The sequence below is a fragment of the Heptranchias perlo genome, chromosome 9, assembly GCF_035084215.1.
Source record: "Heptranchias perlo isolate sHepPer1 chromosome 9, sHepPer1.hap1, whole genome shotgun sequence".
NCBI lineage: Eukaryota > Metazoa > Chordata > Chondrichthyes > Hexanchiformes > Hexanchidae > Heptranchias > Heptranchias perlo.
The window spans coordinates 12,006,264-12,067,211 of record NC_090333.1 but is presented as its reverse complement, the minus strand read 5'-3'; the positions used below and the strand labels follow the sequence as shown (position 1 = coordinate 12,067,211).

General features: G+C 49.2%; 1 protein-coding gene across 1 annotated transcript; it reads left to right on the top strand.

Annotated features, from left to right (window-relative positions):
* The first annotated feature begins 1,279 nt into the window (after window positions 1-1,279).
* Window positions 1,280-22,078, top strand: LOC137325120 (interferon-induced protein 44-like). Its single transcript, XM_067989847.1, has 8 exons — window positions 1,280-1,527; window positions 7,154-7,648; window positions 7,745-7,784; window positions 9,735-9,930; window positions 11,434-11,586; window positions 15,809-15,980; window positions 18,892-18,992; window positions 21,025-22,078. Exons 2-8 carry the CDS (start codon window positions 7,162-7,164, stop codon window positions 21,205-21,207), a joined length of 1,332 nt encoding a protein of 443 aa, XP_067845948.1. The 5' UTR covers window positions 1,280-1,527; window positions 7,154-7,161; the 3' UTR covers window positions 21,208-22,078.
* Window positions 22,079-60,948: the final 38,870 nt, after the last annotated feature.

Genomic DNA, 60,948 nt, shown 5'->3' with positions numbered 1-60,948 from the left:
TTAATAGTTACAGGGGGCTGTGGGAGGGTGTTAATATTTACAGGGTCTGTGGAGGGTGTTAATATTTACAGGGGGCTGTGTGGGGTGTTAATATTTACAGGGGGCTGTGTGGGGTGTTAATATTTACAGGGGGCTGTGGAGGGTGTTAATATTTACAGGGGGCTGTGGGAGGGTGTTAATATTTACAGGGGGCTGTGGGAGGATGATAATATTTACAGGGGGCTGTGGAGGGTGTTAATATTTACAGGGGGCTGTGTGGGGTGTTAATATTTACAGGGGGCTGTGGAGGGTGTTAATATTTACAGGGGGCTTTGGAGGGTGTTAATATTTACAGGGGGCTGTGGATGGTGTTACTATTTACAGGGGGCTGTGGAGGGTGTTAATATTTACCGGGGGCTGTGGGGGGTGTTAATATTTACAGGTGGCTGTGGATGGTGTTAATATTTACAGGGGGCTGTGGAGGGTGTTAATATTTACAGGGGGCTGTGGGAGGGTGTTAATATTTACAGGGGGCTGTGGAGGGTGTTAATATTTACAGGGGGCTGTGGGAGGGTGTTAATATTTACAGGGGGCTGTGGAGGGTGTTAATATTTACCGGGGGCTGTGGGGGGTGTTAATATTTACAGGTGGCTGTGGATGGTGTTAATATTTACAGGGGGCTGTGGAGGGTGTTAATATTTACAGGTGGCTTTGGAGGGTGTTAATATTTACCGGGGGCTGTGGGGGGTGTTAATATTTACAGGTGGCTGTGGAGGGTGTTAATATTTACAGGGGGCTGTGGGAGGGTGTTAATATTTACAGGGGGCTGTGGGAGGGTGTTAATATTTACAGGGAGTTGTGGAGGGTGTTAATATTCACAGGGGGCTGTGGGAGGGTGTTAATATTTACAGGGGGCTGTGGGAGGGTGTTAATATTTACAGGGGGTTGTGGAGGGTGTTAATATTCACAGGGGGCTGTGGGAGGGTGTTAATATTTACAGGGGGCTGTGGGAGGGTGTTAATATTTACAGGGGGTTGTGGAGGGTGTTAATATTCACAGGGGGCTGTGGGAGGGTGTTAATATTTACAGGGGGTTGTGGAGAGTGTTAATATTTACAGGGGGTTGTGGAGAGTGTTAATATTTACAGGGGGTTGTGGAGGGTCTTAATATTCACAGGGGGCTGTGGGATGGTGTTAATATTTACAGGAAGTCTTGTTTTATAAAATACTGTATGAAAGGCTTGTTCGCTCACTGTGTTGGCTGAGTTAGATTTCCGATCTGTACTTTTAACGAGCTGCGAGCTTTAACTTAAATGTAACTGATGAAAACTCGACCTCAGAGGCACAATTTTATACAGAATACTCTTTAACCGCGGGGAGCAATCTTTTAACCGGTTTTGTTTTAAAAAGCGAAGCCATGGCAGGCTGAGTTTCAGTATCAGTTTCACTTTCATTTCCGTGAAAACCGGAACCCAAGACTTTGAAATCACAACCACTTGAGGATTCCGGCTGCGAGTCTCTTCAAATCCTACAAAATCTCGAATTTTTGGTTGGTATTGCAGTTTTTTTCGGGGTTGTGTACCTTCGATTGCAGAATGTTAGAGTTATTACTGTTGTGGAGAGCAGCATTGGCCCCAGTATATTTAATAATTGGAGCAACTAGCAGAGTGAATCTTGTGAAGACACCTCGCAAGTCAGTTTAAAGGGTCAGTGTTCTGAGATCATTTCTGTGATAAGAGACACGATTTTGCATCGCGCCCACCACCGATACGCCAGTTGCTACTGATACCCAAACACCTTAGGGGTGGACGGAGTGATGATTTTAAAAGAAATCTTTGTTCTCGGGATGTTTTTTTATTATTCGTTCATGGGATGTGGGTGTCGCTGGTGAGGCCGGCATTTATTGCCCATCCCTAGTTGCCCTTGAGAAGGTGGTGGTGAGCCGCCTTCTTGAACCGCTGCAGTCCGTGTGGTGACGGTTCTCCCACAGTGCTGTTAGGAAGGGAGTTCCAGGATTTTGACCCAGCGACAATGAAGGAACGGCGATATATTTCCAAGTCGGGATGGTGTGTGACTTGGAGGGGAACGTGCAGGTGGTGTTGTTCCCATGTACCTGCTGCTCTTGTCCTTCTAGGTGGTAGAGGTCGCGGGTTTGGGAGGTGCTGTCGAAGAAGCCTTGGCGAGTTGCTGCAGTGCATCCTGTGGATGGTACACACTGCAGCCACTGTGCGCCGGTGGTGAAGGGAGTGAATGTTTAGGGTGGTGGATGGGGTGCCAATCAAGCGGGCGATGCTGGCAATGTCGCATTCATTGCCCAACGCTAGTTGCCCTACGACAGTGCTGGTGGTGAGCCACCTTCTTGAACCAGTGCAGTCCTTGTTGTGAAAGTGCTCCCACAGTGCTGTTAGGTAGGGAATTCAAGGTTGTTGACCCAGTGACGATGAAGGATCACTAACTGACCTATGTTCAAGTCAGGATGGTGTGTGCCTATGGACCAGAATGCTGGACACCAGCAAGGATGCACAGACTAAAAAAGAATGAGGAAATCAGGAAGCAGTGATTATTAAAGCTAGACCGGGATGGGGGGAAAGGTGGGTGGAGATGTTTAAAAAGGGTTAGGTAATGACTTCAAGACATTGAGAACCTCCATTTGGGACTGAGGATTGTCTATGAGGGTGGTGGTGGCAATCAAGGATGCAGACAGCCAATAAATGACTGACTGGATTTGTGGAATTTTTCTCAACTGATCTATACTTAAACAGCATATTAATTTGGTTGTTTAAGGGTCATTCCAGTTTCAGCAGCACTGAGATACCAAATTAAAGAAAGAACTAGCATTTAATATATCGCCTTTCATGATCTCAAGACACTTTATAGCCACAAGGGCATGGTAGCATAGTGGTTGTGTTACTGGACTAGTAATCCAGAGGCCTGGAGTTATGAGTTCAAATCCTGCCACGGCATTTAGGGAAGGAAACCTGCCGTCCTTACCCGGTCTGGCCTATATGTGATTCCAGACCCACAGCAATGTGGTTGATTCTTAATTGCCCTCTGAAATGGCCTAGTAAGCCACTCAGTTGTGAAATCTCGCTACGAAAAGTCATAACAAGAATAAAACCGGACGGACCACGAGGCACCAGACACGACAAAGGCAAACCAAGCCCAGTCGACCCTGTAAAGTCCTCTTCACTAACATCTGGGGACTTGTGCCAAAATTGGGAGAGCTGTCCCACAGGCGAGTCAAGCCACACTCACAGAATCATACCTTTCAGCCAATGTCCCAGACTCTTCCATCACCATCCCTGGGTATGTCCTGTCCCAGCAGAGGTAGCGGTACAGTGATATACAGTCAGGAGGGAGTGGCCCTGGGAGTCCTCAACATTGACTCTGGACCCCATGAAATCTCATGGCATCAGGTCAAACATGGGCAAGGTAACCTCCTGCTGATTGCCACCAACCGTCCTCCCTCAGCTGATGAATCAGTCCTCCTCCATGTTGAGCACCACTTGGAGGTAGCACTGAGGGTAGCAAGGGCACAAAATGTACTCTGGTTGGGGGCCTATCAATGTCCATCACCAAGAGTGGCTCGGTCCCGCCACTAGTGGCCGAGTCCTGAAGGACATAGCTACCAGACTGAGCCTGCGGCAGGTGGTGAGCAAACCAACACGAGGGGAAAAACTTACTTGACCTCATCCTCACCAATCTACCTGTCGCAAATGCATCTGTCCATGACAGTATTGGTAGGAGTGACCACCGCGAAGTCCCGTCCTCGCACTGAGGACACCATCCAACGTGTTGTGTGGCATTACCACCGTGCTAAATGGGATAGTATTCAGAACAAATCTAGCAGCTCAAAACTGGGCATCCATGAGGCACTGTGGGGCAGCAGCAGAATTGTATTCCAGCACAATCTGTAACCTCATGGCCCGGCATATTCCTCACTCTACCATTACCAACAAGCCAGGGGATCAACCCTGGTTCAATGAGGAGTGCAGAAGAGCATGCCAGGAGCAGCACCAGGCGTACCTAAAAATGAGGTGCCAACCTGGTGAAGCTACAACTCAGGACGACATGCATGCTAAACAGCGGAAGCAGCATGCTATAGACAGAGCTAAGCAATTCCACAACCAACGGATCAGATCAAAGCTCTGCAGTCCTGCCACATCCGGTCGTGAATGGTGGTGGACAACTAACGGGGGGAGGAGGAGGAGGCTCTGCACACATCCCCATCCTCAATGATAAGAACATAAGAACATAAGAAATTGGAGCAGGAGTAGGCCAATCGGCCCCTCGAGCCTGCTCCGCCATTCAATAAGATCATGGCTGATCTGATCCCAACCACAAATCTAAAGAACACAAGAAGTCGGAGCAGGACCCGGCCACATAGCCCCTGGGCCCTCTCCGCCACCCACAGGGCATTGACCGATCCGAACTCAGCTTCATGTCCAATTTCCTGCCCGCTCCCCATGGCGGAGTCCAGCACGTGAGTGCAAAAGACCAGGCTGAAACGTTTGCAACCATCTTCAGCCAGAAGTGCCGAGTGGATGATCCATCTCGGCCTCTTCCCGATATCCCCACCATCACAGAAGCCAATCTTCAGCCAATTCTATTCACTCCACGTGATATCAAGAAACGGCTGAGTGCACTGGATACAGCAAAGGCTATGTGCCCCGACAACATCCCAGCTGTAGTGCTGAAGACTTGTGCTCCAGAACTAGCCGCACCTCTAGCCAAGCTGTTCCAGTACAACTACAACACTGGCATCTACCCGACAATGTGGAAAATTGCCCAGGTATGTCCTGTTCACAAAAAGCAGGACAAATCCAATCCGGCCAATTACCGCCCCATCAGTCTACTCTCAATCATCAGCAAAGTGATGGAAGGTGTCGTCGACAGTGCTATCAAGCGGCACTTACTCACCAATAACCTGCTCACCGATGCTCAGTTTGGGTTCCGCCAGGACCACTCGGCTGCAGACCTCATTACAGCCTTGGTCCAAACATGGACAAAAGAGCTGAATTCCAGAGGTGAGGTGAGAGTGACTGCCCTTGACATCAAGGCAGCATTTGACCGAGTGTGGCACCAAGGAGCCCCAGTAAAATTGAAGTCAATGGGAATCAGGGGGAAAACTCTCCAGTGGCTGGAGTCATACCCAGCACAAAGAAAGATGGTAGTGGTTGTTGGAGGCCAATCATCTCAGCCCCAGGACATTGCTGCAGGAGTTCCTCAGGGCAGTGTCCTAGGCTCAACCATCTTCAGCTGCTTCATCAATGACCTTCCCTCCATTATAAGGTCAGAAATGGGGATGTTCGCTGATGATTGCACAGTGTTTAGTTCCATTCGCAACCCCTCAAATAATGAAGCAGTCCGAGCCCGCATGCAGCAAGACCTGGACAACATCCAGGCTTGGGCTCATAACTGGCAAGTAACATTCGCGCCAGACAAGTGCCAGGCAATGACCATCTCCAACAAGAGGGAGTTTAAGCACCTCCCCATGACATTCAACGGCATTACTATCGCCGAATCCCCCACTATCAACATCCTGGGGGTCACCATTGACCAGAAACTTAACTGGACCAGCCATGTAAATGCTGTGGCTACGAGAGCAGGTCAGAGGCTGGGTATTCTGCGGCGAGTGACTCACCTCCTGACTCCCCAAAGCCTTTCCACCATCTACAAGGCACAAGTCAGGAGTGTGATGGAATACTCTCCACTTGCCTGGATGAGTGCAGCTCCAACAACACTCAAGAAGCTCGACACCATCCAAGATAAAGCAGCCCGCTTGATTGGCACCCCATCCACCACCCTAAACATTCACTCCCTTCACTACCGGCGCACAGTGGCTACAGTGTGTACCATCCACAGGATGTACTGCAGCAACTCGCCAAAGCTTCTTCGACAGCACCTCCCAAACCCGCGACCTCTACCACCTAGAAGGACAAGAGCAGCAGGCACATGGGAACAACACCACCTGCACGTTCCCCTCCAAGTCACACACCATCCTGACTTGGAAATATATCGCCGTTCCTTCATCGTCGCTGGGTCAAAATCCTGGAACTCCCTTCCTAACAGCACAGTGGGAGAACCGTCACCACACGGACTGCAGCGGTTCAAGAAGGCGGCTCACCACCACCTTCTCAAGGGCAATTAGGGATGGGCAATAAATGCCGGCCTCGCCAGCGATGCCCACATCCCATGAACGAATAAAAAAAAATTAATTTTTTTTTGAAGTGTAATCACTGTTGCAATGTCGAAAATTTCTGCACAACAAGGTCGCACAAAAAGTAATGAGAAAATGATCAGATAATCTATTTTTGTTTTTAGTGATGTTGGTTGAAACATATAAAATTCTGACAGGGCTAGACAGACTGGATACAGGGAGGACGTTTCCCCTGGCAGGGGGTTCCAGAACGAGGGGTCACAGTCTCAGGATATGGGGTAGGATATTTAGGACTGAGATGAGGAGAAATGTCTTCACTCAGAGGGTGGTGAACCTGTGGAATTCTCTGCACAGAAGGCTGTGGAGGCCACGTCACTGAATATATTTAAGAAGGAGCTAGATAGATTTCTAGACACAAAAGGTTCAAGGGGTATGGGGAGAGCGCGGGAATATGGTATTGAGATAGAGGATCAACCATGATCATATTGAATGGCGGAGCAGGCTCGAAGGGCCGAAGGGCCTTCTCCTGCTCCTATTTTCTATGTTTCTATTGAGGGATAAATATTGGCCATGATACCGGGGGACAACTCCCCTGCTCTTCTTCAAAATAGTGCCAAGGGATCTTTTACATCCACCTGAAAGGGCAGACAGAAACTCAGTTTAATGTTTCAACTGAAAGATGCCATCTTCGGCAGAGCACCAGTCCATCAGTAATACATTGAAGCGTCAGCCTAGATTATGTGCTCAAAGTCTCTGGACTGGGACTTAAACCTACAGCTGTCTGATTCACAGGTGAGAGTGCTACCAACTGAGCCAAGGTTGATAGCACAAAGAGTAATCGGGTAAGATTTTCATCCTACCTGCCTGCACATTAAGCATGGGCTGGGCGGAGTGCAGAAAGGAGGTTCTGGCAGAGAGGATCACACCCTCCTTACAGAACCAGCAGGATTTTCCTTCCATTGTGTATTTTTTTCCCAGGCAATTCATCGTATTGATTTAATCAAATGCTTTCTAGGTTTCAGCATGTCTGTGATATCGTCACGGCTCACAACGGAAAATCAGAAACAACTGTCCCAACTTCTTGGAAAAGTAAACCTACATTTACTTTATAAAGCGAGTGTCCATGGTTTCAGTGCCAGATCTTTCCATGCCAAATGTGAACAACAAGGACCAACATTAACTGTCGGGTACAACAAGTTGGGTTTAATTTTTGGAGGCTACACAAGTAAAGATTTTGCCTCTTATGGAAGTAATATGGATAACAAGGCTTTTCTTTTTCGACTAATTACCAATAAGGCAGATGGAAAGCCATTAAAGTTTCCTGTGAAACAAGATGCTTTGGCTATTGGTGAGATTTCGGAATGCGGTCCGAATTTCGGAGAAAGCCTTGTATTTCTGTCTGATGGCAAAAGAATCAAAGGAGAACCTGGTTCGTCCTACAGTTTCCAAAAAAATGACCTGTTTGGCAACAATCTAGATCTTGTAGAATGCGAAGTTTACCGGGTGGAAGGTAAGGACTCTTTCATTTTACCATGAATGTCTATGGAATGAGGTGCAGTTACTCAACTATTACTAAGTCTGATTTATATTTACATATGTTTTCCAGCGTTAAAAGCTCCCTGGAGAAACATAACTTGGACAACAAAGTAAGTTTCTTAATGGGCATTTCTGCTTATTTAATGGGTGCAAAATTAAAGAAAAGTGAGATTCAAAAAAAAATGAAATCCTTTCAATGGGTGTTTTAAAACCTTAACCATTCGTTCTTTTATTTCTGTCTCCGTGCTATGGCTCAGAACCCATTTCGATATAGCTGTGATAAATGTGATAGATATTTAGGTTGGATTTGGTCATTTTCCTTTTAATTTTGCTAGTTTTCTCGCTTCCTTTCGTGAAGGTACAGTTCCACGGGTGCTAGTGGCCCTCAGCCATCTCACCCAAGCACCTATCCTTTACCTGCGAGACCAGACAGTAGGCTCAACTTTCCCCTTCCCCCTCTGCCTGACCGCATGCGCGTGGGGGACAGTCGAGGTGAATTCTAACCAGAAGTGCCTCCCATATCGCTGGGTTCAAGTAAGTTATGTAACGTTATGTATGAATGTAACACCTCTGATTGAACATATGTCCAATCTTGAGAGGCCTGCAGCAGATTAAAGCTGCAGTGCCTTTTTTGACTGGCTGTATTAGTTTCGCTATTTTTCCTTTGGGATGGATTTGCCCCTGTAATATTTTCTGTTTTCACTGCCCGTATTTTTTAGAGATTGTTTTATTTCTGTGGAATCATTGAATTTCATAGCATAGAAGGAGGCCATTAGCCAATCAAGCCTACGCTGGCTCTCTGAAAGAACTATCCATTTAGTCTCAATCCTTTGCCATCTCCCCATAGCCTTTTATCATTTTTCTTTTGGAAATACGCATCCACTTCCCGTTTAAGAGCCTTTATGGATTCTGTTTCTGGTCGAGGATTGAATGCCCTAACAACCCACTGCATAAAAAAAAAATCTCCTTTCATTTCTGGCAGACTGGTGGAAGGAGCAGGGCACCCTGCCGTGATACTGTTCTTTCTGCAGGAAGGGCAGGAGAGCGGGGACATACTACTGCCCCACTCTCCCCTCACCATGGCTACAATGTCTCAAAGGTTGTGGGCAAAAGAGCATGGGAGGAGGTGGCAGAAAGGATCAATGCCAGCAGCACCATTCAGAAGACATGGCTGTAGGAAAGAACTTGGATTTATATAGCAGCTTTCATGACCTCAGGACATCCCATAGCATTTCACAGCCAATGAAGCTGTTTTGAAGTGTAGTCACTATTGTAATGTAGGAAACACGGCAGCCAATTTGCACACAGCAAGGTCCCACAAACAGTGTTGATTGATGGATAAATATTGACCAGGATACCGGGGAGAACTCCCCAGCTCTTCCATGGGAATGCCATGGGATCTTTTACATCCACCGAGGGCAGACGGAGCCTCGGTTTAACGTCTCATCCGAAGGACGACGCCTCAAATGGTGCAGCACTCCCTCAGTACTGCATTGGAGCGTCTGCCTGGATTATGTGCTGAAGTCTCTGGCTGGAGTTTGTCTTGAACCCACAACCATTTGTACCAGGCGGTGAGCGGCTAACTAGCGGTCCTTAAAGGGACTGCTAGAGGCCGCTCAGCAAACAGTTCAAGAAATGATGTCTAATTTTTTTTTGGTGAAGCCAGGAGGAGCAGGAGTGCAACTTGGGCCCACAAAAGAACTCGAGCTTTGCGGACCATCCGAAGCCTCTCCCAGGATCGCCTCCCTCCCGACTCTGATTGTCGGCCGGAGCATGAGATCCGCCTTGTTTCCCACCCTCCCAGAACCAGCTGCATGTCCGATTGGCGCCTACAAATCACCAGCGGAATGTAAATGAGACCCAGGCTTTAAAATGGCTCAGGCCTCTTGCCGACTGCCAGCCCGTTCTCTGCCAGTGGTTAAAATCGGCTCTATAGTATAATGTTCCAATCGTTATCGACCAGTGTATCATCCAACTCACTGAGAGCAACACTAAGGGAGATCTGTTAGTTGGACTATACAAATTCTGACCTTCGTAAATATAAATGTTCTTGCTAACAGGAAAAGACAAGAACTGATTGACGTCATCAAGAGCTATAAGCCATATGGAACCTCTGTGTCTAAGGCACACATTTTACTAATTGGACCAACTGGAGGAGGAAAGACTAGCTTTATCAACTCTTCAAATTCTGTTTTCCGTGGTCATGTCACCAGTCGATGTTTGGTAGGAAGTCGAGCAACAAGCACCACGACAATGGTAAACCTTGAAGTGCAATCAGAAGGGCTTTATTTTTTTTTTCTTGCCAATGTATTTCCCTCCCTTCCATCCCTGAAGGCATGGATCACCTTGCTGGGCTATGGTTCTATGGGCACATATACCCTCTGATACCCACTGTTCATTATGTGTCAACATTGACAGTGGGTGTTGGGAGGCTGAGTCCAAAAATGCCCTCACACAACATCCATTTCCAGAAGGGGTTCAAGAGTGGAAATCCTGGAGTTTTGCCCTCCCCAACAGATGGACATCATGGCCCATTATGGTGTCACTATTGCACAGACCGGTGATCAAATCTGACCGTTCCGGGACTGTATGGCTCAGCTGCTCATGAAATAAATTTACTTGAGCCACTGAGGGAGTTTAGATTGTTTTATAGAATGAACATTGGTGTGACCCACACTTAGAATACAGTGTACAGTTCTGGTCGTTACAGTCCAAAAATACATTGCAGCTTTTGAGAGGATACAGAAAGAGAGCAACTAGAACGATTGAGGGGATGGAGCAATAGATTATGAGAAGCAATTATGTAAATTATGCATGTTCTCACTGGAATAGATGGTTGAGAGGTGATATGATTGCTGTTTTTAGGATTATAAAGGGACTGGATAAAATAGATCATGACCAACTATTCCACCTTGTCCAGAACAGTAGAATGGCCTGTGCTTGAAGGGTGGCAACGTCAGAACCAATCTGTAGAAACCATGGCCTCCATTTTAACCCCACCCCGACGGGCAGGAAAGGGTTGTGCGAGGGGTTGAAATCTTAAAAATCAAGATCCCGCCTCCAAGCCACCGCGTTCCTGGCCACCGTAATAATAACGGTGGCGATTCTGGCCCTGGACGAGGCTCCTGCTAAAAGATACTTCAGATAAAATCGTGGGGCGGTGATGTCATCAGCGCCGCAACATAGTTTTAAGGTCCACGGAGGGGTGAGTTTGAAAACTTTGCCTGACTTTGAACTCCTTCTGGGCCAGGAGGAGCAGGAGTGCTCCCCCCAGGCCCCTCAAGGAGTCCTTGGGCCTCCCCAGCCCCGGCATTCCCCCGATCTTCGGGGAATCTCCAGCACCGGGCGTCTCCCTGATCTCTCAGCAAGAGAGAGAACCTCGGCCTTCCCCTTCCACGGTGAAGCCAGGGAATCCCCTCCACCCGCCAACTGCCGGGGACCGTTTCCCACGGGCCCCCATCTGCGGCCTCCTGCTGCCAGATTCCCGCTCCAGGTAGTCAATCTGGCCGGGTGTCAGGTGGGGCTCTGCAAATATTTGTTCAAAAGAGGCCCTACCATCAAGGTCAGCCATTATCATTGCATCATGCGACTACTGGGATTTTTAGAAGGCGTACTAAATGGACCTTGGTCTTTTTTCCGTTTAAGCAATTCCTATGTTAGATGTTTGCAGATTTTCCAGGTATGTTTTTAAGTGATTTTAACATTGATTCCATTTTGACAATGCATCCAAAGCAATCTGATATATTTGCTTAATTTCAGTATTCAACGTACTCCTTCAGAGGAGACAAGGAAGGCACAGCTCTGCCTCTTATTCTTTGTGATACAATGGGACTTGAAGAAGGCGCTGAATCGGGGATAAATAGTGATGATATTATCAGCATCATCAAAGGACATGTTCCGAACAAATATCAGGTAATCTGTTATTAACAATATCATATTTCCTCTGCTCTTTTCTTTCCCATGCAGCATCCATGGCTAAATGAATAAACAATCTAATCTCAGGATTCTGCTGTTGTCACTCTATGACGAGTTGCCCTGTGAGGAATGAGAGAAGGCTGGGTTTGGTATCTGTACATTGCCCATACTGTTGTTAAGGGCTTGTTATCTACTTGCTAATGTCCTGAAAACGTGGGAATATACTTGTTGAAGCTGGTTTTACAGGAACATTGGGATAGATTGTGATGCACTGGATCGGAATTAGCATTTCTCCCAGCATACCTGCCCTGCATAATACCGCGGGTTCAGCTTGTTTACGTTTGATCAGTGAGCTCCAGGTCTGGGAGGTGTTTGCAGGGTTGAGATATTGAGGTAGATTTTCCTAGTCCTACATCTGGGGCTATTGGATCGCAAGCCGAGGGAGCCTGCTCGATTTCTACCTATTAGTTTAAAATCTACTCTATCCTGTGGTGTTAATGGGGCTGCTGCTGCCGCCATTTAAAGGGGATCAGCATGTAATTTGTTCACTGAAATTTGTTACTGTGGAGGAGAAGGAAACTGCCTTCGTGGAGGATCGACTCAGCCCTCTTTCAGATGCTGACCCCAGGGATTGGGACCCCATGAGACTTGCCTACAAACAGAGTCTGATATCTGAGCATCAGCTTTTGATGCAGTAATTTGAGAATGTGCCTGCCATTGTGCAATGGTACACGACCGCATAACTGAAGAGCAGGGGAGTGGGACTAATTGAATAGCTCTTTCAAAGAGCCGGCACAGGCACAATGGGCTGAATGGTCTATGCTGCATGATTCTAGACCCTAGATTATCGTTTTTCCTGTCTACTCCAGTCTTTCCTGTGCACCATGTTACATGCTTCATTAGTTACTACCTTCTACAGTCAGCATGTTTCTGATATTCCTGCTAGATCGTAGTTCCCCAATGCCATGTTCAGGTATCTTCTGTCCAATACTTATGGCATTCGTGTGTGTATGCCTTATCATTAAAGATTTAGCTCTTGATTTAGCCCTTCTTTTAGTTGACAGTAGTCCTATTCGAGTTGCTCACGCTGACCTGTTGGCTAACATGCACTCCAGTCCGTCTCTTGGGCGTTGAAATTATGATGTGGGTCCATAGTATACAAACAATTAATGTACTTGTAGGAAACTTCTTCCTCCTCTAATTTAATGGACATACTTAAGGCAATTTTTAACTGCGGCGCATATCAGGCTCCAGTTGAAAGTATAGAAGATTGAGAGGTGATCTGATCGAGGTGTTTAAAATGTCAAATGGATTTGATAGGGTAGATACTGAGAAACAATTTCCTCTGGTGGGGGAATAAAGAACAAGAGGTGTCGTCGACAGTGCTATCAAGCGACACTTACTCACCAATAACCTGCTCACTGATGCTCAGTTTGGGTTCTGCCAGGACCACTCGGCTCCAGACCTCATTACAGCCTTGGTCCAAACATGGACAAAAGAGCTGAATTCCAGAGGTGAGGTGAGAGTGACTGCCCTTGACATCAAGGCAGCATTTGATCGAGTGTGGCACCAAGGAGCCCTAGTAAAATTGAAGTCAATGGGAATCAGGGGGAAAACTCTCCAGTGGCTGGAGTCATACCTAGCACAAAGGAAGATGTTGGTGGTTGTTGGAGGCCAGTCATCTCAGCCCCAGGGCATTGCTGCAGGAGTTCCTCAGGGCAGTGTCCTAGGCCCAACCATCTTCAGCTGCTTCATCAATGACCTTCCCTCCATCATAAGGTCAGAAATGGGGATGTTCGCTGATGATTGCACAGTGTTTAGTTCCATTCGCAACCCCTTAAATAATGAAGCAGTCTGAGCCCGCATGCAGCAAGATCTGGACAACATCCAGGCTTGGGCTCATAAGTGGCAAGTAACATTTGCGCCAGATAAGTGCCAGGCAATGACCATCTCCAACAAGAGAGAGTCTAACCACCTCCCCTTGACATTCGACGGCATTAACATCGCCGAATCCCCCACCATCAACATCCTGGGGGTCACCATTGACCAGAAACTTAACTGGACTAGCTATATAAATACTGTGGCTACAAGAGCAGGTCAGAGGCTGGGTATTCTGTGGCAAGTGACTCACCTCCTGACTCCCCAAAGCCTTTCCACCATCAACAAGGCACAAGTCAGGAGTGTGATGGAGTACTCTCCATTTGCTTGGATGAGTGCAGCTCCAACAACACTCAAGGAGCTCGACACCATCCAGGACAAAGCAGCCCGCTTGATTGGCACCCCATCCACCACCCTAAACATTCACTCCCTTCACCACCGGCGTACAGTGTGTACCATCCACAGGATGCACTGCAGCAACTCGCCAAGGCTTCTTCGACAGCACTTCCCAAACCCACGACCTCTACCACCTAGAAGGACAAGAGCAGCAGGCACATGGGAACAACACCACATGCACGTTCCCTTCCAAGTCACACACCATCCCGACTTGGAAATATATCGCCATTCCTTCATCGTCGCTGGGTCAAAATCCTGGAACTCCCTTCGTAGCAGCACTGTGGGAGAACCTTCACCACACGGACTGCAATGGTTCAAGAAGGCGGCTCACCACCACCTTGTCAAGGGCAATTAGGGATGGGCAATAAATGCTGGCCTCGCCAGCAACGGCCACATCCCATGAATGAATAATAAAAAAAAACATAACCTTAAAATTAGAGCCAGGCCATTCAGGATTGAAATCAGGAAGCACCTTTTCACATTAAGGGTAGTAGAAATCTGGAACCCTTTCCCCCCAAATGGCTGTGGAGGTTGGGGGACAATTGAAATTTTCAAGACTGAGATCGGTAGATTTTTGTTACGTAAGGGTTTTAAAGGGTATGGTGCAAAGGTGGGTAAATGGAGTTGAGGTACAGATCTAAATGAATGGTGGAGCAAGCTCGAGGGACTGAATGGCCTACTCCTGTCCCTTATGTTCTTCTTATCGCACTGCCTACCCAATGGCTCCAGCCTGAATGATTTTCATGGTCGCTCCGCCTATTGGTACTTGAAAATTACAACGTGATCATACAACCAGTGTAGGACTGATTTAAATATTTTAATATGGCTCCTCCTTGGTTTGGGCTAGAGCATTGGCTGTCGATTTTAAGACCTGCTCAAAAATTGAGTGTGGTGGGCCTCGGGCAATTGCCTACTGCCTCGATTTCCAGCGTGAACGGGACAGGTGGTACTTGAAAATAGACTCTGTTGATCCCCTTATTTTAAATGACTAACTGAAACAGCAGAGGAAGTTAAATTGGATGAAATGCATTCAGCATTTGTACACTACGATGTAATTTCAGGGCCTTTCAGACCCAAACAAGAAATATAGAGTGTAGAGAGTAAATTTTTGTTAACTGTTCATTTTAGAAAGGTTATATTAAAATGCACAGTGTTCAGTTCCATTCGCAATTCCTCAGATAATGAAGCAGTCCGAGCCCGCATGCAGCAAGACCTGGACAATATCCAGGCTTGGGCTGATAAGTGGCAAGTAACATTTGCGTCACACAAGTGCCAGGCAATGACCATCTCCAACAAGAGAGAGTCTAACCACCTCCCCTTCACATTTAATAGCATTATCATCGCTGAATCCCCCACTATCAACATCCCAATAGTCTCCATTGACCAGAAACTCAATTGGACCAGCCACATAAAAGCCATGGCTATTAGAGTAGGTCAGAGGCTGGGTATTCTATGGCAAGTGGCTCACCTCCTGACTCCCCAAAACCTCTCCATCATCTACAAGTCAGGAGTGTGATGGAATATCTCCATTTGCCTGGATGGGTGCAACTCCAACAACACTCAAGAAGCTCGACACCATCCAGCACAAAGCAACCCACTTGATCAGCACCCCATCCACCACCTTAAACAACCACCCCCTCTACCATCATCGTACCGTGGCTGCAGTTTGTACTATCTACAGGATTCACTGCACCTCCTAATTCCCCTCCAAGTCACACACCATCCCAACTTGGACATATATTGCCATTCCTTCAGTGTTGCTGGGTCAAAATCCTGGAACTCGCAACCATTGTGAGGGCATCTTTCCCACACGGACTGCAGCGGTTCAAGAAGACGGCTCACCATCACTTCTCAAGGATAAATGCTGGCCCTGCCAGAGATTCCCACATTCCGAGAATGAATAACAAGTATGTATGCTTTTAACATCAGGTTCTTTTTCTTGCAGTTTAATACAACTTCCCCAATTAAAGAAGATACAAAGGGCTACATTGAATCAGCATCTGCTGGTGCAAAGATACACTGTGTTGTATATGTCATTGATGCAAACAAAGCCACCATCCTCTCCTACCAAATGGAAAAGAAAATTTGTGCCATTCGATCACAGATTAATCAGCTGGGTGAGTGATGTAGACCAGGGGTGTCCGAGAAGTAGACCATATCCCAAATGCAGCCCGTGATCTGGCCCACCGAGCTCATGCTGATTCCATGCATAATCCAATAAACCAGGCTTCAGCAACTTTGGACTTCAAGGCTCAAAGTTGCTGAAGCCTGAAATTCCTGGTCCCACGCAGGACGGAAAGTTGGATTTCCGCCCGGAGGCGGGCCAGAATTTTGGGGTGGAATCCGATTCCACTGGGATTCTGCCCCATTTGCTGTGGCTCTTCAAATTCCAGTAAGGAGAGGGCCATGGATGGACCTTCCATCTGACACCACCTCCCCCTCCCCCCCCCCCCCCGCCCCATCAAGGGGACATGTCTGAAGAAGTTCCTGGCGTTCTTTGGGAAAGTCCTGAGAGGTCCCATGGAATCTATGCTGTTATGGACCGAGTAAAGACTTGAGTTAGGCAATTAATCTCGGAGGGGATCGATTACATTACTCTGAACCGCTAGGAGTGAAGACTTTTCCTTCCAATATTTTTCTTCAGCCCAGAAGGGCCAAGGGGCACCTCAGGCAGAGAGGCTGGGCTACCTGACTTTCTATTGACGTTAAGTGAAAAGAAAATCGGGCAGTTGTGCTACTGCCAACACACTGTGCAACTTCTATTAGCTCAAGTACAATTAACTGCTTTCTTGATTTTTCCCAGGTGTTGCCTGATTGCACTGCTCATTACTCTTCTGTCTCAGATAACCTATTGTAAACAATTTTACAACACCAAGTTATAGTCCAGCAATTTTATTTTAAATTCACAAGCTTTCGGAGAGGGTGCAGAGGAGATTCACCAGGATGTTACCAGGGCTGGAGCGCTTCAGCTATGAAGAGAGACTGGGAAGATTGGGTTTGTTTTCCTTGGAGCAGAGGAGGCTGAGGGGGGACATGATTGAGGTGTACAAAATTATGAGGGGCACAGATAGGATGGATACTAAGGAGCTTTTTCCCTTCGTTGAGGGTTCTATAACAAGGGGACATAGATTCAAGGTAAAAGGCGGGAGGTTTAGAGGGGATTTGAGAAAGAACTTTTTCACCCAGAGGGTGGTTGGAGTCTGGAACTCACTGCCTGAAAGGGTTGTGGAGGCAGGAACCCTCACAACATTCAAGAAGCATTTGGATGAGCACTTGAAATGCCATAGCATACAAGGCTACGGACCAAATGCTGGAATACGGGATTAGAGTAGACAGGGCTGATGGCCGGCGCGGACACGATGGGCCGAAGGGCCTCTATCCGTGCTGTATGACTCTATGACTCTATGAGGCTATCTCCTTCCTCAGGTGAACGATGTGGAAATGAAATCCTCGAAATGAAATCGCATTTATGATTTCATAAATGCGATTTCATTTCGAGGATTTCATTTCCACATCGTTCACCTGAGGAAGGAGATAGCCTCCGAAAGCTTGTGAATTTAAAATAAAATTGCTGGACTATAACTTGGTGTTGTAAAATTGTTTACAATTGTCAACCCCAGTCCATCACCGGCATCTCCACATCATCAGATAACCTAAAGTGAGAAAGAAAGATTCTGCATTTATATAGCATCTTTCACAACCACAGGACATCCCAAAGCAATTCACAGCCACTTAAGTACTTTTGAAGTGAAGTTGCTGTTGTAATGTAGGAAATACGGCAGCCAATGTGTGCACAGCAAGGTCCCACAAACAACAATGAGATAAATGACCAAGTGACCTGTTTTTTAGTGGTGTTGGTTGAGGGATAAATGTCGACCAGGGCACCAGGAGAACTCCCTTGCTCTTCTTCGAGTAGTATGATGGGAAATTAACCTCACAGTCGAAGAAAAATTGGATTTAATTTATACTATTTATATTGGAGATGTCTGCACTCCTGTGTCCAAATTTTCTAGCACTATTGATTATCCACCAATTTGCATTTTATATATGATGGGAGTCCATTAAGGCGTATCATGAAGGTCGCACCGGACATAGAAAGAAGAAAGAATTTACATTCTTATGGTGTCGTTCATATGAAAGATAATGCATGTAAAATTTTCATTACTATTTCCAATGTTACGTAGAATTTTTAAAAAAGTCTTTCCATTTATTTTAAAATAGAGTCATGTGTTAAAATCCGTATATTGTCGGAGGTGCCATCTTTTGGATGAGATGTTAAACCGAGGTACCATCTTCTGTTCAGGTGGATGTAAAATATCCCACAGGACTAGGCAAGAGGAAGGGAGTTCTCCCAGTGCCCTGGCCAATATTAATCCCTCAACCAACATGAATAACAAATCAGGTGGTCATTATCTCATTGCTATTTGTGGGAACTTCTTGTATCCAAATTGGCTGCTGCATTTGCCTACACAATAGGGACTACACTTTCAAAGTAATTCATTGACTGTAAGGTGCTTTGGGACTTCCTGAGAACATGGAAGATGTTACATAAATGCAAATGCTTTCTGCTTTCTTTTTTAACTAAGAGCAATACCATAGGAAGTCCTCTTAACATCTTGCATCTAGTGTGCATCTGTCACCTTTCAGGCAGAACACGTTGTCACGCATGCATACCCCTGTGTCACATTTAAAAAATAGATTAAAAGTCAGTAAGAAAGTCAGTCATTTCCCACTGGTTTCTTCTGATCTTGGGGGGGAGTTGGTATTTATAAGCAGCGGCGAATCTACAAAAAAATGTTCCCACCAATAACAATTATTATCTACTTGACATCAACATGTGCTTGTTAAGAGCAATTAGACTTTGTGGCATTAAAGAGATGGGATCTGTTAACACACAGCTCCACCTTAACAGCAGAATAATTCACTGTGTATTCCATGATATAATACTGCTGTCCTTACCCCCTGACTTATTGTGAGCAATACTATGGGAGATCTGCTAATAAATAAATGATTTATTTCATTATATAGAGATACCACAGATTGTTTTACTAACAAAAGTGGATAAAGAGTGTCCTTTGGTTGGGAAAGATGTGGAAAATGTCTATCGGAGTGAACACATTGAAAAAAAGGTACAAGTTCTACTGTATTACCAATTTCAGTAGTTTCATCATTCACAATGTGCACCTTGGTGTTCAAGATACTATGAATAGAATTTGGGGCTTTCTTTATTCTTAGTAAGTGGCACCAAACGAGTCTTGGAGAAAGTCCATTGATGATTCCCCAGGAAAATATCTGGGATGGAGGGACAGAGCTATGATAACAGAGTAGACAAAGTTTGCAATCCTTGGAGATGAGGAGGTCAAGGGGTGATCTGATTGAGCTGTTTAAAATAACGCAGGTAATTGAGAAGGTGGAGAGGGAATGGCTCTTCCCTGCAGTAGAAGAAACCAACATAAGAATGCTTAGAATTAGAACTAAATTGGTTAACAGAAAATCCAGGAGAAAGGTCTGCACACAAAACGTTGTGAGAATGTGGAATACATTGTCCCAGAAAAGCATAGATGTGGAACATGGATGTACTGGATTGTACTCTCCAGAATGTGACCACTTAAGAAGCAGTGCCAGACAGCTCAGGACACACGGATAATGTGTAAAGAGAAGTAAAATGGATGACCATCTGCAGGGGAACTGGGGGAGATGGGAATCACAGGGGCAGAGAACCCTTGAGTTACTACAGCTTTCCAATAGAAAATTCCTGGGGCCCTGCTGATTACAGAAAAGTAGGGAGGTTCGGTAATCAGTGAGGAGTACGGTAAAAGACTTCAGAAAGACATAGGTAGGTTAATGGAATGAGCAGACAGGTGACAGATGCAATTTAATATAGCTAAGTGTGAGGTAATACATTTTGGGAGGAAAAATAAAGAATAGGAGCATACACTCAATGGAGAGTGACTGAAGGGTGTTAATGAACAGAGAGACCTAGGGGTTCAAATATATAATTCCCTGAAAGTGCGAGTGCAGGTAGATAAAGTCATTAAAAAAAGCCAATAGAATTTTGTTATTTGTAAGTAGGGGCATGGAGTACAAGAATAAAGAAGTAATGATGAATTTGTACAAAATATTGGTTGGGCCACAGTTAGAGTACTGTGTGCAGTTTTGGGCACCCCATTAAAGAAAGGACATTAAAACCATAGTGTAATGTACGGATTCACCAGAATGATGCTAGGGATGGTAAACTATAGTTATGGGGAGAGATAAAAACAGAAAATGCTAGAAACACTCAGCAGGTTAGGCAGCATCTGTGGAGAGAGAAACGTTTCAGGTCGATAACCGTTCATCTCCACACAATGTAGCCTGACCTGCTGAGTCTTTCCAGCATTTTCTCTTTTTATTTCAGATTTCCAGCGTTCATAGTATTTTGCTTTTGTATCGTTATGCGGAGACTATTTCCACTGAAACAGATAAAGTTAAGAGGAGATTTAATATGAGGTTTTTAAAATTGTGAAGAGCTTTGGTAGAGTTAATAGGGAAAGACTATTCCTCTGGTTGGGGAGTTCGTGATAAGGGGCCAAAAATTGAAAATTCTCACTAAAAGAATGAGGGTAAATGTTAGGAAAAATTTCTTTACACAGAGGGTTGTTGAACTGTGGAATGCTTTGTCACAGGGAATAGTTGAAGCAGTGGCTTTTGCAATTTTTAAGGGAAAATTGGGTAAATATTTGTAGCAGAGGAAGATACAGGGTTATGGAGAGAGAGAGTGGGGCATTGGGACTGGTTTTGGATTTATACAGAGCTACAGAGAGAACAGGCCAACGCCATTAGTTTTGGATTGATACAGGGCTACGGGGAGAGACCGAGACACTGGGATTAGTATTGGATTGAAATAGGGCTATGGGGGAGAGCAGGGCAGTGGGAGGATTGATGTAGCAAAGAGCTAGATCCATGGACACGATGGACTGAATTATCCCCTACAACGCTGTAAACTTCGACGGTTCTAAGTGAGGTAGATACTTGCTTGGAAAGTATAGTTATTAAGGGATGTGGAGAAAAGGTAGATAATAGGATTTAACAGATACTGAACTGCCATGGGTAAGGATGGGCTTGATGAGCCAAATGGTCTACTTGTGTTTCTATATAATAAGTTGTATATTTTTTTTCTAGGTTCTGGAAGTTGGGGAAAAACTCGGTATTCCAGTTTCATGCATAGTTCCTGTGAAAAATTATTGGTCAGATCTTGAGCTTGATTGTTCTACAGACATTTTAATATTGTCTGCACTGCTACAGATGATACGATACGCAGATGATTATTTTGAGAACCTGGATAATTCATCTGCAAACTGTTAGATTGGTTTCTAATGACCCTGTCCCTTTTTTGGGCGTTAGTTACTGAATAGTTTCACCTTGAGTCTGACTTAACTGAAACACTCTTAACAATCATTTCCTCTCTTGCATCTCTGCGATCTCACTGTCTTGGGTAGAATAGTTTAAAAGAAGTAGGTTAGAGGGATACTAGTTTCGATAGTGTAAGGAAAGGATTAATCAGACTGTCCTGAGGTCTGCTTATGTTATACTGTGGTTGATTTCTCTTTATATTGTAGTAATAGTAACCTTTAGCTTTTGCCTGTTAAGTAAAGTATAAATCCATTTAGATGCAGTGAATACTAAACTGACCTTAAAGCAATGGTCAGTTTAGTGCCTAACTAAAAAACATTCCAGTGCATACTGATGCATACATTTCAGACAACTTTAATTAGTTGATAACAAGTTCTAAAGAAGGAAACATCTGCAAATAGATCATCCTTTTTAGAAGCAGGTGGTTGGTATGGAACGGTACAGGCTTATAATTAGAAGTTTCACTTGGTGGAACAACAATTACAAGTGTGAAAGTATCGATAAGATAACAATGTTGGGGTGTTTTACCGGTCTACGGAAAAAGAACTTGGTAAAACTAAAGTTAGTGATAAGGGACAAGCTAATTAAAATTCACCTTATATGCAGTTGTGTTAGGTAACGCAGAAAGGTGTGGATTGTCATGTAGAATGGGTAAGAGAAATGTATAAAAATTGAGTGTGAGGATTCGTAAAGGCCAAAGATTCTGAGTTCAGAACTGTAACACGTTTGAGTCCTTCTACTAAACCTGCAAGATTTTGTCATATGTACTACTTTTTAAGTGTATGTTTAATTACTGTATACTTAATAAATCTGTTCCCTCTGACATTCAACGTCTGTGAACCCTCTCGATTTGAGGAGTGAATTATAAGTAAGAACACTCCTATCCTCTCTAACAGTAGGAAGCAACTCATTCCTCTAGCAGAGGAATCTAGAACAGTTGGACAGAATTTTAGAATGAAGTTAAAAGCAAACTCCAGGAAAAATTAAATAATGAGGGGTGACTTAGTTAAATGCAACTCCTCTAAGTGTGAAAGATGAGAAGCTTGCTACAAGCAGATACAAATTTTTTGTTCACTTGGGGGCGAACTTTCATTGTTAATTCTCTCCAGGTTGTGACGCTCTGCATCAGGGGCAGTAAAGACAAAAATGTAACCATTTGGCTGTTTTGAGTTGCAAAATACAAGCCAACTTTTGATCTGAGGGTACAAATGATTAACGTGCTCATACAGATATTCCTCTGTCCTCATCTACTTACTCCACTTTCTATTCTTTCAACAAGAGTCCTTAACCCGTAAACCAACACTAAAATAACAGACAGAGGAATGCCGTAGGAACTCATTAAACATTCATACGCCAATAATGCAAACAGAAACTTATAGGGTGCAAATTCCCACAGTGGGGTCTCCTGCTCTGCCGACATAACTTCAGGGAACGTTCAGGACAAACTGCGCTTTCACGTGTAAACGGGGTTTCTGCCGAACCTCCGGTGAAGTTATGGTCGTGGAGAGGGAGGATCCACAAAGGGAATTCACTCAGTCTCTTAAAAATTTCAAACTCCAGTTAAGCTTGTCGTACAAACACATAGGCACACAGCTGAGAGGCCACCAGGCAATCCAATTTCACTGTTGTAAATTTTATTCAACTTCAAACCTGAATAACATGTTTGCTGCTCGTATCTGGTTATTTTGTCTTTTGTTGACTTCACTCCTCTCCTATCACCAGTGTACTCTGTGTGAATGTTTTGGACCTTGACGATTATAACTCAGAATTTAAGAGTGACAGAGATTTCACACAGTAAATATCAGACCATCCAGTGGCTCATTTGTAGATTGGTTACCTTTGTAGCCAAATGCAAATGTTCTTCAGGAAAGGAAACCTGCTGTCTTTACCCAGTTGGATTTATATGTGACTCCTGTCCCACATCAACTCTTAACTACCTTCTATCAAACCACTAATGGTTCAAGAAGGTGGCCCACCATCACCGTCAATAAATGTTGGTCTTGCCAGCAATGCCCACATCCTGAGACTAAATTTAAAAAAAATGATTGCTCTTATGTTAATCAGCTAAAATGCCTACCGTGGGATAACAGAGTACAAGCATTCAATGGGCATGATTTTTACATGGAAACGGGAAGAGAACGGGGGGAGGAAGATAATTGGACGCGAAACCCGGAAGTAAAATTGGTGGGTCGGAAACTGCGATCGTGACCTAATTTAAGGATGAAAAATTTACTTCCTGGTTTTGCGCTCGGCAGCCAGCCTGATTGACAGGGTGGGGGCCGTGGGGAAGATTGGGTGGGGGGGGCGTGGAGAACATCGGTGGGGGGGGGGCAGTGAGGTGATCGGTTCGTGGAAGAGTTGGTGATCGGGTTTAGTGGAAGAGTTGGTGATCGGTTTGTAGGAAGAGTTCGTGATCGGGTCGGTGAAAGAGTTGGTGATCGGGTTTGTGAGAAGAGTTGGTGATCAGGTTGGTGGAAGAGTTGGTGATCAGGTTGGTGGAATAGTTGGTGATCGGTTCGGTGGAAGAGTTGGTGATCGGGTTGGTGGAAGAGTTGGTGATCGGGTTGTTGGAAGAGTTGGTGATCGGGTTGGTGGAACAGTTGATGATCGGTTTGATGGAAGAGTTGGTGATCGGGTTGGTGGAAGAGTTGGTGATCGGGTTGGTGGAAGAGTTGGTGATCGGGTTGGTGGAAGAGTTGGTGATCGGGTTCGGTGTAAGAGTTGGTGATCGGTTTGGTGGAATAGTTGGTGATCGGGTTGGTGGAAGAGTTGGTGATCGGTTCGCTGGAAAGTTGGTGATCAGGTTCGGTGGAAGAGTTGGTGATCGGGTTAGTGAAAGAGTTGGTGATCGGTTCGGTGGAAGAGTTGGTGATTGGGTTCGGTGGAAGAGTTGGTGATCGGGTTAGTGGAAGAGTTGGTGATTGGGTTGGTGGAAGAGTTGGTGATCAGGTTAGTAAAAGAGTTGGTGATCGGTTCGGTGGAAGAGTTGGTGCCCAGGTTGTTGGAAGAGTTGGTGATCGGGTTAGTGGAAGAGTTGGTGATCGGGTTAGTTAAAGAGTTGGTGATCGGTTCGGTGGAAGAGTTGGTGCCCAGGTTGTTGGAAGAGTTGGTGATCGGTTCGGTGGAAGAGTTGGTGATCGGGTTGGTGGAAGAGTTGGTGACCGGGTTCGGTGGAAGAGTTGGTGATTGGGTTAGTGGAAAAGTTGGTGATCGGTTCGTTGGAAGAGTTGGTGATCGGGTTTGTGAGAAGAGTTGGTGATCGGTTCGGTGGAAGAGTTGGTGATCGGGTTTAGTGGAAGAGTTGGTGATCGGTTCGGTGGAAGAGTTGGTGATCAGGTTGGTGGAATAGTTGGTGATCGGTTCGGTGGAAGAGTTGGTGATCAGGTTGGTGGAATAGTTGGTGATCGGTTCGGTGGAAGAGTTGGTGATCGGGTTGGTGGAATAGTTGGTGATCGGGTTGTTGGAAGAGTTGGTGATCGGGTTGGTGGAAGAGTTGATGATCGGTTTGATGGAAGAGTTGGTGATCGGGTTCGGTGGAAGAGTTGGTGATCAGGTTGGTGGAAGAGTTGGTGATCGGTTCGGTGGAAGAGTTGGTGATCAGGTTGGTGGAATAGTTGGTGATCGGTTCGGTGGAAGAGTTGGTGATCGGGTTGGTGGAAGAGTTGGTGATCGGGTTGTTGGAAGAGTTGGTGATCGGGTTGGTGGAACAGTTGATGATCGGTTTGATGGAAGAGTTGGTGACCAGGTCGGTGGATGAGTTGGTGATCGGGTTGGTGGAAGAGTTGGTGATCGGGTTGGTGGAAGAGTTGGTGATCGGGTTCGGTGTAAGAGTTGGTGATTGGTTTGGTGGAATAGTTGGTGATCGGGTTGGTGGAAGAGTTGGTGATCGGTTCGCTGGAAAGTTGGTGATCAGGTTTGGTGGAAGAGTTGGTGACCGGGTTGGTGGAAGAGTTGGTGATCGGGTTGGTGGAATAGTTGGTGATCGGGTTGGTGGAAGAGTTGGTGATCGGGTTGGTGGAAGAGTTGGTGATCGGGCTCAGTGGAAGAGTTGGTGATCGGGTTAGTGAAAGAGTTGGTGATCGGTTCGGTGGAAGAGTTGGTGATTGGGTTCGGTGGAAGAGTTGGTGATCGGGTTAGTGGAAGAGTTGGTGATTGGGTTGGTGGAAGATTTGGTGATCAGGTTAGTAAAAGAGTTGGTGATCGGTTCGGTGGAAGAGTTTGTGATCGGGTTCGGTGGAAGAGTTGGTGATCGGGTTAGTGGAAGAGTTGGTGATCGGGTTAGTTAAAGAGTTGGTGATCGGTTCGGTGGAAGAGTTGGTGCCCAGGTTGTTGGAAGAGTTGGTGATCGGTTCGGTGGAAGAGTTGGTGATCGGGTTGGTGGAAGAGTTGGTGACCGGGTTCGGTGGAAGAGTTGGTGATTGGGTTAGTGGAAAAGTTGGTGATCGGTTCGTTGGAAGAGGTCGTGATCGGGTCGGTGAAAGAGTTGGTGATCGGGTTTGTGAGAAGAGTTGGTGATCGGTTCGGTGGAAGAGTTGGTGATCGGGTTTAGTGGAAGAGTTGGTGATCGGTTTGGTGGAAGAGTTGGTGATCAGGTTGGTGGAATAGTTGGTGATCGGTTCGGTGGAAGAGTTGGTGATCAGGTTGGTGGAATAGTTGGTGATCGGTTCGGTGGAAGAGTTGGTGATCGGGTTGGTGGAATAGTTGGTGATCGGGTTGTTGTTAGAGTTGGTGATCGGGTTGGTGGAAGAGTTGATGATCGGTTTGATGGAAGAGTTGGTGATCGGGTTCGGTGGAAGAGTTGGTGACCAGGTCGGTGGAAGAGTTGGTGATCGGGTTGGTGGAAGAGTTGGTGATCGGGTTGGTGGAAGAGTTGGTGATCGGTTCGCTGGAAAGTTGGTGATCAGGTTCGGTGGAAGAGTTGGTGATCGGTTCGGTGGAAGAGTTGGTGATCGGGTTCGGTGGAAGAGTTGGTGATCGGGTTAGTGGAAGAGTTGGTGGTTGGGTTGGTGGAAGAGTTGGTGATCGGTTCGGTGGAAGAGTTGGTGATCGGGTTCGGTGTAAGAGTTGGTGATCGGGTTAGTGGAAGAGTTGGTGATCGGGTTAGTTAAAGAGTTGGTGATCGGTTCGGTGGAAGAGTTGGTGACCAGGTTGTTGGAAGAGTTGGTGATCGGTTCGGTGGAAGAGTTGGTGATTGGGTTGGTGGAAGAGTTGGTGATCGGGTTAGTGGAAAAGTTGGTGATCGGTTCGGTGGAAGAGTTGGTGATCAGGTTGGTGGAATAGTTGGTGATCGGGTTGTTAGAAGAGTTGGTGATCGGGTTGGTGGAAGAGTTGATGATCGGGTTAGTGGAATAGTTGATGATCGGTTTGATGGAAGAGTTGGTGACCAGGTCGGTGGAAGAGTTGGTGATCGGGTTGGTGGAAGAGTTGGTGATCGGGTTCGGTGGAAGAGTTGGTGATCGGGTTTGTTAGAAGAGTTGGTGATCGGGTTGGTGGAAGAGTTGATGATCGGGTTAGTGGAATAGTTGATGATCGGTTTGATGGAAGAGTTGGTGACCAGGTCAGTGGAAGAGTTGGTGACCGGGTTGGTGGAAGAGCTGGTGATCGGGTTCGGTGTAAGAGTTGGTGACCAGGTCGGTGGAAGAGTTGGTGATCGGGTTGGTGGAAGAGTTGGTGATCGGTTCGGTGTAAGAGTTGGTGACCAGGTCGGTGGAAGAGTTGGTGATCGGGTTGGTGGAAGAGTTGGTGATCGGGTTGGTGGAAGAGTTGGTGACCAGGTCGGTGGAAGAGTTGGTGATCGGATCGGTGGAAGAGTTGGTGATCGGGTCGGTGGAAGAGTTGGTGACCGGGTTCGGTGGAAGAGTTGGTGATCGGTTCGGTGGAAGAGTTGGTGATCGGTTCGGTGGAAGAGTTGGTGATCGGTTCGGTGGAAGAGTTGGTGATCGGGTTCGGTGGAAGAGTTGGTGATCGGGTTTGTTAGAAGAGTTGGTGATCGGGTTGGTGGAAGAGTTGGTGATCGGGTTGGTGGAAGAGTTGGTGATCGGGTTACTGGAAGAGTAGGTGATCGGGTCGGTGGAAGAGTTGGTGATCGGGTCGGTGGAAGAGTTGGTGATCGGGTTGGTGGAAGAGTTGGTGACCGGGTTCGGTGGAAGAGTTGGTGATCGGGTTGGTGGAAGAGTTGGTGATCGGTTCGGTGTAAGAGTTGGTGACCAGGTCGGTGGAAGAGTTGGTGATCGGGTTGGTGGAAGAGTTGGTGATCGGGTTGGTGGAAGAGTTGGTGACCAGGTCGGTGGAAGAGTTGGTGATCGGATCGGTGGAAGAGTTGGTGATCGGGTCGGTGGAAGAGTTGGTGACCGGGTTCGGTGGAAGAGTTGGTGATCGGTTCGGTGGAAGAGTTGGTGATCGGTTCGGTGGAAGAGTTGGTGATCGGTTCGGTGGAAGAGTTGGTGATCGGGTTCGGTGTAAGAGTTGGTGACCAGGTCGGTGGAAGAGTTGGTGATCGGGTTGGTGGAAGAATTGGTGATCGGGTTAGTGGAAGAGTTGGTGATCGGGTCGGTGGAAGAGTTGGTGATCGGGTCGGTGGAAGAGTTGGTGATCGGGTTGGTGGAAGAGTTGGTGACCGGGTTCGGTGGAAGAGTTGGTGATCGGGTTGGTGGAAGAGTTGGTGATCGGGTTAGTGGAAGAGTTGGTGATCGGTTCGGTGTAAGAGCTGGTGACCAGGTCGGTGGAAGAGTTGGTGATCGGGTTAGTGGAAGAGTTGGTGATCGGGTTGGTGGAAGAGTTGGTGACCAGGTCGGTGGAAGAGTTGGTGATCGGGTTGCTGGAAGAGTTGGTGATTGGGTTCGGTGGAAGAGTTGGTGACCAGGTCGGTGGAAGAGTTGGTGATCGGGTTGGTGGAAGAGTTGGTGATCGGTTCGCTGGAAAGTTGGTGATCAGGTTCGGTGGAAGAGTTGGTGACCGGGTTGGTGGAAGAGTTGGTGATCGGGTTGGTGGAAGAGTTGGTGATCGTGTTGGTGGAATAGTTGGTGATCGGGTTGGTGGAAGAGTTGGTGATCGGTTCGGTGGAAGAGTTGGTGATCGGGTTGGTGGAAGAGTTGGTGATCGGTTCGGTGGAAGAGTTGGTGATCAGGTTCGGTGGAAGAGTTGGTGACCGGGTTGGTGGAAGAGTTGGTGATCGGGTTGGTGGAAGAGTTGGTGATCGGGTTGGTGGAATATTTGGTGATCGGGTTGGTGGAAGAGTTGGTGATCGGGCTCAGTGGAAGAGTTGGTGATCGGGTTAGTGAAAGAGTTGGTGATCGGGTTGGTGGAATATTTGGTGATCGGGTTGGTGGAAGAGTTGGTGATCGGGCTCAGTGGAAGAGTTGGTGATCGGGTTAGTGGAAGAGTTGGTGATTGGGTTGGTGGAAGAGTTGGTGATCGGTTCGGTGGATGAGTTGGTGATCGGGTTCGGTGGAAGAGTTGGTGATCGGGTTGGTGGAAGAGTTGGTGATCGGGTTGGTGGAAGAGTTGGTGATCGGGTTAGTGGAAGAGTTGGTGACCGGGTTCTGTGGAAGAGTTGGTGACCGGGTTCGGTGGAAGAGTTGGTGATCGGTTTGGTGGATGAGTTGGGGATCGGGTTCGGTGGAAGAGTTGGTGATCGGGTTAGTGGAAGAGTTGATGATCGGGTTAGGTAAAGATTTGGTGATCGGTTCAGTGGAAGAGTTGGTGAACAGGTTGTTGGAAGAGTTGGTGATCGGTTCGGTGGAACAGTTGGTGATTGGGTTGGTGGATGAGTTGGTGACCGGGTTCGGTGGAAGAGTTGGTGATCGGGTTGGTGGAAGAGTTGGTGATCGGGTTAGTGGAAGAGTTGGTGATCGGGTTAGTTAAAGAGTTGGTGATTGGGTTAGTGGAAAAGTTGGTGATCGGTTCGGTGGAAGAGTTGGTGATCAGGTTGGTGGAATAGTTGGTGATCGGGTTGTTAGAAGAGTTGGTGATCGGGTTGGTGGAAGAGTTGATGATCGGGTTTGTGGAATAGTTGATGATCGGTTTGATGGATGAGTTGGTGACCAGGTCGGTGGAAGAGTTGGTGATCGGGTTGGTGGAAGAGTTGTTGATCGGGTTCGGTGGAAGAGTTGGTGACCGGGTTGGTGGAAGAGTTGGTGATCGGGTTGGTGGAAGAGTTGGTGATCGGTTCGGTGGAAGAGTTGGTGATCGGGTTGGTGGAATAGTTGGTGATCAGGTTGGTGGAATAGTTGGTGATCGGGTTGGTGGAAGAGTTGGTGATCGGTTCGGTGGAAGAGTTGGTGATCGGGTTGGTAGAAGAGTTGGTGATCGGTTCGGTGGAAGAGTTGGTGATCGGGTTGGTGGAAGAGTTGGTGATCGGGTTCGGTGGAAGAGTTGGTGATCAGGATGGTGGAAGAGTTGGTGATCGGGTTGGTGGAAGAGTTGGTGATCGTGTTGGTGGAATAGTTGGTGATCGGGTTGGTGGAAGAGTTGGTGATCGGTTCGGTGGAAGAGTTGGTGATCGGGTTGGTGGAAGAGTTGGTGATCGGTTCGGTGGAAGAGTTGGTGATCAGGTTCGGTGGAAGAGTTGGTGACCGGGTTGGTGGAAGAGTTGGTGATCGGGTTGGTGGAAGAGTTGGTGATCGGGTTGGTGGAATATTTGGTGATCGGGTTGGTGGAAGAGTTGGTGATCGGGCTCAGTGGAAGAGTTGGTGAAAGAGTTGGTGATCGGTTTGGTGGAAGAGTTGGTGATCGGGTTAGTGGAAGAGTTGGTGATTGGGTTGGTGGAAGAGTTGGTGATCGGTTCGGTGGATGAGTTGGTGATCGGGTTCGGTGGAAGAGTTGGTGATCGGGTTGGTGGAAGAGTTGGTGATCGGGTTGGTGGAAGAGTTGGTGATCGGGTTAGTGGAAGAGTTGGTGACCGGGTTCTGTGGAAGAGTTGGTGACCGGGTTCGGTGGAAGAGTTGGTGATCGGTTTGGTGGATGAGTTGGGGATCGGGTTCGGTGGAAGAGTTGGTGATCGGGTTAGTGGAAGAGTTGATGATCGGGTTAGGTAAAGAGTTGGTGATCGGTTCAGTGGAAGAGTTGGTGAACAGGTTGTTGGAAGAGTTGGTGATCGGTTCGGTGGAACAGTTGGTGATTGGGTTGGTGGATGAGTTGGTGACCGGGTTCGGTGGAAGAGTTGGTGATCGGGTTGGTGGAAGAGTTGGTGATCGGGTTAGTGGAAGAGTTGGTGATCGGGTTAGTTAAAGAGTTGGTGATTGGGTTAGTGGAAAAGTTGGTGATCGGTTCGGTGGAAGAGTTGGTGATCAGGTTGGTGGAATAGTTGGTGATCGGGTTGTTAGAAGAGTTGGTGATCGGGTTGGTGGAAGAGTTGATGATCGGGTTTGTGGAATAGTTGATGATCGGTTTGATGGATGAGTTGGTGACCAGGTCGGTGGAAGAGTTGGTGATCGGGTTGGTGGAAGAGTTGGTGATCGGGTTGGTGGAAGAGTTGGTGATCGGTTCGGTGGAAGAGTTGGTGATCGGCTTGGTGGAAGATTTGGTGATCGGTTCGGTGGAAGAGTTGGTGATCGGGTTGGTGGAATAGTTGGTGATCGGGTTGGTGGAAGAGTTGGTGATCGGTTCGGTGGAAGAGTTGGTGATCGGGTTGGTGGAATAGTTGGTGATCAGGTTGGTGGAATAGTTGGTGATCGGGTTGGTGGAAGAGTTGGTGATCGGTTCGGTGGAAGAGTTGGTGATCGGGTTGGTAGAAGAGTTGGTGATCGGTTCGGTGGAAGAGTTGGTGATCGGGTTGGTGGAAGAGTTGGTGATCGGGTTCGGTGGAAGAGTTGGTGATCAGGATGGTGGAAGAGTTGGTGATCGGGTTGGTGGAAGAGTTGGTGATCGGTTCGCTGGAAAGTTGGTGATCAGGTTCGGTGGAAGAGGTGGTGACCGGGTTGGTGGAAGAGTTGGTGATCGGGTTGGTGGAAGAGTTGGTGATCGGGTTGGTGGAATAGTTGGTGATCGGGTTGGTGGAAGAGTTGGTGATCGGGCTCAGTGGAAGAGTTGGTGATCGGTTCGGTGGATGAGTTGGTGATCGTGTTCGGTGGAAGAGTTGGTGATCGGTTCGGTGGAACAGTTGGTGATTGGGTTGGTGGAAGAGTTGGTGACCGGGTTCGGTGGAAGAGTTGGTGATCGGGTTGGTGGAAGAGTTGGTGATCGGGTTAGTGGAAGAGTTGGTGATTGGGTTAGTGGAAAAGTTGGTGATCGGTTCGGTGGAAGAGTTGGTGATCAGGTTGGTGGAATAGATGGTGATCGGGTTGTTAGAAGAGTTGGTGATCGGGTTGGTGGAAGAGTTGATGATCGGGTTTGTGGAATAGTTGATGATCGGTTTGATGGATGAATTGGTGACCAGGTCGGTGGAAGAGTTGGTGATCAGGTTGGTGGAAGAGTTGTTGATCGGGTTCGGTGGAAGAGTTGGTGATCGGTTCGGTGGAAGAGTTGGTGATCGGGTTGGTAGAAGAGTTGGTGATCGGGTTGGTGGAAGAGTTGGAGATCGGGTTCGCTGGAAAGTTGGTGATCAGGTTCGGTGGAAGAGTTGTTGATCGGGTTGGTAGAAGAGTTGGTGATCGGTTTGGTGGAATAGTTGGTGATTGGGTTGGTGGAATAGTTGGTGATCGGGTTGGTGGAAGAGTTGGTGATCGGGATGCTGGAAGAGATGGTGATCGGGTTGGTGGAAGAGTTGGTGATCGGATTGGTGGAAGAGTTGGTGATCGGGTTGGTGGAAGAGTTGGTGATCGGGTTGGTGGAAGAGTTGGTGATCGGGTTGGTGGAATAGTTGGTGATCGGGATGGTGGAAGAGTTGGTGATCGGGTTGGTGGAAGAGTTGGTGATCGGGATGCTGGAAGAGATGGTGATCGGGTTGGTGGAAGAGTTGGTGATCGGTTTGGTGGAAGAGTTGGTGATCGGGATGCTGGAAGAGTTGGTGATCGGGTTCGGTGGAAGAGTTGGTGACCGGGTTGGTGGAAGAGTTGGTGACCGGGTTGGTGGAAGAGTTGGTGATCGGGTTGGTGGAAGAGTTGGTGATCGGGTTCGGTGGAAGAGTTGGTGACCGGGTTTGTGGAAGAGTTGGTGATCGGGTTAGTGGAAGAGTTGGTGATCGGGTTGGTGGAAGAGTTGGTGATCGGTTCGGTGGAAGAGTTGGTGACCGGGTTTGTGGAAGAGTTGGTGATCGGTTCGGTGGAAGAGTTGGTGACCGGGTTGGTGGAAGAGTTGTTGATCGGTTCGGTGGAGTTGGTGACCGGGTTGGTGGAAGAGTTGGTGACCAGGTTGGTGACCGGGTTGGTAGAAGAGTTGGTGACCGGGTTAGTGGAAGAGTTGGTGATTGGGTTAGTGGAAAAGTTGGTGATCGGTTCGGTGGAAGAGTTGGTGACTGGGTTGGTGGAAGAGTTGGTGACCGGGTTGGTGGAAGAGTTGGTGATCGGGTTGGTGGAAGAGTTTGTGATCGGGTTCGTGGAAGAGTTTGTGATCGGGTTCGTGGAAGAGTTTGTGATCCGGTTAGTGGAAAAGTTGGTGATCGGTTCGGTGGAAGAGTTGGTGACCGGGTTGGTGGAAGAGTTGGTGATCGGTTCGGTGGAAGATTTGGTGATCGGGTTGGTGGAAGAGTTGGTGACCAGGTTGGTGACCGGGTTGGTGGAAGAGTTGGCGATCGGGTTGGTGGAAGAGTTGGTGATCGGGTTGGTGGAAGAGTTGGTGAACGGGTTGGTGGAAGAGTTGATGATCGGGTTAGTGGAATAGTTGATGATCGGTTTGATGGAAGAGTTGGTGACCAGGTCGGTGGAAGATTTGGTGATCGGGTTGGTGGAAGAGTTGGTGATCGGTTCGGTGGAAGAGTTGGTGACCAGGTCGGTGGAAGATTCGGTGATCGGGTTGTTGGAAGAGTTGGTGATCGGTTCGGTGGAAGAGTTGGTGATCAGGTTGGTGGAATAGTTGGTGATCGGTTCGGTGGAAGAGTTGGTGATCAGGTTGGTGGAAGAGTTGGTGATCGGTTCGGTGGAAGAGTTGGTGATCGGGTTAGTGGAAGAGTTGGTGATCGGGTTAGTGGAAGAGTTGGTGATCGGTTCGGTGGAAGAGTTGGTGACCAGGTTGGTGGAGGAGTTGGTGATCGGTTCGGTGGAAGAGTTGGTGATTGGGTTGTTGGAAGAGTTGGTGACCGGGTTCGGTGGAAGAGTTGGTGATCGGGTTGGTGGAAGAATTGGTGATCGGGTTGATGGAAGAGTTGGTGATTGGGTTAGTGGAAGAGTTGGTGATCGGTTCGGTTGAAGAGTTGGTGACCAGGTTGGTGGAAGAGTTGGTGATCGGTTCGGTGGAAGAGTTGGTGATCGGGTTAGTGGAAGAGTTGGTGATTGGGTTAGTGAAAGAGTTGGTGATCGGGTTGGTGGAAGATTTGGTGATCGGGTTGGTGGAAGAGTTGGTGATCCGTTTGGTGGAAGAATTGGTGATCGGGTTAGTGGAAGAATTGGTGATCCGGTTGGTGGAAGAATTGTTGATCGGGTTAGTGGAAGAGTTGGTGATTGGGTTAGTGGAAAAGTTGGTGATCGGTTCGGTGGAAGAGTTGGTGATCAGGTTGGTGGAATAGTTGGTGATCGGGTTGTTGGAAGAGTTGGTGATCAGGTTGGTGGAAGAGTTGATGATCGAGTTAGTGGTATAGTTGATGATCGGTTTGATGGAAGAGTTGGTGACCAGGTCGGTGGAAGAGTTGGAGATCGGTTCGCTGGAAAGTTGGTGATCAGGTTCGGTTGAAGAGTTGGTGATCGGGTTGGTGGAAGAGTTGGTGATCGGGTTGGTGGAAGAGTTGGTGATCGGGTTCGGTGGAAGAGTTGGTGACCAGGTTGGTGGAAGAGTTGGTGACCGGGTTGGTGGAAGAGTTGGTGATCGGTTCGGTGGAAGAGTTGGTGACCGGGTTGCTGAAAGAGTTGTTGATCGGGTTGTTGGAAGAGTTGGTGATCGGGTTGGTGGAAGAGTTGGTGATCGGGTTGGTGGAAGAGTTGGTGATCGGGTTGGTGGAATAGTTAGTGATCGGGCTGGTGGAAGAGTTGGTGATCGGTTCGGTGGAAGAGTTGGTGATCGGGTTGGTAGAAGAGTTGGTGATCGGGTTGGTGGAAGAGTTGGAGATCGGGTTCGCTGGAAAGTTGGTGATCAGGTTCGGTGGAAGAGTTGGTGATCGGGTTGGTAGAAGAGTTGGTGATCGGTTTGGTGGAATAGTTGGTGATTGGGTTGGTGGAATAGTTGGTGATCGGGTTGGTGGAAGAGTTGGTGATCGGGATGCTGGAAGAGATGGTGATCGGGTTGGTGGAAGAGTTGGTGATCGGATTGGTGGAAGAGTTGGTGATCGGGTTGGTGGAAGAGTTGGTGATCGGGTTGGTGGAAGAGTTGGTGATCGGGTTGGTGGAATAGTTGGTGATGGGGATGGTGGAAGAGTTGGTGATCGGGTTGGTGGAAGAGTTGGTGATCGGGATGCTGAAAGAGATGGTGATCGGGTTGGTGGAAGAGTTGGTGATCGGTTTGGTGGAATAGTTGGTGATTGGGTTCGGTGGAAGAGTTGGTGATCGGGTTTGGTGGAATAGTTGGTGATCGGGATGGTGGAAGAGTTGGTGATCGGGATGCTGGAAGAGATGGTGATCAGGTTGGTGGAAGAGTTGGTGATCGGTTTGGTGGAAGAGTTGGTGATCGGGATGCTGGAAGAGTTGGTGATCGGGTTCGGTGGAAGAGTTGGTGACCGGGTTGGTGGAAGAGTTGGTGACCGGGTTGGTGGAAGAGTTGGTGATCGGGTTGGTGGAAGAGTTGGTGATCGGGTTCGGTGGAAGAGTTGGTGACCGGGTTGGTGGAAGAGTTGGTGATCGGGTTAGTGGAAGAGTTGGTGATCGGGTTGGTGGAAGAGTTGGTGATCGGTTCGGTGGAAGAGTTGGTGACCGGGTTTGTGGAAGAGTTGGTGATCGGGTTAGTGGAAGAGTTGGTGATCGGGTTGGTGGAAGAGTTGGTGATCGGTTCGGTGGAAGAGTTGGTGACCGGGTTTGTGGAAGAGTTGGTGATCGGTTCGGTGGAAGAGTTGGTGACCGGGTTGGTGGAAGAGTTGTTGATCGGTTCGGTGGAGTTGGTGACCGGGTTGGTGGAAGAGTTGGTGACCAGGTTGGTGACCGGGTTGGTAGAAGAGTTGGTGACCGGGTTAGTGGAAGAGTTGGTGATTGGGTTAGTGGAAAAGTTGTTGATCGGTTCGGTGGAAGAGTTGGTGACTGGGTTGGTGGAAGAGTTGGTGACCGGGTTGGTGGAAGAGTTGGTGATCGGGTTGGTGGAAGAGTTTGTGATCGGGTTCGTGGAAGAGTTTGTGATCGGGTTCGTGGAAGAGTTTGTGATCCGGTTAGTGGAAAAGTTGGTGATCGGTTCGGTGGAAGAGTTGGTGACCGGGTTGGTGGAAGAGTTGGTGATCGGTTCGGTGGAAGAGTTGGTGATCGGGTTGGTGGAAGAGTTGGTGACCAGGTTGGTGACCGGGTTGGTGGAAGAGTTGGCGATCGGGTTGGTGGAAGAGTTGGTGATCGGGTTGGTGGAAGAGTTGGTGAACGGGTTGGTGGAAGAGTTGATGATCGGGTTAGTGGAATAGTTGATGATCGGTTTGATGGAAGAGTTGGTGACCAGGTCGGTGGAAGATTTGGTGATCGGGTTGGTGGAAGAGTTGGTGATCGGTTCGGTGGAAGAGTTGGTGACCAGGTCGGTGGAAGATTCGGTGATCGGGTTGGTGGAAGAGTTGGTGATCGGTTCGGTGGAAGAGTTGGTGATCAGGTTGGTGGAATAGTTGGTGATCGGTTCGGTGGAAGAGTTGGTGATCAGGTTGGTGGAAGAGTTGGTGATCGGTTCGGTGGAAGAGTTGGTGATCGGGTTAGTGGAAGAGTTGGTGATCGGGTTAGTGGAAGAGTTGGTGATCGGTTCGGTGGAAGAGTTGGTGACCAGGTTGGTGGAGGAGTTGGTGATCGGTTCGGTGGAAGAGTTGGTGATTGGGTTGTTGGAAGAGTTGGTGACCGGGTTCGGTGGAAGAGTTGGTGATCGGGTTGGTGGAAGAATTGGTGATCGGGTTGATGGAAGAGTTGGTGATTGGGTTAGTGGAAGAGTTGGTGATCGGTTCGGTTGAAGAGTTGGTGACCAGGTTGGTGGAAGAGTTGGTGATCGGTTCGGTGGAAGAGTTGTTGATCGGGTTAGTGGAAGAGTTGGTGATTGGGTTAGTGGAAGAGTTGGTGATCGGGTTGGTGGAAGATTTGGTGATCGGGTTGGTGGAAGAGTTGGTGATCCGTTTGGTGGAAGAATTGGTGATCGGGTTAGTGGAAGAAATGGTGATCCGGTTGGTGGAAGAATTGTTGATCGGGTTAGTGGAAGAGTTGGTGATTGGGTTAGTGGAAAAGTTGGTGATCGGTTCGGTGGAAGAGTTGGTGATCAGGTTGGTGGAATAGTTGGTGATCGGGTTGTTGGAAGAGTTGGTGATCAGGTTGGTGGAAGAGTTGATGATCGAGTTAGTGGTATAGTTGATGATCGGTTTGATGGAAGAGTTGGTGACCAGGTCGGTGGAAGAGTTGGAGATCGGTTCGCTGGAAAGTTGGTGATCAGGTTCGGTTGAAGAGTTGGTGATCGGGTTGGTGGAAGAGTTGGTGATCGGGTTGGTGGAAGAGTTGGTGATCGGGTTCGGTGGAAGAGTTGGTGACCAGGTTGGTGGAAGAGTTGGTGACCGGGTTGGTGGAAGAGTTGGTGATCGGTTCGGTGGAAGAGTTGGTGACCGGGTTGCTGAAAGAGTTGTTGATCGGGTTGTTGGAAGAGTTGATGATCGGGTTGGTGGAAGAGTTGGTGATCGGGTTGGTGGAAGAGTTGGTGATCGGGTTGGTGGAATAGTTAGTGATCGGGCTGGTGGAAGAGTTGGTGATCGGTTCGGTGGAAGAGTTGGTGATCGGGATGGTGGAAGAGTTGGTGATCGGGTTCGTGGAAGAGTTGTTGATCGGTTTGGTGGAAGAGTTGGTGATCGGGTTAGTGGAAGAGTTGGTGATCGGGTTGGTGGAAGAGTTGGTGATCGAGTTGGTGGAAGAGTTGGTGATCGGGTTGGTGGAAGAGTTGGTGATCGTTTTAGTGGAAGACTTTGTGATCGGGTTAGTGGACGAGTTGGTGACCAGGTTGGTGGAAGAGTTGGTGATCGGTTCGGTGGAAGAGTTGGTGATTGGGTTGGTGGAAGAGTTGGTGACCGGGTTCGGTTGAAGAGTTGGTGACCAGGTTGGTGGAAGAGTTGGTGATCGGGTTTGTTAGAAGAGTTGTTGATCGGGTTTAGTGGAAGAGTTGGTGATCAGGTTGGTGGAATAGTTGGTGATCGGTTCGGTGGAAGAGTTGGTGATCAGGTTGGTGGAAGAGTTGGTGATCGGTTCGGTGGAAGAGTTGGTGATCGGGTTAGTGGAAGAGTTGGTGATCGGGTTAGTGGAAGAGTTGGTGATCGGTTCGGTGGAAGAGTTGGTGACCAGGTTGGTGGAGGAGTTGGTGATCGGTTCGGTGGAAGAGTTGGTGATTGGGTTGTTGGAAGAGTTGGTGACCGGGTTCGGTGGAAGAGTTGGTGATCGGGTTGGTGGAAGAATTGGTGATCGGGTTGATGGAAGAGTTGGTGATTGGGTTAGTGGAAGAGTTGGTGATCGGTTCGGTTGAAGAGTTGGTGACCAGGTTGGTGGAAGAGTTGGTGATCGGTTCGGTGGAAGAGTTGTTGATCGGGTTAGTGGAAGAGTTGGTGATTGGGTTAGTGGAAGAGTTGGTGATCGGGTTGGTGGAAGATTTGGTGATCGGGTTGGTGGAAGAGTTGGTGATCCGTTTGGTGGAAGAATTGGTGATCGGGTTAGTGGAAGAAATGGTGATCCGGTTGGTGGAAGAATTGTTGATCGGGTTAGTGGAAGAGTTGGTGATTGGGTTAGTGGAAAAGTTGGTGATCGGTTCGGTGGAAGAGTTGGTGATCAGGTTGGTGGAATAGTTGGTGATCGGGTTGTTGGAAGAGTTGGTGATCAGGTTGGTGGAAGAGTTGATGATCGAGTTAGTGGTATAGTTGATGATCGGTTTGATGGAAGAGTTGGTGACCAGGTCGGTGGAAGAGTTGGAGATCGGTTCGCTGGAAAGTTGGTGATCAGGTTCGGTTGAAGAGTTGGTGATCGGGTTGGTGGAAGAGTTGGTGATCGGGTTGGTGGAAGAGTTGGTGATCGGGTTCGGTGGAAGAGTTGGTGACCAGGTTGGTGGAAGAGTTGGTGACCGGGTTGGTGGAAGAGTTGGTGATCGGTTCGGTGGAAGAGTTGGTGACCGGGTTGCTGAAAGAGTTGTTGATCGGGTTGTTGGAAGAGTTGATGATCGGGTTGGTGGAAGAGTTGGTGATCGGGTTGGTGGAAGAGTTGGTGATCGGGTTGGTGGAATAGTTAGTGATCGGGCTGGTGGAAGAGTTGGTGATCGGTTCGGTGGAAGAGTTGGTGATCGGGATGGTGGAAGAGTTGGTGATCGGGTTCGTGGAAGAGTTGTTGATCGGTTTGGTGGAAGAGTTGGTGATCGGGTTAGTGGAAGAGTTGGTGATCGGGTTGGTGGAAGAGTTGGTGATCGAGTTGGTGGAAGAGTTGGTGATCGGGTTGGTGGAAGAGTTGGTGATCGTTTTAGTGGAAGACTTTGTGATCGGGTTAGTGGACGAGTTGGTGACCAGGTTGGTGGAAGAGTTGGTGATCGGTTCGGTGGAAGAGTTGGTGATTGGGTTGGTGGAAGAGTTGGTGACCGGGTTCGGTTGAAGAGTTGGTGACCAGGTTGGTGGAAGAGTTGGTGATCGGGTTTGTTAGAAGAGTTGTTGATCGGGTTTAGTGGAAGAGTTGGTGATCAGGTTGGTGGAATAGTTGGTGATCGGTTCGGTGGAAGAGTTGGTGATCGATTTAGTGGAAGAGTTGGTGATCGGGTTGGTGGAAGAGTTGGTGATCGGGTTAGTGGAAGAGTTGGTGATCGGGTTAGTGGAAGAGTTGGTGACAAGGTTGGTGGAAGAGTTGATGATCGGGTTTGTTAGAAGAGTTGGTGATCGGTTCGGTGGAAGAGTTGGTGATCAGGTTGTTGGAATAGTTGGTGATCGGTTCGGTGGAAGAGTTGGTGATCAGTTTGGTGGAATAGTTGGTGATCGGGTTGTTGGAAGAGTTGGTGATCGGGTTGGTGGAAGAGTTGATGATCGGGTTAGTGGAATAGTTGATGATCGGTTTGATGGAAGAGTTGGTGACCGGGTCGGTGGAAGAGTTGGTGATCGGTTCGGTGGAAGAGTTGGTGATCGGGTTGGTGGAAGAGTTGTTGATCGGTTTGGTGGAAGAGTTGGTGATCGGTTCGGTGGAAGAGTTGGTGATCGGGTTGGTGGAAAAGTTGGTGATCGGTTCAGTGGACGAGTTGGTGACCGGGTTGGTGGAAGAGTTGGTGATCGGGTTGGTGGAAGAGTTGGTGATCGGGTTGGTGGAATAGTTGGTGATCGGGTTGGTGGAATAGTTGGTGATCGGGTTGGTGGAAGAGTTGGTGATCGGGATGGTGGAAGAGTTGGTGATCGGGTTGGTGGAGGAGTTGGTGACCGGGTTCGGTGGAAGAGTTGGTGATCGGGTTGGTGGAAGAGTTGGTGATCGGGTTAGTGGAAGAGTTGGTGATCGGGTTGGTGGAAGAGTTGGTGATCGGTTCGGTGGAAGAGTTGGTGACCGGGTTTGTGGAAGAGTTGGTGATCGGTTCGGTGGAAGAGTTGGTGACCGGGTTGGTGGAAGAGTTGTTGATCGGTTCGGTGGAAGAGTTGGTGACCGGGTTGGTGGAAGAGTTGGTGACCAGGTTGGTGACCGGGTTGGTAGAAGAGTTGGTGACCGGGTTAGTGGAAGAGTTGGTGATTGGGTTAGTGGAAAAGTTGGTGATCGGTTCGGTGGAAGAGTTGGTGACTGGGTTGGTGGAAGAGTTGGTGATCGGTTCGGTGGAAGAGTTGGTGATCGGGTTGGTGGAAGAGTTGGTGACCAGGTTGGTGACCGGGTTGGTGGAAGAGTTGGCGATCGGGTTGGTGGAAGAGTTGGTGATCGGGTTGGTGGAAGAGTTGGTGAACGGGTTGGTGGAAGATTTGATGATCGGGTTAGTGGAATAGTTGATGATCGGTTTGATGGAAGAGTTGGTGACCAGGTCGGTGGAAGATTTGGTGATCGGGTTGGTGGAAGAGTTGGTGATCGGTTCGGTGGAAGAGTTGGTGACCAGGTCGGTGGAAGATTCGGTGATCGGGTTGGTGGAAGAGTTGGTGATCGGTTCGGTGGAAGAGTTGGTGATCAGGTTGGTGGAATAGTTGGTGATCGGTTCGGTGGAAGAGTTGGTGATCAGGTTGGTGGAAGAGTTGGTGATCGGTTCGGTGGAAGAGTTGGTGATCGGGTTAGTGGAAGAGTTGGTGATCGGGTTAGTGGAAGAGTTGGTGATCGGATCGGTGGAAGAGTTGGTGACCAGGTTGGTGGAGGAGTTGGTGATCGGTTCGGTGGAAGACTTGGTGATTGGGTTGTTGGAAGAGTTGGTGACCGGGTTCGGTGGAAGAGTTGGTGATCGGGTTGGTGGAAGAATTGGTGATCGGGTTGATGGAAGAGTTGGTGATTGGGTTAGTGGAAGAGTTGGTGATCAGTTCGGTTGAAGAGTTGGTGACCAGGTTGGTGGAAGAGTTGGTGATCGGATCGGTGGAAGAGTTGGTGATCGGGTTAGTGGAAGAGTTGGTGATTGGGTTAGTGGAAGAGTTGGTGATCGGGTTGGTGGAAGAGTTGGTGATCGGGTTGGTGGAATAGTTAGTGATCGGGCTGGTGGAAGAGTTGGTGATCGGTTCGGTGGAAGAGTTGGTGATCGGGATGGTGGAAGAGTTGGTGATCGGGTTAGTGGAAGAGTTGTTGATCGGTTTGGTGGAAGAGTTGGTGATCGGGTTAGTGGAAGAGTTGGTGATCGGGTTGGTGGAAGAGTTGGTGATCGGGTTGGTGGAAGAGTTGGTGATCGGGTTGGTGGAAGAGTTGGTGATCGTTTTAGTGGAAGACTTTGTGATCGGGTTAGTGGACGAGTTGGTGAACAGGTTGGTGGAAGAGTTGGTGATCGGTTCGGTGGAAGAGTTGGTGATTGGCTTGGTGGAAGAGTTGGTGACCGGGTTCGGTTGAAGAGTTGGTGACCAGGTTGGTGGAAGAGTTGGTGATCGGGTTTGTTCGAAGAGTTGTTGATCGGGTTTAGTGGAAGAGTTGGTGATCAGGTTGGTGGAATAGTTGGTGATCGGTTTGGTGGAAGAGTTGGTGATCGATTTAGTGGAAGAGTTGGTGATCGGGTTGGTGGAAGAGTTGGTGATCGGGTTAGTGGAAGAGTTGGTGACAAGGTTGGTGGAAGAGTTGGTGATCGGTTCAGTGGAAGAGTTGGTGATTTGGTTGGTGGAAGAGTTGGTGACCGGGTTCGGTGGAAGAGTTGATTATCGGGTTTGTTAGAAGAGTTGGTGATCGGTTCGGTGGAAGAGTTGGTGATCAGGTTGTTGGAATAGTTGGTGATCGGTTCGGTGGAAGAGTTGGTGATCAGTTTGGTGGAATAGTTGGTGATCGGGTTGTTGGAAGAGTTGGTGATCGGGTTGGTGGAAGAGTTGATGATCGGGTTAGTGGAATAGTTGATGATCGGTTTGATGGAAGAGTTGGTGACCGGGTCGGTGGAAGAGTTGGTGATCGGTTCGGTGGAAGAGTTGGTGATCGGGTTGGTGGAAGAGTTGTTGATCGGTTTGGTGGAAGAGTTGGTGATCGGTTCGGTGGAAGAGTTGGTGATCGGGTTGGTGGAAAAGTTGGTGATCGGTTCAGTGGACGAGTTGGTGACCGGGTTGGTGGAAGAGTTGGTGATCGGGTTGGTGGAAGAGTTGGTGATCGGGTTGGTGGAATAGTTGGTGATCGGGTTGGTGGAATAGTTGGTGATCGGGTTGGTGGAAGAGTTGGTGATCGGGATGGTGGAAGAGTTGGTGATCGGGTTGGTGGAGGAGTTGGTGACCGGGTTCGGTGGAAGAGTTGGTGATCGGGTTGGTGGAAGAGTTGGTGATCGGGTTAGTGGAAGAGTTGGTGACCGGGTTCGGTGGAAGAGTTGGTGATCGGGTTGGTGGAAGAGTTGGTGATCGGTTCGGTGGAAGAGTTGGTGATCGGGTTGGTGGAAGAGTTGGTGACCAGGTTGGTGACCGGGTTGGTGGAAGAGTTGGTGATCGGGTTGGTGGAAGAGTTGGTGATCGGGTTGGTGGAGGAGTTGGTGAATGGGTTGGTGGAAGAGTTGATGATCGGGTTAGTGGAATAGTTGATGATCGGTTTGATGGAAGAGTTGGTGACCAGGTCGGTGGAAGATTTGGTGATCGGGTTGGTGGAAGAGTTGGTGATCGGTTCGGTGGAAGAGTTGGTGACCAGGTCGGTGGAAGATTCGGTGATCGGGTTGGTGGAAGAGTTGGTGATCGGTTCGGTGGAAGAGTTGGTGATCAGGTTGGTGGAATAGTTGGTGATCGGTTCGGTGGAAGAGTTGGTGATCAGGTTGGTGGAAGAGTTGGTGATCGGTTCGGTGGAAGAGTTGGTGATCGGGTTAGTGGAAGAGTTGGTGATCGGGTTAGTGGAAGAGTTGGTGATCGGTTCGGTGGAAGAGTTGGTGACCAGGTTGGTGGAGGAGTTGGTGATCGGTTCGGTGGAAGACTTGGTGATTGGGTTGTTGGAAGAGTTGGTGACCGGGTTCGGTGGAAGAGTTGGTGATCGGGTTGGTGGAAGAATTGGTGATCGGGTTGATGGAAGAGTTGGTGATTGGGTTAGTGGAAGAGTTGGTGATCAGTTCGGTTGAAGAGTTGGTGACCAGGTTGGTGGAAGAGTTGGTGATCGGATCGGTGGAAGAGTTGGTGATCGGGTTAGTGGAAGAGTTGGTGATTGGGTTAGTGGAAGAGTTGGTGATCGGGTTGGTGGAAGAGTTGGTGATCGGGTTGGTGGAAGAGTTGGTGATCCGGTTGGTGGAAGAATTGGTGATCGGTTTAGTGGAAGAATTGGTGATCCGGTTGGTGGAAGAATTGTTGATCAGGTTAGTGGAAGAGTTGGTGATTGGGTTAGTGGAAAAGTTGGTGATCGGTTCGGTGGAAGAGTTGGTGATCAGGTTGGTGGAATAGTTGGTGATCGGGTTGTTGGAAGAGTTGGTGATCAGGTTGGTGGAAGAGTTGATGATCGAGTTAGTGGTATAGTTGATGATCGGTTTGATGGAAGAGTTGGTGACCAGGTCGGTGGAAGAGTTGGTGATCGGTTCGCTGGAAAGTTGGTGATCAGGTTCGGTGGAAGAGTTGGTGATCGGGTTGGTGGAATAGTTGGTGATCGGGTTGGTGGAAGAGTTGGTGATCGGGTTCGGTGGAAGAGTTGGTGACCAGGTTGGTGGAAGAGTTGGTGACCGGGTTGGTGGAAGAGTTGGTGATCGGTTCGGTGGAAGAGTTGGTGACCGGGTTGCTGAAAGAGTTGTTGATCGGGTTGTTGGAAGAGTTGGTGATCGGGTTGGTGGAAGAGTTGGTGATCGGGTTGGTGGAATAGTTAGTGATCGGGCTGGTGGAAGAGTTGGTGATCGGTTCGGTGGAAGAGTTGGTGATCGGGATGGTGGAAGAGTTGGTGATCGGGTTAGTGGAAGAGTTGTTGATCGGTTTGGTGGAAGAGTTGGTGATCGGGTTAGTGGAAGAGTTGGTGATCGGGTTGGTGGAAGAGTTGGTGATCGGGTTGGTGGAAGAGTTGGTGATCGGGTTGGTGGAAGAGTTGGTGATCGTTTTAGTGGAAGACTTTGTGATCGGGTTAGTGGACGAGTTGGTGAACAGGTTGGTGGAAGAGTTGGTGATCGGTTCGGTGGAAGAGTTGGTGATTGGCTTGGTGGAAGAGTTGGTGACCGGGTTCGGTTGAAGAGTTGGTGACCAGGTTGGTGGAAGAGTTGGTGATCGGGTTTGTTCGAAGAGTTGTTGATCGGGTTTAGTGGAAGAGTTGGTGATCAGGTTGGTGGAATAGTTGGTGATCGGTTTGGTGGAAGAGTTGGTGATCGATTTAGTGGAAGAGTTGGTGATCGGGTTGGTGGAAGAGTTGGTGATCGGGTTAGTGGAAGAGTTGGTGACAAGGTTGGTGGAAGAGTTGGTGATCGGTTCAGTGGAAGAGTTGGTGATTTGGTTGGTGGAAGAGTTGGTGACCGGGTTCGGTGGAAGAGTTGATTATCGGGTTTGTTAGAAGAGTTGGTGATCGGTTCGGTGGAAGAGTTGGTGATCAGGTTGTTGGAATAGTTGGTGATCGGTTCGGTGGAAGAGTTGGTGATCAGTTTGGTGGAATAGTTGGTGATCGGGTTGTTGGAAGAGTTGGTGATCGGGTTGGTGGAAGAGTTGATGATCGGGTTAGTGGAATAGTTGATGATCGGTTTGATGGAAGAGTTGGTGACCGGGTCGGTGGAAGAGTTGGTGATCGGTTCGGTGGAAGAGTTGGTGATCGGGTTGGTGGAAGAGTTGTTGATCGGTTTGGTGGAAGAGTTGGTGATCGGTTCGGTGGAAGAGTTGGTGATCGGGTTGGTGGAAAAGTTGGTGATCGGTTCAGTGGACGAGTTGGTGACCGGGTTGGTGGAAGAGTTGGTGATCGGGTTGGTGGAAGAGTTGGTGATCGGGTTGGTGGAATAGTTGGTGATCGGGTTGGTGGAATAGTTGGTGATCGGGTTGGTGGAAGAGTTGGTGATCGGGATGGTGGAAGAGTTGGTGATCGGGTTGGTGGAGGAGTTGGTGACCGGGTTCGGTGGAAGAGTTGGTGATCGGGTTGGTGGAAGAGTTGGTGATCGGGTTAGTGGAAGAGTTGGTGACCGGGTTCGGTGGAAGAGTTGGTGATCGGGTTGGTGGAAGAGTTGGTGATCGGTTCGGTGGAAGAGTTGGTGATCGGGTTGGTGGAAGAGTTGGTGACCAGGTTGGTGACCGGGTTGGTGGAAGAGTTGGTGATCGGGTTGGTGGAAGAGTTGGTGATCGGGTTGGTGGAGGAGTTGGTGAACGGGTTGGTGGAAGAGTTGATGATCGGGTTAGTGGAATAGTTGATGATCGGTTTGATGGAAGAGTTGGTGACCAGGTCGGTGGAAGATTTGGTGATCGGGTTGGTGGAAGAGTTGGTGATCGGTTCGGTGGAAGAGTTGGTGACCAGGTCGGTGGAAGATTCGGTGATCGGGTTGGTGGAAGAGTTGGTGATCGGTTCGGTGGAAGAGTTGGTGATCAGGTTGGTGGAATAGTTGGTGATCGGTTCGGTGGAAGAGTTGGTGATCAGGTTGATGGAAGAGTTGGTGATCGGTTCGGTGGAAGAGTTGGTGATCGGGTTAGTGGAAGAGTTGGTGATCGGGTTAGTGGAAGAGTTGGTGATCGGTTCGGTGGAAGAGTTGGTGACCAGGTTGGTGGAGGAGTTGGTGATCGGTTCGGTGGAAGAGTTGGTGATTGGGTTGTTGGAAGAGTTGGTGACCGGGTTCGGTGGAAGAGTTGGTGATCGGGTTGGTGGAAGAATTGGTGATCGGGTTGATGGAAGAGTTGGTGATTGGGTTAGTGGAAGAGTTGGTGATCGGTTCGGTTGAAGAGTTGGTGACCAGGTTGGTGGAAGAGTTGGTGATCGGTTCGGTGGAAGAGTTGGTGATCGGGTTAGTGGAAGAATTGGTGATTGGGTTAGTGGAAGAGTTGGTGATCGGGTTGGTGGAAGAGTTGGTGATCGGGTTGGTGAAAGAGTTGGTGATCCGGTTGGTGGAAGAATTGGTGATCGGGTTGGTGGAAGAATTGGTGATCGGGATGGTGGAAGAGTTGGTGATCGGTTCGGTGTAAGAGTTGGTGACCAGGTCGGTGGAAGAGTTGGTGATCGGGTTGGTGGAAGAGTTGGTGATCGGATCGGTGGAAGAGTTGGTGATCGGGTCGGTGGAAGAGTTGGTGACCGGGTTCGGTGGAAGAGTTGGTGATCGGTTCGGTGGAAGAGTTGGTGATCAGTTCGGTGGAAGAGTTGGTGATCGGTTCGGTGGAAGAGTTGGTGATCGGGTTTGTTAGAAGAGTTGTTGATCGGGTTGGTGGAAGAGTTGATGATCGGGTGAGTGGAATAGTTGATGATCGGTTTGATGGAAGAGTTGGTGACCAGGTCGGTGGAAGAGTTGGTGATCGGGTTGGTGGAAGAGTTGGTGATCGGGTTCGGTGTAAGAGTTGGTGATCGGGTTGGTGGAAGAGTTGGTGATCGGGTTCGGTGTAAGAGTTGGTGATCGGGTTAGTGGAAGAGTTGGTGGTTGGGTTGGTGGAAGAGTTGGTGATCGGTTCGGTGGAAGAGTTGGTGATCGGGTTCGGTGTAAGAGTTGGTGATCGGGTTAGTGGAAGAGTTGGTGATCGGGTTAGTTAAAGAGTTGGTGATCGGTTCGGTGGAAGAGTTGGTGACCAGGTTGTTGGAAGAGTTGGTGATCGGTTCGGTGGAAGAGTTGGTGATTGGGTTGGTGGAAGAGTTGGTGATCGGGTTAGTGGAAAAGTTGGTGATCGGTTCGGTGGAAGAGTTGGTGAACAGGTTGGTGGAATAGTTGGTGATCAGGTTGTTAGAAGAGTTGGTGATCGGGTTGGTGGAAGAGTTGATGATCGGGTTAGTGGAATAGTTGATGATCGGTTTGATGGAAGAGTTGGTGACCAGGTCGGTGGAAGAGTTGGTGATCGGGTTGGTGGAAGAGTTGGTGATCGGGTTCGGTGGAAGAGTTGGTGATCGCGTTTGTTAGAAGAGTTGGTGATCGGGTTGGTGGAAGAGTTGATGATCGGGTTAGTGGAATAGTTGATGATCGGTTTGATGGAAGTGTTGGTGACCAGGTCGGTGGAAGAGTTGGTGATCGGGTTGGTGGAAGAGTTGGTGATCGGGTTCGGTGTAAGAGTTGGTGACCAGGTCGGTGGAAGAGTTGGTGATCGGGTTGGTGGAAGAGTTGGTGATCGGGTTAGTGGAAGAGTTGGTGATCGGGTCGGTGGAAGAGTTGGTGATCGGGTCGGTGGAAGAGTTGGTGATCGGGTTGGTGGAAGAGTTGGTGACCGGGTTCGGTGGAAGAGTTGGTGATCGGGTTGGTGGAAGAGTTGGTGATAGGGTTAGTGGAAGAGTTGGTGATCGGGTCGGTGGAAGAGTTGGTGACCAGGTCGGTGGAAGAGTTGGTGATCGGGTTGGTGGAAGAGTTGGTGATCGGGTCGGTGGAAGAGTTGGTGACCAGGTCGGTGGAAGAGTTGGTGATCGGGTTGGTGGAAGAGTTGGTGATTGGGTTCGGTGGAAGAGTTGGTGACCAGGTCGGTGGAAGAGTTGGTGATCGGGTTGGTGGAAGAGTTGGTGATCGGTTCGCTGGAAAGTTGGTGATCAGGTTCGGTGGAAGAGTTGGTGACCGGGTTGGTGGAAGAGTTGGTGATCGGGTTGGTCGAAGAGTTGGTGATCAGGTTCGGTGGAAGAGTTGGTGACCGGGTTGGTGGAAGAGTTGGTGATCGGGTTGGTGGAAGAGTTGGTGATCGGGTTGGTGGAATAGTTGGTGATCGGATTGGTGGAAGAGTTGGTGATCGGGCTCAGTGGAAGAGTTGGTGATCGGGTTAGTGAAAGAGTTGGTGATCGGTTTGGTGGAAGAGTTGGTGATCGGGTTAGTGGAAGAGTTGGTGATTGGGTTGGTGGAAGAGTTGGTGATCGGTTCGGTGGATGAGTTGGTGATCGGGTTCGGTGGAAGAGTTGGTGATCGGGTTGGTGGAAGAGTTGGTGATCGGGTTGGTGGAAGAGTTGGTGATCGGGTTAGTGGAAGAGTTGGTGACCGGGTTCGGTGGAAGAGTTGGTGACCGGGTTCGGTGGAAGAGTTGGTGATCGGTTTGGTGGATGAGTTGGGGATCGGGTTCGGTGGAAGAGTTGGTGATCGGGTTAGTGGAAGAGTTGATGATCGGGTTAGGTAAAGAGTTGGTGATCGGTTCAGTGGAAGAGTTGGTGACCAGGTTGTTGGAAGAGTTGTTGATCGGTTCGGTGGAACAGTTGGTGATTGGGTTGGTGGATGAGTTGGTGACCGGGTTCGGTGGAAGAGTTGGTGATCGGGTTGGTGGAAGAGTTGGTGATCGGGTTAGTGGAAGAGTTGGTGATCGGGTTAGTTAAAGAGTTGGTGATTGGGTTAGTGGAAAAGTTGGTGATCGGTTCGGTGGAAGAGTTGGTGATCAGGTTGGTGGAATAGTTGGTGATCGGGTTGTTAGAAGAGTTGGTGATCGGGTTGGTGGAAGAGTTGATGATCGGGTTTGTGGAATAGTTGATGATCGGTTTGATGGATGAGTTGGTGACCAGGTCGGTGGAAGAGTTGGTGATCGGGTTGGTGGAAGAGTTGTTGATCGGGTTCGGTGGAAGAGTTGGTGACCGGGTTGGTGGAAGAGTTGGTGATCGGGTTGGTGGAAGAGTTGGTGATCGGTTCGGTGGAAGAGTTGGTGATCGGGTTGGTGGAATAGTTGGTGATCAGGTTGGTGGAATAGTTGGTGATCGGGTTGGTGGAAGAGTTGGTGATCGGTTCGGTGGAAGAGTTGGTGATCGGGTTGATAGAAGAGTTGGTGATCGGTTCGGTGGAAGAGTTGGTGATCGGGTTGGTGGAAGAGTTGGTGATCGGGTCGGTGGAAGAGTTGGTGATCAGGATGGTGGAAGAGTTGGTGATCGGGTTGGTGGAAGAGTTGGTGATCGGTTCGCTGGAAAGTTGGTGATTAGGTTCGGTGGAAGAGGTGGTGACCGGGTTGGTGGAAGAGTTGGTGATCGGGTTGGTGGAAGAGTTGGTGATCGGGTTGGTGGAATAGTTGGTGATCGGGTTGGTGGAAGAGTTGGTGATCGGGCTCAGTGGAAGAGTTGGTGATCGGTTCGGTGGATGAGTTGGTGATCGTGTTCGGTGGAAGAGTTGGTGATCGGTTCGGTGGAACAGTTGGTGATTGGGTTGGTGGAAGAGTTGGTGACCGGGTTCGGTGGAAGAGTTGGTGATCGGGTTGGTGGAAGAGTTGGTGATCGGGTTAGTGGAAGAGTTGGTGATTGGGTTAGTGGAAAAGTTGGTGATCGGTTCGGTGGAAGAGTTGGTGATCAGGTTGGTGGAATAGATGGTGATCGGGTTGTTAGAAGAGTTGGTGATCGGGTTGGTGGAAGAGTTGATGATCGGGTTTGTGGAATAGTTGATGATCGGTTTGATGGATGAATTGGTGACCAGGTCGGTGGAAGAGTTGGTGATCGGGTTGGTGGAAGAGTTGTTGATCGGGTTCGGTGGAAGAGTTGGTGATCGGTTCGGTGGAAGAGTTGGTGATCGGGTTGGTAGAAGAGTTGGTGATCGGGTTGGTGGAAGAGTTGGAGATCGGGTTCGCTGGAAAGTTGGTGATCAGGTTCGGTGGAAGAGTTGGTGATCGGGTTTGTTAGAAGAGTTGTTGATCGGGTTTAGTGGAAGAGTTGGTGATCAGGTTGGTGGAATAGTTGGTGATCGGTTTGGTGGAAGAGTTGGTGATCGATTTAGTGGAAGAGTTGGTGATCGGGTTGGTGGAAGAGTTGGTGATCGGGTTAGTGGAAGAGTTGGTGACAAGGTTGGTGGAAGAGTTGGTGATCGGTTCAGTGGAAGAGTTGGTGATTGGGTTGGTGGAAGAGTTGGTGACCGGGTTCGGTGGAAGAGTTGATTATCGGGTTTGTTAGAAGAGTTGGTGATCGGTTCGGTGGAAGAGTTGGTGATCAGGTTGTTGGAATAGTTGGTGATCGGTTCGGTGGAAGAGTTGGTGATCAGTTTGGTGGAATAGTTGGTGATCGGGTTGTTGGAAGAGTTGGTGATCGGGTTGGTGGAAGAGTTGATGATCGGGTTAGTGGAATAGTTGATGATCGGTTTGATGGAAGAGTTGGTGACCGGGTCGGTGGAAGAGTTGGTGATCGGTTCGGTGGAAGATTTGGTGATCGGGTTGGTGGAAGAGTTGGTGATCGGTTTGGTGGAAGAGTTGGTGATCGGTTCGGTGGAAGAGTTGGTGATCGGGTTGGTGGAAAAGTTGGTGATCGGTTCAGTGGACGAGTTGGTGACCGGGTTGGTGGAAGAGTTGGTGATCGGGTTAGTGGAAGAGTTGGTGATCGGGTTGGTGGAATAGTTGGTGATCGGGTTGGTGGAATAGTTGGTGATCGGGTTGGTGGAAGAGTTGGTGATCGGTATGGTGGAAGAGTTGGTGATCGGGTTGGTGGAGGAGTTGGTGACCGGTTCGGTGGAAGAGTTGGTGATCAGTTCGGTGGAAGAGTTGGTGATCGGTTCGGTGGAAGAGTTGGTGATCGGGTTTGTTAGAAGAGTTGTTGATCGGGTTGGTGGAAGAGTTGATGATCGGGTGAGTGGAATAGTTGATGATCGGTTTGATGGAAGAGTTGGTGACCAGGTCGGTGGAAGAGTTGGTGATCGGGTTGGTGGAAGAGTTGGTGATCGGGTTCGGTGTAAGAGTTGGTGATCGGGTTGGTGGAAGAGTTGGTGATCGGGTTCGGTGTAAGAGTTGGTGATCGGGTTAGTGGAAGAGTTGGTGGTTGGGTTGGTGGAAGAGTTGGTGATCGGTTCGGTGGAAGAGTTGGTGATCGGGTTCGGTGTAAGAGTTGGTGATCGGGTTAGTGGAAGAGTTGGTGATCGGGTTAGTTAAAGAGTTGGTGATCGGTTCGGTGGAAGAGTTGGTGACCAGGTTGTTGGAAGAGTTGGTGATCGGTTCGGTGGAAGAGTTGGTGATTGGGTTGGTGGAAGAGTTGGTGATCGGGTTAGTGGAAAAGTTGGTGATCGGTTCGGTGGAAGAGTTGGTGAACAGGTTGGTGGAATAGTTGGTGATCAGGTTGTTAGAAGAGTTGGTGATCGGGTTGGTGGAAGAGTTGATGATCGGGTTAGTGGAATAGTTGATGATCGGTTTGATGGAAGTGTTGGTGACCAGGTCGGTGGAAGAGTTGGTGATCGGGTTGGTGGAAGAGTTGGTGATCGGGTTCGGTGTAAGAGTTGGTGATCGGGTTAGTGGAAGAGTTGGTGACCAGGTCGGTGGAAGAGTTGGTGATCGGGTTGGTGGAAGAGTTGGTGATCGGGTTAGTGGAAGAGTTGGTGATCGGGTCGGTGGAAGAGTTGGTGATCGGGTCGGTGGAAGAGTTGGTGATCGGGTTGGTGGAAGAGTTGGTGACCGGGTTCGGTGGAAGAGTTGGTGATCGGGTTGGTGGAAGAGTTGGTGATAGGGTTAGTGGAAGAGTTGGTGATCGGTTCGGTGTAAGAGCTGGTGACCAGGTCGGTGGAAGAGTTGGTGATCGGGTTAGTGGAAGAGTTGGTGATCGGGTCGGTGGAAGAGTTGGTGACCAGGTCGGTGGAAGAGTTGGTGATCGGGTTGGTGGAAGAGTTGGTGATTGGGTTCGGTGGAAGAGTTGGTGACCAGGTCGGTGGAAGAGTTGGTGATCGGGTTGGTGGAAGAGTTGGTGATCGGTTCGCTGGAAAGTTGGTGATCAGGTTCGGTGGAAGAGTTGGTGACCGGGTTGGTGGAAGAGTTGGTGATCGGGTTGGTCGAAGAGTTGGTGATCAGGTTCGGTGGAAGAGTTGGTGACCGGGTTGGTGGAAGAGTTGGTGATCGGGTTGGTGGAAGAGTTGGTGATCGGGTTGGTGGAATAGTTGGTGATCGGATTGGTGGAAGAGTTGGTGATCGGGCTCAGTGGAAGAGTTGGTGATCGGGTTAGTGAAAGAGTTGGTGATCGGTTTGGTGGAAGAGTTGGTGATCGGGTTAGTGGAAGAGTTGGTGATTGGGTTGGTGGAAGAGTTGGTGATCGGTTCGGTGGATGAGTTGGTGATCGGGTTCGGTGGAAGAGTTGGTGATCGGGTTGGTGGAAGAGTTGGTGATCGGGTTGGTGGAAGAGTTGGTGATCGGGTTAGTGGAAGAGTTGGTGACCGGGTTCGGTGGAAGAGTTGGTGATCGGTTTGGTGGATGAGTTGGGGATCGGGTTCGGTGGAAGAGTTGGTGATCGGGTTAGTGGAAGAGTTGATGATCGGGTTAGGTAAAGAGTTGGTGATCGGTTCAGTGGAAGAGTTGGTGACCAGGTTGTTGGAAGAGTTGTTGATCGGTTCGGTGGAACAGTTGGTGATTGGGTTGGTGGATGAGTTGGTGACCGGGTTCGGTGGAAGAGTTGGTGATCGGGTTGGTGGAAGAGTTGGTGATCGGGTTAGTGGAAGAGTTGGTGATCGGGTTAGTTAAAGAGTTGGTGATTGGGTTAGTGGAAAAGTTGGTGATCGGTTCGGTGGAAGAGTTGGTGATCAGGTTGGTGGAATAGTTGGTGATCGGGTTGTTAGAAGAGTTGGTGATCGGGTTGGTGGAAGAGTTGATGATCGGGTTTGTGGAATAGTTGATGATCGGTTTGTTGGATGAGTTGGTGACCAGGTCGGTGGAAGAGTTGGTGATCGGGTTGGTGGAAGAGTTGTTGATCGGGTTCGGTGGAAGAGTTGGTGACCGGGTTGGTGGAAGAGTTGGTGATCGGGTTGGTGGAAGAGTTGGTGATCGGTTCGGTGGAAGAGTTGGTGATCGGGTTGGTGGAATAGTTGGTGATCAGGTTGGTGGAATAGTTGGTGATCGGGTTGGTGGAAGAGTTGGTGATCGGTTCGGTGGAAGAGTTGGTGATCGGGTTGGTAGAAGAGTTGGTGATCGGTTCGGTGGAAGAGTTGGTGATCGGGTTGGTGGAAGAGTTGGTGATCGGGTCGGTGGAAGAGTTGGTGATCAGGATGGTGGAAGAGTTGGTGATCGGGTTGGTGGAAGAGTTGGTGATCGGTTCGCTGGAAAGTTGGTGATTAGGTTCGGTGGAAGAGGTGGTGACCGGGTTGGTGGAAGAGTTGGTGATCGGGTTGGTGGAAGAGTTGGTGATCGGGTTGGTGGAATAGTTGGTGATCGGGTTGGTGGAAGAGTTGGTGATCGGGCTCAGTGGAAGAGTTGGTGATCGGTTCGGTGGATGAGTTGGTGATCGTGTTCGGTGGAAGAGTTGGTGATCGGTTCGGTGGAACAGTTGGTGATTGGGTTGGTGGAAGAGTTGGTGACCGGGTTCGGTGGAAGAGTTGGTGATCGGGTTGGTGGAAGAGTTGGTGATCGGGTTAGTGGAAGAGTTGGTGATTGGGTTAGTGGAAAAGTTGGTGATCGGTTCGGTGGAAGAGTTGGTGATCAGGTTGGTGGAATAGATGGTGATCGGGTTGTTAGAAGAGTTGGTGATCGGGTTGGTGGAAGAGTTGATGATCGGGTTTGTGGAATAGTTGATGATTGGTTTGATGGATGAATTGGTGACCAGGTCGGTGGAAGAGTTGGTGATCGGGTTGGTGGAAGAGTTGTTGATCGGGTTCGGTGGAAGAGTTGGTGATCGGTTCGGTGGAAGAGTTGGTGATCGGGTTGGTAGAAGAGTTGGTGATCGGGTTGGTGGAAGAGTTGGAGATCGGGTTCGCTGGAAAGTTGGTGATCAGGTTCGGTGGAAGAGTTGGTGATCGGGTTTGTTAGAAGAGTTGTTGATCGGGTTTAGTGGAAGAGTTGGTGATCAGGTTGGTGGAATAGTTGGTGATCGGTTTGGTGGAAGAGTTGGTGATCGATTTAGTGGAAGAGTTGGTGATCGGGTTGGTGGAAGAGTTGGTGATCGGGTTAGTGGAAGAGTTGGTGACAAGGTTGGTGGAAGAGTTGGTGATCGGTTCAGTGGAAGAGTTGGTGATTGGGTTGGTGGAAGAGTTGGTGACCGGGTTCGGTGGAAGAGTTGATTATCGGGTTTGTTAGAAGAGTTGGTGATCGGTTCGGTGGAAGAGTTGGTGATCAGGTTGTTGGAATAGTTGGTGATCGGTTCGGTGGAAGAGTTGGTGATCAGTTTGGTGGAATAGTTGGTGATCGGGTTGTTGGAAGAGTTGGTGATCGGGTTGGTGGAAGAGTTGATGATCGGGTTAGTGGAATAGTTGATGATCGGTTTGATGGAAGAGTTGGTGACCGGGTCGGTGGAAGAGTTGGTGATCGGTTCGGTGGAAGATTTGGTGATCGGGTTGGTGGAAGAGTTGGTGATCGGTTTGGTGGAAGAGTTGGTGATCGGTTCGGTGGAAGAGTTGGTGATCGGGTTGGTGGAAAAGTTGGTGATCGGTTCAGTGGACGAGTTGGTGACCGGGTTGGTGGAAGAGTTGGTGATCGGGTTGGTGGAAGAGTTGGTGATCGGGTTGGTGGAATAGTTGGTGATCGGGTTGGTGGAATAGTTGGTGATCGGGTTGGTGGAAGAGTTGGTGATCGGTATGGTGGAAGAGTTGGTGATCGGGTTGGTGGAGGAGTTGGTGACCGGGTTCGGTGGAAGAGTTGGTGATCGGGTTGGTGGAAGAGTTGGTGATCGGGTTAGTGGAAGAGTTGGTGACCGGGTTCGGTGGAAGAGTTGGTGATCGGGTTGGTGGAAGAGTTGGTGATCGGTTCGGTGGAAGAGTTGGTGATCGGGTTGGTGGAAGAGTTGGTGACCAGGTTGGTGACCGGGTTGGTGGAAGAGTTGGTGATCGGGTTGGTGGAAGAGTTGGTGATCGGGTTGGTGGAGGAGTTGGTGAACGGGTTAGTGGAATAGTTGATGATCGGTTTGATGGAAGAGTTGGTGACCAGGTCGGTGGAAGATTTGGTGATCGGGTTGGTGGAAGAGTTGGTGATCGGTTCGGTGGAAGAGTTGGTGACCAGGTCGGTGGAAGATTCGGTGATCGGGTTGGTGGAAGAGTTGGTGATCGGTTCGGTGGAAGAGTTGGTGATCAGGTTGGTGGAATAGTTGGTGATCGGTTCGGTGGAAGAGTTGGTGATCAGGTTGATGGAAGAGTTGGTGATCGGTTCGGTGGAAGAGTTGGTGATCGGGTTAGTGGAAGAGTTGGTGATCGGGTTAGTGGAAGAGTTGGTGATCGGTTCGGTGGAAGAGTTGGTGACCAGGTTGGTGGAGGAGTTGTTGATCGGTTCGGTGGAAGAGTTGGTGATTGGGTTGTTGGAAGAGTTGGTGACCGGGTTCGGTGGAAGAGTTGGTGATCGGGTTGGTGGAAGAATTGGTGATCGGGTTGATGGAAGAGTTGGTGATTGGGTTAGTGGAAGAGTTGGTGATCGGTTCAGTTGAAGAGTTGGTGACCAGGTTGGTGGAAGAGTTGGTGATCGGTTCGGTGGAAGAGTTGGTGATCGGGTTAGTGGAAGAGTTGGTGATTGGGTTAGTGGAAGAGTTGGTGATCGGGTTGGTGGAAGAGTTGGTGATCGGGTTGGTGAAAGAGTTGGTGATCCGGTTGGTGGAAGAATTGGTGATCGGGTTAGTGGAAGAATTGGTGATCGGGATGGTGGAAGAGTTGGTGATCGGTTCGGTGTAAGAGTTGGTGACCAGGTCGGTGGAAGAGTTGGTGATCGGGTTGGTGGAAGAGTTGGTGACCAGGTCGGTGGAAGAGTTGGTGATCGGATCGGTGGAAGAGTTGGTGATCGGGTCGGTGGAAGAGTTGGTGACCGGGTTCGGTGGAAGAGTTGGTGATCGGTTCGGTGGAAGAGTTGGTGATCAGTTCGGTGGAAGATTTGGTGATCGGTTCGGTGGAAGAGTTGGTGATCGGGTTTGTTAGAAGAGTTGTTGATCGGGTTGGTGGAAGAGTTGATGATCGGGTGAGTGGAATAGTTGATGATCGGTTTGATGGAAGAGTTGGTGACCAGGTCGGTGGAAGATTTGGTGATCGGGTTGGTGGAAGAGTTGGTGATCGGGTTCGGTGTAAGAGTTGGTGATCGGGTTGGTGGAAGAGTTGGTGATCGGGTTCGGTGTAAGAGTTGGTGATCGGGTTAGTGGAAGAGTTGGTGGTTGGGTTGGTGGAAGAGTTGGTGATCGGTTCGGTGGAAGAGTTGGTGATCGGGTTCGGTGTAAGAGTTGGTGATCGGGTTAGTGGAAGAGTTGGTGATCGGGTTAGTTAAAGAGTTGGTGATCGGTTCGGTGGAAGAGTTGGTGACCAGGTTGTTGGAAGAGTTGGTGATCGGTTCGGTGGAAGAGTTGGTGATTGGGTTGGTGGAAGAGTTGGTGATCGGGTTAGTGGAAAAGTTGGTGATCGGATCGGTGGAAGAGTTGGTGACCAGGTCGGTGGAAGAGTTGGTGATCGGGTTGGTGGAAGAGTTGGTGATCGGGTTCGGTGGAAGAGTTGGTGATCGCGTTTGTTAGAAGAGTTGGTGATCGGGTTGGTGGAAGAGTTGATGATCGGGTTCGTGGAATAGTTGATGATCGGTTTGATGGAAGTGTTGGTGACCAGGTCGGTGGAAGAGTTGGTGATCGGGTTGGTGGAAGAGTTGGTGATCGGGTTAGTGGAAGAGTTGGTGATCGGGTCGGTGGAAGAGTTGGTGATCGGGTCGGTGGAAGAGTTGGTGATCGGGTTGGTGGAAGAGTTGGTGACCGGGTTCGGTGGAAGAGTTGGTGATCGGGTTGGTGGAAGAGTTGGTGACCAGGTCGGTGGAAGAGTTGGTGATCGGGTTAGTGGAAGAGTTGGTGATCGGGTTGGTGGAAGAGTTGGTGACCAGGTCGGTGGAAGAGTTGGTGATCGGGTTGGTGGAAGAGTTGGTGATTGGGTTCGGTGGAAGAGTTGGTGACCAGGTCGGTGGAAGAGTTGGTGATCGGGTTGGTGGAAGAGTTGGTGATCGGTTCGCTGGAAAGTTGGTGATCAGGTTCGGTGGAAGAGTTGGTGACCGGGTTGGTGGAAGAGTTGGTGATCGGGTTGGTGGAAGAGTTGGTGATCGGGTTGGTGGAAGAGTTGGTGATCAGGTTCGGTGGAAGAGTTGGTGACCGGGTTCGGTGGAAGAGTTGGTGATCGGGTTGGTGGAAGAGTTGGTGATCGGGTTAGTGGAAGAGTTGGTGATCGGTTCGGTGTAAGAGCTGGTGACCAGGTCGGTGGAAGAGTTGGTGATCGGGTTAGTGGAAGAGTTGGTGATCGGGTTGGTGGAAGAGTTGGTGACCAGGTCGGTGGAAGAGTTGGTGATCGGGTTGGTGGAAGAGTTCGTGATTGGGTTCGGTGGAAGAGTTGGTGACCAGGTCGGTGGAAGAGTTGGTGATCGGGTTGGTGGAAGAGTTGGTGATCGGTTTGCTGGAAAGTTGGTGATCAGGTTCGGTGGAAGAGTTGGTGACCGGGTTGGTGGAAGAGTTGGTGATCGGGTTGGTGGAAGAGTTGGTGATCGGGTTGGTGGAAGAGTTGGAGATCGGGTTCGCTGGAAAGTTGGTGATCAGGTTCGGTGGAAGAGTTGGTGATCGGGTTTGTTAGAAGAGTTGTTGATCGGGTTTAGTGGAAGAGTTGGTGATCAGGTTGGTGGAATAGTTGGTGATCGGTTTGGTGGAAGAGTTGGTGATCGATTTAGTGGAAGAGTTGGTGATCGGGTTGGTGGAAGAGTTGGTGATCGGGTTAGTGGAAGAGTTGGTGACAAGGTTGGTGGAAGAGTTGGTGATCGGTTCAGTGGAAGAGTTGGTGATTGGGTTGGTGGAAGAGTTGGTGACCGGGTTCGGTGGAAGAGTTGATTATCGGGTTTGTTAGAAGAGTTGGTGATCGGTTCGGTGGAAGAGTTGGTGATCAGGTTGTTGGAATAGTTGGTGATCGGTTCGGTGGAAGAGTTGGTGATCAGTTTGGTGGAATAGTTGGTGATCGGGTTGTTGGAAGAGTTGGTGATCGGGTTGGTGGAAGAGTTGATGATCGGGTTAGTGGAATAGTTGATGATCGGTTTGATGGAAGAGTTGGTGACCGGGTCGGTGGAAGAGTTGGTGATCGGTTCGGTGGAAGATTTGGTGATCGGGTTGGTGGAAGAGTTGGTGATCGGTTTGGTGGAAGAGTTGGTGATCGGTTCGGTGGAAGAGTTGGTGATCGGGTTGGTGGAAAAGTTGGTGATCGGTTCAGTGGACGAGTTGGTGACCGGGTTGGTGGAAGAGTTGGTGATCGGGTTGGTGGAAGAGTTGGTGATCGGGTTGGTGGAATAGTTGGTGATCGGGTTGGTGGAATAGTTGGTGATCGGGTTGGTGGAAGAGTTGGTGATCGGTATGGTGGAAGAGTTGGTGATCGGGTTGGTGGAGGAGTTGGTGACCGGTTCGGTGGAAGAGTTGGTGATCAGTTCGGTGGAAGAGTTGGTGATCGGTTCGGTGGAAGAGTTGGTGATCGGGTTTGTTAGAAGAGTTGTTGATCGGGTTGGTGGAAGAGTTGATGATCGGGTGAGTGGAATAGTTGATGATCGGTTTGATGGAAGAGTTGGTGACCAGGTCGGTGGAAGAGTTGGTGATCGGGTTGGTGGAAGAGTTGGTGATCGGGTTCGGTGTAAGAGTTGGTGATCGGGTTGGTGGAAGAGTTGGTGATCGGGTTCGGTGTAAGAGTTGGTGATCGGGTTAGTGGAAGAGTTGCTGGTTGGGTTGGTGGAAGAGTTGGTGATCGGTTCGGTGGAAGAGTTGGTGATCGGGTTCGGTGTAAGAGTTGGTGATCGGGTTAGTGGAAGAGTTGGTGATCGGGTTAGTTAAAGAGTTGGTGATCGGTTCGGTGGAAGAGTTGGTGACCAGGTTGTTGGAAGAGTTGGTGATCGGTTCGGTGGAAGAGTTGGTGATTGGGTTGGTGGAAGAGTTGGTGATCGGGTTAGTGGAAAAGTTGGTGATCGGTTCGGTGGAAGAGTTGGTGAACAGGTTGGTGGAATAGTTGGTGATCAGGTTGTTAGAAGAGTTGGTGATCGGGTTGGTGGAAGAGTTGATGATCGGGTTAGTGGAATAGTTGATGATCGGTTTGATGGAAGTGTTGGTGACCAGGTCGGTGGAAGAGTTGGTGATCGGGTTGGTGGAAGAGTTGGTGATCGGGTTCGGTGTAAGAGTTGGTGACCAGGTCGGTGGAAGAGTTGGTGATCGGGTTGGTGGAAGAGTTGGTGATCGGGTTAGTGGAAGAGTTGGTGATCGGGTCGGTGGAAGAGTTGGTGATCGGGTCGGTGGAAGAGTTGGTGATCGGGTTGGTGGAAGAGTTGGTGACCGGGTTCGGTGGAAGAGTTGGTGATCGGGTTGGTGGAAGAGTTGGTGATAGGGTTAGTGGAAGAGTTGGTGATCGGTTCGGTGTAAGAGCTGGTGACCAGGTCGGTGGAAGAGTTGGTGATCGGGTTAGTGGAAGAGTTGGTGATCGGGTCGGTGGAAGAGTTGGTGACCAGGTCGGTGGAAGAGTTGGTGATCGGGTTGGTGGAAGAGTTGGTGATTGGGTTCGGTGGAAGAGTTGGTGACCAGGTCGGTGGAAGAGTTGGTGATCGGGTTGGTGGAAGAGTTGGTGATCGGTTCGCTGGAAAGTTGGTGATCAGGTTCGGTGGAAGAGTTGGTGACCGGGTTGGTGGAAGAGTTGGTGATCGGGTTGGTCGAAGAGTTGGTGATCAGGTTCGGTGGAAGAGTTGGTGACCGGGTTGGTGGAAGAGTTGGTGATCGGGTTGGTGGAAGAGTTGGTGATCGGGTTGGTGGAATAGTTGGTGATCGGATTGGTGGAAGAGTTGGTGATCGGGCTCAGTGGAAGAGTTGGTGATCGGGTTAGTGAAAGAGTTGGTGATCGGTTTGGTGGAAGAGTTGGTGATCGGGTTAGTGGAAGAGTTGGTGATTGGGTTGGTGGAAGAGTTGGTGATCGGTTCGGTGGATGAGTTGGTGATCGGGTTCGGTGGAAGAGTTGGTGATCGGGTTGGTGGAAGAGTTGGTGATCGGGTTGGTGGAAGAGTTGGTGATCGGGTTAGTGGAAGAGTTGGTGACCGGGTTCGGTGGAAGAGTTGGTGACCGGGTTCGGTGGAAGAGTTGGTGATCGGTTTGGTGGATGAGTTGGGGATCGGGTTCGGTGGAAGAGTTGGTGATCGGGTTAGTGGAAGAGTTGATGATCGGGTTAGGTAAAGAGTTGGTGATCGGTTCAGTGGAAGAGTTGGTGACCAGGTTGTTGGAAGAGTTGTTGATCGGTTCGGTGGAACAGTTGGTGATTGGGTTGGTGGATGAGTTGGTGACCGGGTTCGGTGGAAGAGTTGGTGATCGGGTTGGTGGAAGAGTTGGTGATCGGGTTAGTGGAAGAGTTGGTGATCGGGTTAGTTAAAGAGTTGGTGATTGGGTTAGTGGAAAAGTTGGTGATCGGTTCGGTGGAAGAGTTGGTGATCAGGTTGGTGGAATAGTTGGTGATCGGGTTGTTAGAAGAGTTGGTGATCGGGTTGGTGGAAGAGTTGATGATCGGGTTTGTGGAATAGTTGATGATCGGTTTGATGGATGAGTTGGTGACCAGGTCGGTGGAAGAGTTGGTGATCGGGTTGGTGGAAGAGTTGTTGATCGGGTTCGGTGGAAGAGTTGGTGACCGGGTTGGTGGAAGAGTTGGTGATCGGGTTGGTGGAAGAGTTGGTGATCGGTTCGGTGGAAGAGTTGGTGATCGGGTTGGTGGAATAGTTGGTGATCAGGTTGGTGGAATAGTTGGTGATCGGGTTGGTGGAAGAGTTGGTGATCGGTTCGGTGGAAGAGTTGGTGATCGGGTTGGTAGAAGAGTTGGTGATCGGTTCGGTGGAAGAGTTGGTGATCGGGTTGGTGGAAGAGTTGGTGATCGGGTCGGTGGAAGAGTTGGTGATCAGGATGGTGGAAGAGTTGGTGATCGGGTTGGTGGAAGAGTTGGTGATCGGTTCGCTGGAAAGTTGGTGATTAGGTTCGGTGGAAGAGGTGGTGACCGGGTTGGTGGAAGAGTTGGTGATCGGGT

Excerpts from the sequence above, each read along its gene's own strand:
- LOC137325120 (XM_067989847.1), top strand. The coding sequence starts at position 7,162 with ATGTCTGTGATATCGTCACGGCTCACAACGGAAAATCAGAAACAACTG. Across the intron at positions 7,785-9,734 it reads AACATAACTTGGACAACAAA|GAAAAGACAAGAACTGATTG; the intron begins GTAAGTTTCTTA and ends TCTTGCTAACAG. Across the intron at positions 18,993-21,024 it reads GTGAACACATTGAAAAAAAG|GTTCTGGAAGTTGGGGAAAA; the intron begins GTACAAGTTCTA and ends TTTTTTTTCTAG.